At 42.5% G+C, this 72,089-nt stretch overlaps 1 protein-coding gene and 1 pseudogene across 2 annotated transcripts; both read right to left on the bottom strand.

The window, feature by feature from the left end:
- Window positions 1–29,155: 29,155 nt before the first annotated feature.
- Window positions 29,156–38,224, bottom strand: LOC119649609 (trypsin-like). Of its 2 annotated transcripts, XM_038051828.1 has the most exons (7): window positions 38,005–38,224; window positions 37,782–37,904; window positions 37,577–37,711; window positions 37,400–37,510; window positions 29,949–30,089; window positions 29,680–29,861; window positions 29,156–29,287 (listed from the first exon to the last, which is right to left on the bottom strand). In XM_038051828.1, exons 1-7 carry the CDS (start codon window positions 38,182–38,184, stop codon window positions 29,197–29,199), a joined length of 963 nt encoding a protein of 320 aa, XP_037907756.1. In that variant the 5' UTR covers window positions 38,185–38,224; the 3' UTR covers window positions 29,156–29,196. The 2 variants fall into 2 exon arrangements, with proteins under 2 accessions (XP_037907756.1, XP_037907757.1); XM_038051829.1 differs by lacking the exon at window positions 29,156–29,287 and having other exon boundaries at window positions 29,720–29,861; window positions 29,939–30,089.
- A 5,126-nt stretch (window positions 38,225–43,350) lies between these two features.
- On the bottom strand, window positions 43,351–68,828 carry LOC119648576 (annotated as a pseudogene).
- Between the last annotated feature and the right edge of the window lie 3,261 nt (window positions 68,829–72,089).

Below are 72,089 nucleotides of genomic sequence, written 5' to 3'. Positions count from 1 at the left end.
ATACACTTACTGTCAGTAATGGTTTCTTACTGACAATAGGTGTATTAGGATTATTTGCATATATAACATAACAAAAACAACTTCCGAATCCCTATCCTCAATAGGCATAAAAGAAGGCGAAAAGCGTCACTGCAAAATTGCTCTCAACTACTATCTTATACTCTCACTTTTTACTGTTTTTTAGAGGCATCTTGAGTGTCAGGCCAGGTTTCCTACCTTTGCCAGGCGAAGTAAACTCCCCTAGCATCTTCAGATACGATGAGCAACGCTCCTACCTATATTGAAGTATGAATTCGCATTTCCACAAGGATGAAATACAGACAAAAAGTGTGCTTTGCGAGCTTACCAATTGTGACTCTTGCAATCCTTCGGGATTCAACAACTATTTCGTTTCATTCCGCTATCCCGTTCTTCGCCTGCCTCAAAGCGAAACAGCGAAGATTATCCTACGGTCGATTAGATTCAGCGATGGGGTGATAAAAATTTAAACCTTTGGAGGATTTATCTCATCTCACTGCCTCGCCGCCATTCCACACAAACTCTTTTATGCATCCTTCCTGAGGATTCTGACGCTACGTGAAAGTATCCCATTGGAATTGTGGATCCTTCCTGTTGATGGCATAGACGAAACTCACCGTTTTATGTTTTACGAGCTAAATTTGAAATTAGATGACGATGATGATATTGGTGCAGATTGTACAGATTTAACGTGAGCGGAAATGCGGTGGTTGAATGTCTCCGTTAACTAAAAGAACACGAGACATCTAATCACGTCATTAGTTTTCAAGAAGTTGACTTTTCCTAGACGAATCACATATCGTAATCCGTTTAGTGAGTGAGTTATCCTTGACTTTAGTTCTTCTGCTAACTCGCTCCTTTGGTGGAATTTTAATGTCAAGGATATGTTTAGCCATAAATGGTTTCATGATGTTGTATTCGACAACTGTGTAAGTTTGAATGATTCCCAAGTTGGAGGGCAATCTGGTGCGCCAGTGGAATGGGAGATTTTAGTTAAGATGAAATTGTAAATGAGCGAGCATGATGAAGCAAGTTGAATTCACTTTGGATAATTTGAAACTTGGTTTTATCTCATGTCGTTCATGGAATTTTATCGGTAACTTGATGTGATAGCATTTCAAAATGAATGTCTCTGAAGTACTCAACGTAACATGTAAGGGTAGATCTTACAATGAAACCGCTACTTTATTGCTTCATTGAGCTAGTAAAGACATGGGAAGACGCAGAGCTTTCAAATATGATACAATGTGCTTGCTTTCTTTAAAATAATCTTGAAAGCATAAGTTTTCAAATTTTAATATTATAAACAATTTTAACGAATAAGGAATTCATTTCTGGGCATAAAAGATGAAATATGGGATAAAATATGACGGAAATTTTTGAATTTGGCAGGCCTTACCACTTTTTCTCTTTATATTAGGTTGTTGCATATGAAATGGCCGTTTTGGCAATCAAGTGAAGTTAGTTGCAATTTTGGTGTATCAAACCACCACCAGTTGGCGCTGTTGGTGTTGAATAATGAAGTATAAATACTCCTACATTTAGTCAAGGAGTCATTTCAGTTTTGACCATCGGTGGGATAATAGGGAATAGAAAGGAAAAAAAGGATGGAAAAGAGCCAAGAACGTATACTTTTTCTGTATGAGTTCAAACTCGGTCATGAAGCGGCAGAGGCGACCAAGAACAGCGCATTTGGAGCTGATACGGTAACCAAACGAACCACACGGCGATGGTTCGAAAAATTCCGGTCAGGTGACGTAAACCTTCAAAGTGAGCCACGTGTACATCCAGGACCATTGATTGACAACGACGAGCTGCGTTTGCTAGTCAAATCCGACACACGTCAGTCTGTGAGGGACATTGCAGAGAAACTGGGCGTATACTATTCGACAGTTTCCCGGCACTTGCAACAGCTTGGAAAGGTGAAAAAGCTAGACAAATGGGTTCCGCATGCCCTTACGGAGCAAAACATGGCGCTTTGAATGGAAATTCGCAGTTCTCTACTCACCAGTAACAGAACCGACCCCTTTTTGCACAGAATAGTGACATGTTATAAAAGGTGGATATTTTACGACAATCGTCGCCAATCAGCACAATGGCTAGACGCTGATGAGTCACCGAAACATATGCCGGAATCGAGCCTCCATCCGAAGAAGGTATTGGTGGCTGTTTGATGGTCTACAGTTGAAGTATCCACTATTCTTTTTCGGCACCTGGAGAAATGATAAATGCACAGAAATACTGTGCCCAACTCGAGGAAATGCTCCAAAAATTGAGTATGCAACGGCCGAGATTGATCAACAGAGACGGTGTGATACTCCTTCACGACAATGCACGACCTCATGTTTCCAGAACAACGGTTCAAAAGTTGAACGAATTGCAGTATGAGACTCTGCCTCATCCACCATATTCACCGGACCTTTCACCAAACGACTACCACTTTTTTAAGCATTTGGATCATTTTTTGGCGGAAAAACAATTTAGGAACGAAGAGGCTGTCAAAATTTATCAACACCCGACAGTTGGACTTCAAAAGTTGAACGAATTGCAGTATGAGACTCTGCCTCATCCACCATATTCACCGGACCTTTCACCAAACGACTACCACTTTTTTAAGCATTTGGATCATTTTTTGGCGGAAAAACAATTTAGGAACGAAGAGGCTGTCAAAATTTATCAACACCCGACAGTTGGACTTCTACGAAACTGGCATAAATGCTTTGAATCTCGCTGGGAGAAATGTTTTGAATCGACTGGGACCTATTTTGATTAAATAAGTAAATTTTTGTAAGCTTGACAGTCGTTTCAAATTTTAGTACAAAAACGGTCATTTCATTTGCAACAACCTAATATCTGAAATCTAAGCTTAAAAAAGGTGGTACATTTCACGTCATTCTGGATCAAGGGTAACAATGCTGTTTATCTATCCTTCAGTCAACTTCCTTTTCTTACAGTGCAAATAACCTTGCACACACATTTACTTTCAGCTTCCATACTTGAAGTCAGTTTTCTACTTCCGCAAGATACATTTCAACTTAAAAGAAGTTAATTCTGGGGTTTTTAGGTATGATTCAGATGTGGGCCAGAAAAAGTTAGAGTAAATAATATAAAAGATAGGTTCCAGCATAGGTTCCGTGCTGTGCAGTATCTTCTTTCCTCTAATTCATTGCTTATTTTGAATACAGTGTGGTGATCCATTCTGCTACGCTGCTTCATGAATCCGAGTTGTTTCTCTGGTTTTAAATTTCTCTGCCACCAGAACAATAGATTCCATTTGGAGCTGCGACTGGTGAGGGCAAAATACCAGGAAGAAGAAAGAACATCGTTTTCACGCTTAAGTTCACCGGTAATATTGACGAAAAGACCAAGCGAGGTAAGCTTTTATCTTGCACATGGGCTGACAGTTGTGACATTCTGTTACCTTAGTACACGAGAGTGACATCGCTTGGCGGGGCTGCAAGTACGTTCAAAACTATGACACCATTACGTTGATAGTGCATGCTCAGTTGAGATGGACTCCTGAATTACCGCCTGATCTTGATCTAAATAAAAACTCCCATAAAAATTTGAGTCACACCACACGTGACCTCCCTGCCCGCATAGAGAATAACGGGGATCTTTTATCAAATGACAATAACAACAATAGCAACAAAAGACGCGACGACATAACATATTTTTGGAAGGAGCAAGAATACACCACGCTCAACTTCTTGTAGCTAAAGATCCCACTATAAATCTCTTTTCAAGAAGCACCAAGTTACGACGGTTACCTACTGAAAAAATAGAAAGACCCACTGTCCCAACGGAGAAGGCGACTGGAAGTGAAAAAGGGAGTGACACCGTAGAGGTTAAGAGTTCTAACGACCAAAAAGGAGAGTCCAAACTCCGAGCTTCATGACTCCTTTGTCAAGAAAAAGGTGAGTATGGAGTAGAGGAAGAAAGGCTACTCGAGAAGTGCGGGGTGGTCCTACAGAAAATGAGGGCTGTTACCATCGTTCAGCAGCAACTGCACACTAGTGAAACTTCTGGATGACAGCCGAAAAGGAGCTGGGAAACAAGGACATTGCTAATGCAGCCCCTAGTTGCGTAAAACGCAGTGCTGTTAGCCCTGCAGAGGCGGAATAAAAAATCGATGAAAGGAGGCGTGGCGGGGAGGGGAATCAAAGAGAACAATTCCGCGAAGTGGTGACAAAGTGGTCCAAGCAGCGTCGAAGGCATGAGCGAATTCAGCAACAACAAACTAATTTGAATAGCGACAGTAATGACTCCACTGTAGCAAAGTCGAAGTCGACTACGGTGTGAACATCAGGGTCAAAGAAAAAGAGAAGGGGCAAACCATGACCACAGGCCATTCTCATTAAGCCGAACGGAGGGAAATCTTTCGCGGAAGTTCATCGAGAAGTCCATAATAACGCCAAACCAGAAGACGGTGGGTAGATGTTAAATCTATCCGGAGGACTCGAACTGGCGATATACTTTTAGAGCTTGAATTGAACACCGAAATGAAGAGTACGTTCTTCGAGACAGTCTAGAGCATTCTAAACACGAAAGCAGTAGTTTCCAGTCTAGAGCCCGTGTGCACCTATGAAATATGGAATCTGGATTGTCTCACTAATAGGGAAGAGGTGGAAGAAGAAATAAAAGGGACTACCGTGATGTGAGCAACATTGAGCTGGAAGTTACGTCTGTCAACTCTGGTAAAAATAAATTGGCCATTGTCACCATCCCTGAGAAGACAACGAGTCAACTTCTTCATTCCGGGAAAATAAAGATTGAGTGGATTAGTCGCAGAATGAGGCGAAGGGCAGTTCCAACCCCCTGGTTATACGGACATATAGTAGCGGTTTGTACGGGGTAAGACAAAAACACTTTATGTTACAAATGTGGTGAACCCGGCCACAAAGCGAAGACTTGTGATCCGGTAAAGTGCTGTGTCCTTTGCAAGGAATGCTGTCTGAAAAAATAAGATGTGGCTCATATTCCCGGTTCTGGGCGTTATTAGGCTTTCCTTCACAGTAAGCGAAAAGTCAAGCATCATGATCTACAAGCAAACATGCATAAGAGTGCAACAGCTCAGGACCTGAAGGGGGAGATTGTGCAAGAAAAAAGAATTGACTTGTTGTTTCTCAGCAAGCAGTGCCAGCATAGGAACTTACCATCATGGTAAGTCGATATATGTGGCACTACTGCCATTTAGATGAGTAACACGGTTAACTTGCGAGTGCGGGCTGATGGTCGAGGAGATGACTTCGTTTGGGTTCGTTGTGCGGAAGTGACGCTTTTCAGCGTTTACCTCGCACGAAACGAATCTATACAAGCTTTTCGGACTAGGCTCGCCGCGCCTCCTTGGAGGACGAGATTAGAAACTCAGGGAGGGAGAATTCTAATCGGAGGAGAATTTAACGACAGAGTGCTCGATTGAGTACGCCTCAATCAGATTCTCAAGGCACACAGATTTTTGAGGTGGCCACCAGAACAGGACTCATTGTCCTAAATATCCTGGTTCTGACGGGGCTACCCCGACGTAACTTTTACCATGGAGTTCTTAGTGTCATTAGACCGCTGGGTCCAACGATGGAAGGTACTAGAAGATTTCAAGGCCACTGATCATCAGTACAGTTCCTTTGAAGTGACATCGGACTTTCCCAAAGTTCTGCCGTCCAGCAAACACCTACCCGGTGGAACATCGTAAAAATCGGCATTGCAAAATCTGTCGAACCTCTCTCAAGAGAGGTAAATCAGCGCGAAGTCCCAGGCGTAAACGAAAAGACTGCAACTAAATTCCTAGTTCTTGCAACAATGAGCCTTGCTACCCCAGCTTCTAATGCATCGTCTCCCAAAAGGACGTTGCGTCCGGGAAACTACCCATGTGCTGGTGGACGGCTAAAATTACAAGCCTACCAAGGAATTGCCTCAGACTTCGGCGGATTGCTCAGCGCGCAGGAGGCGGTCCTGTTCACGAAGCACATAAAAGCGACCCAAAGACGCCGCCAGCGTATTGTTCACTCAGCATGTTGGACGGACATAGCGTATTTTCAATCTTACCTGCACAATCATGGTCTCCCGACTGTATTTATAGTATGGACGTGACATAAGATACCTGCCACCCCTTTCCCATCTGCAGAAGGTGGGAGCGTCATCGTCATCATCTTTCGGTGGAAGGATATCTTGGGTCCCCGGAAAACATTATTGGGGACATGCTGCAGAGCGAAGACACGTGGAGCGAGTGACACAATTCCAACCTTTCTACCGAATTTAATGGCAATAAATATAACCGTTTCTGAGATAAATACGTGTAACAGGCAGACAGACAGACAGACGGGAACACCAATAACAAAATCGAAGGCAGATCGCTGGACGATAAAAACGGTAACAACACTGACTGCATGTGTTCGGGAAGAACGATAGCAGGAGATACTCCAGCACCCACGCAACAGAAGCTCGTCAACTCTGAAATCTTCAGCAATGTCAAAGACCGTAAAAGATAAAGCTGAGGGAAAGTCAATGAATGACAATGATGGAGAACTATTTAAAAATAGTAATCCAGTTGGGACTAATACGGAGGAATTATCTTTCACACAGTTTGATGCGGAAAGTGTTGAAATGTCTGAGTTTACCAAGGACAATCACAACGTACACCAAGCCATACAAAATATGCTGAGAGGTATTAGATTACTTTATAACAAATTGCAGCAAAAGGAACGAAATTCTGAGGACAATTCGAAATGTGTTGCCCCACTAGTATCAGCGACCCAAATAACACCTAATCGTATTGCCGCCAACCCGCCAGCAAACAAGAGAGTACCAATGGAGGTAGCGCAAAAGCTATTGGCAGCCAGAAAATTTCGAATCAGATGGGTTGTCTGCTATCCGGGAGAGCAGATTTCTATAAAAGGTGCTTAAAGTCCCTCATGTTTGGTCACTTCGCACACCAGCGACATTGATCGATCGGATCGATGCAGAAGGTGTGAGGGAAAGGCCATATTACCAAAGAGTGCAACCCCAAATTCTTATTGTGCGAAGGAAAAGATGGACGGCATAACTGGCATACGATGTGATTAATGCTGGGAATTTAGAAAGGCACTCACTTCAATGAGGAAATAAAGTTTTTTCAAATAAACTTCAATCATGACAGGGTCGCTCAGGATTTACCAGAGCAGACAAACTACGTATTTGAAGATTGCCTTCTTTAGCGAACCCTATAAAAACCGCCACGGGACGTATGAATATCACATTCGACTAATGGAGCGCCGATGGGGGTTGCGGTCGACACACCATACAATGTACTCCAAATAAACCAGCCTGGATATAGGCGAAAATAAACGGGGTATATGTGTACAGCTATTATGCCCCACCAAGTCTAACAATGTTCGGATTCGTTTTTTACGCAAGCGGGCGTAGTCCCATGGACTGCGCCCGCTTGCAGATAATTTCAATGCTTGATTCCTTGAATAGAGTTGTCGAGAAGCAAATGCAAGGGAGTGCAGTCTATTAGATGCTTTTGCGCAGTTGGGTATACTTTTGGCAAACGATGCGCTCTACCCTCTCGTTAAATGTCATCCAGGGTTTATTCGCCCTGCAGGAGGAGGGAACTGATACCTTCCAGCGACCTCTGAATGTAACGTCAATACCACCAATGACTTCGGACGAGCTGCTGGAGAATAAGAGACAGTCTGGATTGCATACCGAATAGGGCTCTTAAGCTAGCCGTGAAACCAAAACCGAGCATATTTGGTGAGTTGTTCGTAGCTAACATGTCTGAGGAACTGTTCCCTTCTGCATGGGAGCCGCAGAAGTTAGTAAGCCTAAGGCTGGTAAACTTCCAAGTGACCTAACCTCCTACAGACCTATATGTGTTTTGGACACTGTGGGAAAAATGCTGGAGCGAGTACCATACAATAGATCACTCCCGATTGTTGAAAACGAAGGAGGCCTCTCAGGTCGACAGCAAAGGTTCCATAAAGTCAGATCAACCATTGACGCCATCAAATTGGTTGCTGGATTGGCCGAAAATGCAATTCACGGAAAGGGTAGTACCAGCAAATATTGCGTGATAATCACCCGGGACGGGACTATCTGCAGCTATTGACAACAACTATTTACTAGAACGGAGGCTCTGATATGATACCGATGATGGATCACGTATGTTCCATGCGGCTCTGTACCGGCCACCTACTATGGTACAATAATGCTCTAAATCTTCCGGTTCCGGAGGAAACCGCAGCGGTGGATTACACCGAAGATATAGCGCTGGTTGTAGTGGTAAAGCATCTCGAGGATGCCGAGTTATTCTCATGCGAAGCAATCAGTTGTTAGGGAATGACTAGGTAGTTCTGGTCTGACGCATGCGGAGGAAAAAATTGAAACGGTCCCCACTACAAAGCGCCATGTCCACAAACATAAAGGTTAGCCAAATTTACCTGCAGCATGCCTAAGCCTCTTCCTAACTACTGGCAGCAAGCCTGGCGAAGTTACTGGACTGTCCTTACATATTTCTGGTACAAGAGTCATAGGTTCGTTTTAACAAAATCTGTTGTATTGGACCAGTCAAGGTGACCAAGGGCCTGCGTTCTGATGTTAAAATTGTTAGAGGCAACCATGCTGAGACAATTCCGTTCCCAGTCCCAGTGTTGCGGTCAACTTACAAAAACAGGTTAATACTAAGTGGCGAAACATCATAGTTGCCTCCGTTTACCTACCGTATGATCTTTGTGGCCTCTGCCGACGTGAGAGCTAAGGGATCTGATAGTGTATGGAGAATCAAATGACCTGGAACTCTTAAAAGGTTACGATTGCGTTGGGGCAATAGCAAATGTTATCATAGATGAGAGAAGTTGTTTGACTTAATCACTTCAGCTGGTCTGATGGCCGTGAAGGTAAGGTGTGCCCTTACGTTTGTGACGCCAAGAAGAAGTGAAATAATTAACCTAACAACCTGCAACTCAAAATTGTTACAATTGATTAGAGACGGGGTAGTGTCAGACAAAGTGTCACTTTCAGATCACCGTTACTTTGAATTTAGTCTGACTATTACAGCCGAATAGTCTGTAATACAAAGACAGAATCCAGGGTAAATGGATTGCAAAAAGTTCAATGAACTTCTTTCCAACCGAGTGCAATTGTCTAGACGACCAATGACTCCTTTGGCGATAGAAGATCAATTGGAAACTCTAAATTGGACAATTTTGAGTGCTTTGAATAGACTTCCCCTATTTTCCGAGGTCCACGCGGTAGACCGATTTCATTGTGAAACGGAGAACTACAAACACTCAGAAAATCAACCAGACGACTTCTGAATCATGCATGTAAAAGCAGTAAGAATGAAGAGGGCTTAAACTGTTCATACTCATAGCATGAATAAAAGAGGCTCGCAAAACGTTCAAAGGGAGACTCCTATAAAGCTTACGGTGACGAACTGGCACGAGAAAAAGCACTTCCAGCCTGTGTAGAATCCCTAAAAACGGCGAGCTGGAAAAGTTGGACCCTCTTAGAAAACTGGATAAAACCTTCATGAACTCCAAGATTTATTCTATGCAGACCTTCTTTTAAGTATACCACCCGAGAGAACTGGTGACAGAAGTGGAATGGAGAGAATTTACGGTTTCTGCAAACCTTTCAACACGAAATTATTGCAAGGGGAATTGGGACACTAAAAGAGCGATTGTTATCAATGAAAAGGAGAGAGCTACTATACATTCCTTTAGACACTTCAAAGCACCTGTCATGGATGGGATACTGATACTAAACAAGGATATAGAGCTCTAAGTAGAGCAACTTCAAAGCAAACTGACTTATAAATTGTCGAACAAAAAATGAACTTTTATATACCTAAATATGTTCCCATCGTTTTCTGGTCCCAGTTCACCATATTCCTCCCTAAACTCCCTAATGTGTCATTTAAACAATTAGATTATAACATACAATTAATAAAATTTGTCACACTCAAAATTTCAAAGGCATTGTTTCATGAGCCGGCGCGCATTCCAATTGAATTGACGATTCTACCAAGTGTTACTGTGCAGGACGTTGTTTAGCGTGCCTTGATTAGATTCGCCTTGTTGTCAAAAACAATTTTTATTAATGATGTTGAGCGAGCGTGGCTTCGAAATTCATACCCAAAGGCAGACCTTTCTAAGACACCTCGAATGGAGCCTTTTCTTTTTTGAAGGGAGAGTTTCTTATGGTTGACCGAACATACAGTCACGTATGTGTAGCTCCGGGTTGGTGGCCATTCGTCTTTTTGGTAAACGTCCCAATTTGAGTGATCATAGTAAGCGTCCAATTTCTATTGTTCTTTTCTATCTTATAACTTCGTACTCGAGTATTACATATGTAGACTCACTTTCAGTATAATTTTGTAGAGGTTACGTTATTCTACCCAACAAGACCTTATGCGGGTCGATTTGAAATGCTTGTCCATATTTAATAACGACTTACATTCATACTGATTTTGAAGAAGAACAGCCTTGGGAATTTGATGGGAACAGAACACCTCACAGATTTCGAATGATGTGTGAAACGCAACTCCTTTGCACCTCTTTGTTTTCTGGTCGTTTGACGGGAGCAAAGTGCAACATGTAGCCACCCAGAAGTTTTAATGGGGAATATCTTGGGGGAGTGACTCATGTTTCTTCCACGGAATGCAGCAAAGGTTGACCTTTACAAGCGTGAAGCCTACAAGTACGATGCACTTCAATTGCCACGACAGCCCGCATGACGAAAATATGATTTATATTCCAGCTTGAATTACCTTTGCTGTCAATGCTTCCTTGTCGATACTTTTATGGTAATTTTCTAAACAAGGTAGTTAAGTATCTTAGATTTGACAGCCAGTAAAAATGGAACTGATTAGCATCATTAGCGCAATCATCCACACAAAGAGATTTCTATGATCGATCTCAGTGAACTTGCCTGAAGCATGACTTTTCATAACATTTTACTTATATGTTTCCTCAACATGTGCATATACCACTAGAGTAACTTTATTTTAAAATTTCATAAACGGATATTTGGGAAATATTTTCTTATAGTAAAGATACTTTTTCCATACATACCTTTTTGCATTGTTCTTATCTACTGTGTACTGTGTTTTGTCATTGTGAAAATTTTCTAGATTTCGTGTGGACGTTGCTTCCCAAAATGTATATAATTGACTATTTCATCCCCAATATCAATATTAACCTTCGACTAAATCCTTGTGTCCAGCATTGATCATTAGCAATTGACTAAGTTACTTTCTCGTTAATTTTCAGTTCAGTCTCCTTCAATTCAATGCAAAAAATCTGTAGCATATTTTTCTTCCTTTAATTTCAAGGACTGATATTGGTTCGCGCTCCGCTGTTTCATAATATGCCCTAACACCTTAATGAGGGTTACCTCACAGTGACCACCAGGTAATTTTATTCCAATTAGCCAAGAAGTCTGTAGAAAATCTCTAAAGAAAGTAGGGGGCTGGCAAGCAAAAGCGATGGTCTAGCAAACTTTCATCGATGTATGTTTAACTCAGGTACCTACACAAAGAGGCCCTTCTACAAAACAAAGTGGTATCACTTGCATTCATTTCATCATACCTCACTGATAAGATACTTTGGAGATACCAGTAGTGCCCGTAATAATAAGAGGGAAACCAATGGAAGCTTGCATCAGCATATAGGAAAACAAAGCTTTAATCTTGAAAGGACAACCTAACAGAGCCTCTAACTTAGGAATAAAGACAAGCTTCCTACCATTGTGGGAGTGGCTGAAGCGTTGGCACCTAATCTGCTAAACCTCTATGTGAATCACCCTCATACATCCCTCGAGCATTAAAGAAGATGTGCTGAAGCCGGAAATGACTGCTCTGAGGAATTCATGGTCTGGAAAGTTTCCAATTTGAAAGTTCAATTTCCGTCAAGCAATTCGATAATTAGAACCACCGAATTCTTTACTAGGTTACCCGGACGCGTGTGGATATGAAAATGCGAATCGTGGACTGGAACCAAATTGGGAAATTCCTAGCGAAGAGTAATATCCACTAGGAATTTCCCTAGGATTTATTGTCTCTCGAATTTTATTTATTTTATTTGTACACCCATATTCGCTCCTTTGTTTCGCTTCCTCTTTTTAGCTTTACATCTGAGTGAATGGACCATCGTGTTCTTTGAGTCCACCCGGTTAATATCCAATATCCAATTCGGAGCATCATTCAATTCAAGGCTCTGTGGGCATCATCATTCTGCATATTCTCTGAGTAAGTGCCTAAGGTCTTAATCAGCTCAACGTATTTTGTAATAACAGATTTCCCTTTTTGCTTTTTCTGACCTTTAAAAGTTTCATCCAGTCTGCGTTGCCAATGTTTGCACGAGTCAGTTTTTTCCACACATTTATGACCTACCTTGGTGGCCAATGAGTTCATCCCCTCTATCCTGTGCAAGAAACGCATTCTCTGGATAACTAAATAAATTGTGATTATGCCGATGGTATATCGTCTGATGCTGTCCTCTGTTCCGGTAGTAAATTCTTGACCAAATCTGCACGAATCCCGGGAAATCTTATTCCCGCATTTTGCAATTTGCAAATTTTCATATATTTGTCACTCCCAGCGTTAGCACGGGGCACAACACTTGCCGGAACTAGTCATGACTCTTGTCAGAATCACAACTAGACATTTGTGTCGTATGTCGTTCGGAATCAACTGCAATTTTCAACTATGGATGGTAACATGTTGTGGATAACCCTTTTGATCATGCTCTCTATTGAGTCCAGTCCGCTAAGTCTCCTGGCGCTTTATTGACTATGGGGAACAGAACCAATTTTAGCGTTTTCCACCAGGCAGGTAGTAGGCATGACAATTCTAGTTTAGCCCAATGTTCGTTGGCAGGTTCAGTGGTGAAGAATGTCATCCAAACCTGAAAGTTTGTTTTAGCCAACCTATCCAAGAAGATACTGCAGCGTCTTTGCCGTGGTTAGTTGTATCTGGCGGTTTTTAGCTTTAAACATCATTTCCGTATTTCACATAATGAAGGCGATTTTTTAATTATAACCCTCTAAGCCATTCCCTAGGGGATATGAAAAAAAAACTTGTTCTACTCATTCCTAACACTTCTTTCAAGCTACCCCGCGTACTTTTCTATGCATCCTCCCGACATATGAGTGCATTAGCAAATCGCTGGTAAAGTCACTGCGCACGAAAGCATGTGGATCGGAGTGCTAAAATTTTGGTATCCCTACTAACAAACCTTTAGACTTAGTGGCCGAGTTAAAGCCTGAAAGAATCCTATGGTACTTTAATCCACGCAAAAATTTGTGTGATTTTCTCCATTTTAGTGCTGTCTATTTGCATATCGGTTATTGAAAATACATCCCCATCGAACCACTTTCACACAGATTGCTTGTTATCTACGGCACATGTAATACTTACTGATATGCTAAATATTTTGCTTTATTAGTACCGCACTTACTTATGTTAGGTTCACTATAAATCTGAAGCCTGTTCCTCAGAAAGGGTTTTCAACATTAGCCACACCGTCCTACGCAGCGAATGCTTCAAGCAGGACATACTATATCCGGTTCGTTGTTAAGCTGCCCTATTTTATAGCATAGATAAAGACGCTCTATGGTGAGTAATGACCTTTTACAATTACTCTGATGCATGGTGGGCAATATCACCTAAATGGAACATAGTGCGACCAAAGTTCCCTGTTTGATGAAATGTTCTTCAACTACCTCCAGGTCTTCGTGAAAAGCCTATATGCCTCCTCTACTGGTCTGCGCCATGTAGTTCTGAGGCGGCCCATTCGTCCTCCACTTTAGGATAGTGGATTCTCGTGTTTTTTTAAAGTGTGACCAACGCCGTCAAATAAACACAGATACCAGTATCTAGTCAATACGTGATTTAACTATTCGTTCAAGATTTTTTCAGACCAGAGCATACAAGTGATACGGGAAGACAAGTGTTAACGAAGGATTGGATCATTTTAGTAACAGTGGTTGTCACCTTACATATGCTACTGGCATATAAGAGTAAAAAGATTCTGCTTTTCCAAATCTAGAGTTATTTGGCCTAGATCTATGACTCTGTGAAACAGCAAACCGATATTATCAGAGTGGTGGAGGGGTTTACGGAAGGATGTTATTATTCAAGTCCCTCGGACAAGGCAACAAGAATGACAAGAGGAAATAGTATTCTTGACAGAATAAAAACTTGTCGAACTTGGTTCTGAACTTCAAATTCTTCACAAGTTTTACCTCTTTGTCAAACATTATTTTGCAAAATCATACACATAAGTCGCTTCGAAAATAGTTATTTGTTTCTCAGGAATGCCTAATACACTTCCTGTTTGGTATTGTGGAAATCTTTCTCGAAATCGATAAACAGCAGAGGAAGCAGAGATCTAAACTCAGTAGACTGCACTAAAATAATTCACAGAGTGTTAATCTGAAAATCAAATCCAGCCTAATTTCTATCAATCAAGCTTTCGAGATATTATTCATGGCGGTCTAAGACAACTTTAACTAGAAACAACAGGAGTTAGAATAAATAGTTCTGTCAGAAGCCCAGCGGCCTTGCGCCATTTAATCGTACATACCTCCCTCCATCTTTTAAACCGCTTATAATCAGTCTACCGTTACCGCTCCTCACGGGACCATCGGAAGATTTGCAACCACTTGCAAGTTCTTTCGTTATGTGATATACAGCACCGAATTCTTTATTATTTACGGCACGTCCTGCCTCCTTAACTAGCTCATTAACAAATTACGAGTACTACGCATGACTTCCTAAGATTTGCCACCATACTGGCGCAATGTTCATCAATATCCACCGGTGAGCTGTTTACAGTGTACACCGTCCAATCAGCGTTTTTTCTTCCACTGCCGAACGGCTACCGAATACCCAAAGCGAACTGTGTTGAACTTTCGGGGTTGCGCGACAAGACGAGTGACCATCTAGTGAACGTTGTCAACCACACACCCAGACGACAACTCGTAAATCCACTACTGATTGAAATGCGGTCCAACTGATTGCTCGTATGATGCATATCAGTTGAAACTAAACTGACCTTATGGTAGGCTCTGTGCTCGAACAACGTTCTGACAACGCAGCGGGAGCGGAAGTTTGAAAAAGTCAAAAACCTGTCACCATTGGCATTACGATCCTGAAGGCCAAGTTTCTAGTTCACTTTTATCGAAATCCCTCCTAAACTATTTTGAGTTGATCAGAGAAAACCTCATTCTCGTCGAACTCCCCAGCGGTACATAATGCTGCATTACTAAAATGTTTCTCACCCTGCATTGGAACTTTGCTGTTAATATTCTGTCTAATATCGGTTCCTGAGACCAAAGAGCATCTCCAGCGTATGCAGTAAGCATACCAGATACCAGATTCAGCAGCGCAATGCCGCTAGCGGGTCAGGAGTACTTCCCAGAATCCCGCCACCTTACCTCGCTTAACCCCAGAATGTCCATCTTGAATCGCTCAAATTCTCGCTGAAATTGGAGCAAGCGAGTAAGCTGGGGCGCCTTGATACCGTGAAACGTTCGCACATTCTAAAATTCAACCATAAGCCGTTGACGAAAGCGCAAGGTTGCAGCCAGAATATCAGCTCAATTTCGACGCACCGTTGCTATTTCCGAATCATTAGAAGTTTGAGGATTTCACTTACCAGTCCACAAATCTGGAACATTTTGAGTGAATTCTAAACCCCTCGCTAACAGCGAGAATCAATGCCTTAACGGTGAACCGACTTCTCTTCTTAATAGTAAAAATTATTAGTCCGAGTGGAGTTGGTCCAGCCAAGATAACACTTTGGTTATTCAAACCGTAGTGGTTTTCCCTCCTCCTCTCTGGATCGGGTTTAGGACCATCGAAAAAGTTTTACATCAAGCTGCTTTTTTACAGGTTATGGAAGAAAAAACAAGTATGATCTTGCGAATTCTCCGAAAAATAGGAACGTGATCAATACTGCCGGAAAAATTGATCATGTCAGGATCACCAAATGAAGAATCTTCCTGAGAGAGACAATGAAAATTAGGTCTCTTTGGACAGTTATCGTCATTGTCAATCATTGTTAACATCGAACACGAGTAAGCCTCCATTGAAGGTCATCATCATCATCAACGGCGAAACAACCGGTATCCGGTCTAGACGTGCCTTAATAAGGAAATCCAGACATCCCGGTTTTGCCCCGAGGTCCACCAATTCGATATCCCGTCGTCCTACGCCATCGCTCCATCACAGGCAGGGTCTGTCTCGTCTTCTTTTTCGACCATAGATATTGCCCTTATTGACTTTCCGGGCTGGATCATCCTCATCTATACGGATTCACAGAAGAAGACAGAAGAAATTTTCAACGGTCTGAAAGTTGTAGTCTCCTATCTTGATTGTTTTCGTTTGACCAGTGCGATTCAATGTTGTTCGTTCTTTTGGTTTTGGCGTTGACGTTGCCATCATGTACTTCGTCTTGCCTTCATTAATTTGCAGCTCAATATCTCGCGCCGCCTGCTCGATCTGGATGAAGGCAGTTTTTACGTCTCGGGTGGTTCTTCCTATGATGTCGATATCGTCAGCATAGGCCAGTAGAAGGTCATGCTTGTCTTTAGTGACTGACCGGACGATTGTTTTAATGAGAACTGCTTGAAAATGATTATTGTGGAGACTTTGGCAGTATCTGTGGCTCATATAACTAAACAAGCTCCCACAATAAGGACATGCTTTTATACATTGCAGGTCACTAGCAACACTACGAGGTAGCTAAAAATCAAAAAGTTGTGAGTGTCTGTAATGTGGTACTTTACCACAGACCATTTTCGCTATGTCTTTAAAACACTTCACCTCAGAAGAAGAAGAAATATAAATTTGTCAAGGAAGTTATCTATCTTTTGTCTGCAATCTTACTTGCCGTATGTAGAGATTTGGTAAGTTATTTCACTGTATGCGCTCCTCCCTGCCTGGAATATTCGGTTTCTTAAAACGGTTTAAAGTCTTCCGATCTTCTTCAATAATTTACAGGGCGAAAGATTGGTAGTTTTACTTCTTTAGGCCATTTCATTCGTTTCGTATTCAAAACTTATTGAAATGGACGGAAGAGTTCCTGATGAAACTCCAGATCATAGCATAAATTATTTACTCCATATCAGTAATCAATCCTAAATGGGCGATTATGCGTTTGTACATATTGATGGGAGATTCCGGTATATTTTGTACTAAACAGAAAAAAAAACATTAAATTGATGAACTCGTCCGTACGTATTTTAAAACCACAGATAGATCCAACATTACATAACTACTGTTATCTTGTAATTCCCCATAACAAATAAGAATTTCCGTTTTCCTGCCAAGAAAGGAACATCATTCGTCACCAATTTTTTCTGCCGTGTAACTCTTTTATTAAATCGAGAAGAATCCCATTCAAGGGAATCGAAAGGGATACATCTTGGCAGATAAAACCAGTCAAGAGTTATCCGATTTGTCCTTTTGCGAAAGTGATTGATAACGTTGTGCAAGAACGACTTGTCTGATTGATGATGTGTTTCGGCGTGGAGCCAGAATCCATGTCGAATTCTTTAATTGTGCGGTCACTGTGACTGCAGGATCGCAGTTCGGTGCCATCGGGGCGAGTGTCCATTCAAATCCATTTCGTCTAATCTTGTTAAACTCGAAAATAGCAACACGTTGTAATCCCTTGTCTTGACCCTTTTCGTATTGTCATGCATACGCGTATGTAGTCCTTTGAACAAACAGAAAAGTTTATGAATATTAAGTTACATCCTCGAGAGATCCTCGAGATTAGCTTTCTGAAAGTTTTTGTTTGAATCGAGTTATGTGATGACACTAGGAGGAAAAGATATTTGGGAATGGTTTTCTGTGCAATGAAGGGTTAATTTGCATTTGGACCATTGTGGTAATGTTACACGATTCAACTTCAGAAAGAAGTGATGGAATTCCTTTATTTTCACTATAAAGGAGAAAGGTTCACATCCAGTAATTCTTTGTGAAGGAGCTCTACTTAATTTTCGCCTTGCTTGAAATCGGCCTTAGCATCATTGACCAGGGGTAATAGACAAGTAATAAATGGGCTATTTCGTGCTATGTCCAAAATGTATGCGCCTTGCTTTCAACGTATGGACGCAAACAAAGGCTGGACAGTGACAAAGTGAATTAAGATTATTTTGTACGATAACTGATGACCACATTTGCATATTATGTATCTCCATTGTCCATTATCAAACCAATATTTATAAGCCAAGCAGAAGTTAAATTGAAGTTCCTGTGTACAAATAGGAATAGATTTTTGGTCCACGCGGAGTGCATATATTTACGTGTAAATGAATGTGCTTATAAAATCACTCAAGTATTTGGATCACTTTTCTGCGTAAGTAGAAATAAATATTCTTTCAAATGTAATGTTTTGTAAGTCGATGAAAGAAGCTGGTTACAATATTTCGCAACAGTCAACGTTGTCGGTATCAGCATTGAATCAGAGATTACATTTTAAAGTTTTATGGGATCACAGCCGCGGGTCTAAGATGGCGGGGGCTTATGAGCTGTGCCAAGTCAAGGAGAATTTGGCCCGCTTATAACACAGCCCGATCACGAGAGCTCCTCTGCCAGACACGTGGAAATGCATTCAAGATTACGGCCGTCTGCACGGGGCACTGGCCCATAGCGGACCATGCCGCCAGGCTTGGCATACTCTACAATTTGCATTGCAGAAGCTACAGAGAAGGAAGGGAAACCCCCATGCACTTTCTCCGCGATTGCCCAGTTCTAGCTAAAATCAGGTTATGGGCACTGGTAAACCATTTTTTGGGGACTTCAGAGAGATTTGCTAGCTGCAGGCCAGGAGAGCTGCTTTCCTTCGTGAATGTTACGGGCTGGCTCTGAAGAATCGAGTCGGCTACACTCTGCCTTCCTCCTCCCATAACAGCAGTCACGGTCTTAGGAGTTTGTGGCATCAAAACGACACACCACAGCGCTAACTGGGCTCCCCGGAGCAGCCACTGATACCTACCCTACCCCATGGGATCATAATGACGATTCAAATCTTCCTAATAGTTTATCCTTGGGAATGCAGGTCGAAAACGGGATACCAACTGAAAAGTTTTGTAGTTGTTTTTTTCAAGAATTAGTAATTCCACCAAACTATATTTCAGCATAGGAGAAGAAAACCTCCCTCCGGTCTGCGATGTGAGGAAGCCACGTGGCTGCATATGAATGCAGAGCAGTCTCTTTCTCTTCCCTTCGTTGACGAGAAATCAAACCGCCACCCAATTATTTCAAAATGGCAATATAAGGTGTGTCCGGAGTGGTTAGAACACAAGGTTGTCGTATGGAAGGTCGCGTTTCAAATCTCATTCGTGGCAGTGGGATTTGTATCGTGATTTGACGTCGGATACCAGTCGACTCAGCTGTGAATGATCACCTGAGTCAAATCAGGGTAATAATCTCGGGCGAGCACAATGCTAACCACATTGCCTCCTATAGGGTACAGTAATCCTGCAGTGTACCGCTACAGTCTTAAATGAAGTACTCTAACACACCTTGAGGCCCTGATTCAAAATGAATTGTCGCCCCAACGATTATTATTATTACTAATGTAAGGCACGAAGGTTTTCTTGGATTCTTTCTTAAGGAACAGTTAACATACCGCCCTAGAATTCTTGCATATGGATTGTCACCTGGACAGTAATTCAGATTTCTCCTTCCGGGTGTGTAAACCCTAAAAACTGTACCCATCTGAATAGACTCAACAGCTTGATGCCAAATTCAGGCTTCCGACCGATCAGTGTGGTTCCTGATCCTTGGCGAGCAGCTATGTCATCCCGCTCATTGACAGTGATTTTTTTATGGTGCGATCCTGCTGCTGTTTTGTTGCCGATATAACTGCTATATACCGTGTTTGGAATGTATTCGTCATTTTCCCGAGAGACTGGGCCTGTTCTAGAAAATAGGTATCAAAATTATGTATATATGATCACGCCTTTACACTTCCAAATTATGGGATCGGTAGACTTACCTTTATATCAGTGCCAGCAGCTTGCTGCTTTTAGCGAAGTCCAGCTAACGCTGCTAGACGATGGATGCATATATTAGAATGGCCTTTCCTATGAATGTATACATCCAATGGTGGTCAAAGGGTAGTATTGATCCCAGCGCGAAACGTGGATTGGTATCCACGATGGAGCATAAAACCTGGGAAACGCCTGCCGAACCAACACTAACATCTCTACTATCAAACCCTATCTCCACCTCCACGTAGTGATCGTTGGAAGTTCTTTCTAATGCGAAACTGCAGACGAAGAAGGATGAAGGTGAGTCCCCCGCGCCTAAAAACGATTTAAATCATACCAACTGGTCCTCCAGATTTGGGGTTGGGTAGGGCTGACAACCCTACACGGAAAACCAAAGTTACGAAGCCACAGAAGGAGCCTCGGACAGAATGGATTTTACAACGACGAAACTGGCAACGACAATGGATTAAAGATTTGCACATTTTCTAATGGAGCGTGCGCTCAAAGTACAGACCGAATGCTGCTGACCAACTAGCCGATAAGCTGTCCCAATATAACGCTGATGTAGCAGCGTTATAAGAGACGCGATTGACAGGGCCCGGTTTTCTGGAGAAGAGCCGCTACACGATATATAATAGCGGCCATCCAGTAAATCATGTGCTCGGAGTAGGTTCCTTAGTCAGCCAAAAAATGAAACCTGCTGTTATCGCCTTTGAAAATATAAGCGAAAGGCTATGCACAATGCGCTTCTGGGTCAAGTTTAGAAATATAAGCCTAATAAACGTTCACCCCCCTACAGAGGAGACTGCAGAGTCAAAGAAGGATACCTTCTACAAGGCAGTTGAACGGACCGTCGAAGCCTTCCAAGTATGATATGATATGATATCAAAATCAGCCTTGGAGATTCCAACAGTCCAGTAGGGACGGAGCCCGTATTCAGGCGATACGTCGGCTTCCACAGCTTACATAGGGATACCAATGATAGCGGACGGCGGATTATTCAGTTAGCATTATCGTACGAAATGGTTGTTGGAAGTACTTGGTTTGCGCGGAAAGTGGTCCACAAAGCATACGTATGCCTCCCCAGACAGGACCACTTTCAACCAAATTGACCATGTGCTGATTGAACGCCGCCACCTCGCAGCCTTGATGAATGTCAGAGCATATAGGGGGGCCAATATAGACTCGGATCACTATCTCGTTGGCATAGTGCTCCGAGCTCAAATAACAACGCCGCCTACAATCCCCTCTGACAATCAGGTGAGAGTTAACACTGAAGCCATCCACAACACAGCACTCCGCAACACCTATAAGAGGCAAATGGATGCCGCAATAACTGCACTCAACAGAGGTCCTGGAGATGAAGCATCAACAAATGATCTACACAATCACATGGAGAACATTATCAAAAACACGGCCACAAACATATTTGACCCCAGCCGCAAGAAAAGTCGGAACGGCTGGTTTGACGATGAATGTAAGCTAGCTACGGAACGGAAGAATGCCGCATACCGAGTAATGTTGCATTCTCAAAGAACGTGGGCACACGCAGAGACTTATCACCAACTCCGTCAAGCGGAGAACCGACTTCACAGACGGAAAAAGGAATCCTAGAAGAACCAACAAGCCTGTGAACTCGAAAAGTACAAGGAGCAACCGCACCAGGCGCCCAAGTTTTACCAACAAGTCAGCAGGATGAAACCTTATACACGTCGATGCTCATCCTGCCGAGACAAAAAGGGAAATCTGATTTCCGACAGAATGGGCATATTGGAACGATGGGTTGAGTACTTTGATGAGCTACTGAACAACCAGAACATCGGCGAGCTGGACGTCCCGCCAACTGAAGACAACGCACAAATGCTGCCACCACCAAGTATAGGAAAAAGAGTCGGTGCAATTCATCGGCTTAAAAATCATAAGTCGCCAGGAGCCGATGGAATTACAGCCGAATTGGTTAAATATGGAGGCGCACCAAGTGGTTAATCAACTTGTGCCTAAGGTATGGGATAGCGAATCAATGCCTGACGATTGGCAACGAGACATTATCTGTCTCATACATAAAAAGAGAGATATCACACAGTGCAGCAATTATAGAGCTATCACGTTGCTGAATACCATCTATAAGATATTCTCCACTACCTTGCTAGGCCGGATAGCCCCATACGCCCAGAACATCATTGGCCCATACCAAAGAGGCTTCACTTCAGGCAAATCAGCAACAGATCAGATTTTCTCTCCGGCAAGCGATGGAAAAACTGTTGAATATGGGCAACTAAGCCTATGATAGTATAGCCAGGGTAAAACTGTACGCGGCCATGAGAGAATTCAGTATCCCGACGAAATTGATAAGACTGACTAGGCTGACCCTAACCAATGTCCGAGGCCAGATAAAAGGAGCAGGACCATTCAACATCAACAACGGTCTTTAACCTGGCCCTCGAGAAAGTGATCCGTGATGCTGAGGTAAATGCAAGAGGTACGATCCTCTTTAAGTCCACCCAACTACTGGCCTATGCTGACGATATAGACATCATGGGAAGAACCACCCGAGACGTACAGACTGCCTTCATCCTGATTGAGCAGGCGGCGCGAGATCTTGGGCTGCACATCAATGAAGGCAAGGCAAAATATATGGTGCAACGTCAGCACCGAAAACCAACCAACCAACAACATCAAACTGCACTGGCCAAACAGGAAGAATAAGGATAGGAGAATACAACTTTGAGACCATTAATAATTTAATGGAGCGATGGCGTAGGTCAGGACGCCAGACAGCTTTTAGGGATATCGAATTGGTGGATCTCGGCGCAAAACCGGGATGTCTGGAGTTCCTTATTAAGGCAGGCCTAGACCGGATACCGGTTATTGCTCCGCTGATGATGATGTACAGTCCTTATAAGTAATAGTAACGTTTATGTGTTCTTCACCTGAGTTAATCAGTGCAACTTTTCACGTTAGCACTATCGAGCAATTTAAAATGAAATACCATAAAAAATAAATGAAAACAAAACAGTCGTGCTTCTAGACGACTATCTACTAAAGGGCATAAAAGATGTTTCAAAGATAATCAATATATAACTTTCTGTGAGCATTCAGAAGAAATTTTATGTGGTGCTGAATAACTATAAGTATTCGAAATTTGTTAAATTTTCGAAAATATCTATTCCTAAGACTTTAAACTCATTTATCTCTAAACCACGGTTTTCGTTACGATGTTGTTAAAAGAAAACTATTCAACCGTTCCACTTGGAATTTGGTACGGGACTAGAACCAATTTTTTATTTCAATAATTTCTTATTTTTTATATAAGAAGCTAGCAAAAACAAACCCGGTTTTAAAACTTTTTTTTCAAAAACGCGCCATTTTGCCAATTTTCTTTTTTAAGGGGGTCATGCCGTTTGAAGGCCGTTGTTTTTTGCTTTCTTTAGAATGTTTTTGTGAAGAACTGGATAAAGGTACAAATACAAATTTTTCACCATATATTTATTAATATCTCGGCCATGCGTAGTAATTTTTTTAGCCAGATAGCATAGTTCATTTTTGAAATACAGAGGAACCTTTACACCCTTCTCGAAAAAGGGTGTTTTTCTGCTGCCATGATAGAGGGCGCTATGATCATTAAAGAAAATTAAAGAAAATTAAAGAAAAAATGTGAACCACATTTTAAAGTGCGGACTTAATCACAGTCCGTAAACTAGGAATATTGAAAGGTAAACTTTTGGTGCCGTGTTAAACTCTCTTTTTGTAAATTTTGGTGTTTTTTCAAGGCGTCTTTAATGAATAAAAAAACACTACTCAGCGAATCGCAATAATATGTTGTGAATAAGTCCAGAAAATGTCAGTGAATTCCGTTGGATAGAGTTTGGGCTATGGTGGCAGCCGATTTTCAACATGCGGTTTCGAGAAAAACGCATTTATAAAGTAGAATGCGATTTTCAACAATAAAATCTTAACCTAATCCATAAACCCTAGGTTTCTTGAAGAAACACATTAAAGGCCTTAGCTTCAAGTCTTATGATTTTAGAGAAGTCATTCGAACGTCCTTCGGACCGATAAACCTGGCAAGTGACTTTTTACCTGTATAACACTGTAATTTCCGAAAGCCTCTGAATATCGAAAAATCGCTTTGCCTATATATTCTATACTATATCTAAATACAATTGATACCAAAAAAAAGTCGATTCCTCGGATCCGACCCACGAGATGACCCCCTTAAGTCCCGGGCATAACTGCACTCATCCTGATTAATATTTTTTTGGGTTTTTATTTTTCAAATAAATAGTAGAGCCAAAATGGTTAACATCGTCCAGGTTCTATTTTTCTGAAGAGCCAACTTCGGCGACATTTTTACAACAATAAATTTTTTTTATTTCAATTTTTTTGTATTTAAAATTAATGTAATAATATTTTATTTTATTTTATATTTATTTTATGATGAAAAAAATCCGACGGTATACCTAAAATTTTGGGGCACTTGACCACCTTAAGCATTGCCAACGATTACGTTCAGGTGAAAATATCGAAGTCCAAAAATCTGAAGATACCTCAAGTATGACGAGACGACTGGAAAAAGTAAAGCGAAGGACATAAGCTTTTGAGGAGCAACCAGTTCCTCAGCAGAGCTAGGTCAAGTGCTAGACATGACTACAGGGTATTCTCCCTATAAGTTCGAAATTTGAATTTGCAAAGGAAGTTGCTCAATATGGAAAATTCACTTGTAGCTTGGCGAGAGGTGGTTTTAGGGGACACTCTCAAGGCAGGTGGAGGTGTTGGTGTTTTGAATATTTTCACCACTTAAAAATTTCGTTAGAATTCTGATTTATATTAATGGAAGCGTACCCTTCATATAAACTGCTCGCTTGAAATGTGCATGAAGGATAGTTATGAGTCTGCAAAAACACCTTCACCCTCATGAAGGAAGTTGCTCAAGAATTATTTTGGAAGCATGAATTAATCTATTTTTAGAATGATTACATTGTAAGAGGGAGCCATTCCTCACATGATCTTGACTACCACGTTTCGGCCTAGGCAGAAAAACATAAGGATATTCCAATGACAGGCGCTCATACATAATGCAGTAAAGGCAAATTTGCAGGCGAATGTAGCTGGAACGATCATCTATTGGAATCACCTATTTCATGCTGTTTAGTACTTTTCTAAAGCTTATTATTGTGTTTGTGTAATGATTATTGGCAAAACATAAATTGGAGCCCATGATGTTCACACCTTTGCAATAAAAGAAAATGCATCGGAGTGTGGCTCAATAGTACACATTGAAAGGTTATCAATGCAATGTATTCGAATTTAACTATTTGGAAAATATTGTATATTCTGAACGCCTCTAGTATCACTGCAGGCCGAAAAAGTATCGTCAACTGTATTTATTCAGTTTCACGCTCAGTGCATGCATTAATTACTTCTCTTCCATCAGCACATTATATAAGATCATAATCTTTGCTTCATGACCTTTTTCTCGATTTGACACCCTCATGTATATCCGTAGTATATCATTTAAGGACACGGATAGATGACTGCACATATTTCATTTGTGATTTCAACTCATGCATTCCAACATGCATTCGAAGCACCACCTGCTCAAGTCAACATCCACCCGACCAGATTCCACCACCGCCACATGAAGTAATGGGGTGTCACATGATCCGGCCGCAGCTCACGCGTTACGCTTTCCCGGCGTAAGGAAAATAGTGCAACCGAAGTGTGCACCGAGAAAATGCTGTCACATCCCGAGAATATACCAAAACAAACAATTTTCACTTTTCAATCGACTGCTGTAATCGCAGTGTTCGTTTTGTTGCACTGCACATCGGGACCAGCGACACATGTTTGTTTGTGTATGTTTTGTAAACCATCTTGGGATCAATATAACTCTAAAGTGCATTATTTGATCTCAGCGGGAGATGTATTTTGCAGGGCGTTACAGCGCAGAACGCATCAGGTTATTTTTAACAAGCGGGGACTATTATTACAACTCTCAGATATGGCAGAGGTTGGTAGAGTCGTTTGAGATTTCAACCATAAGTTTGAAGTCATAGGTCCCGTGTCCATCTCCAATCTTTCTATGAACATGCTATAATAAAGCACGCTCTATTTTATTCAGAGCAAACTGGTTATGATCCGTTTACTCACTATCTAAAGATTCTCATTTCAGCTCGGTCTAGTTCGCTGCAATCGAAACACTCCTCAAATTCATTTTTAAAATAGTTGTGTAACCCTGGAGAGGACAGAAAGTACATACGCGTGCAAAGGAGCAAGTGCATCTAGGAACAGTCATTAGGCAGTGAAATGTTTATGGAAGGAACATTTCAGAACATTTTATGGGAATTTATGTCCACATGTTTGACGCGTGTACAAATTACATGTCAATCATAAAACCCGAAAAAGTGTGTAAACTGAGATCCCAGAATTATGTTAGAATTAGAAATAAGATTTATGAAACGATCATACATACATATGTGTATGAAGTGGCGTAGGAAAGGACTGTTATCGTGCTTTTTGAGTTATCACATTATCCTTAAAGTAAGTATCAAATCAATAGCTCCATCATTTTTCGATCACGACGAGCCGACCTCGCTTGTGAACGAGTCTGCATAAGACTGTTGACGCAAGCCGTCCCACCTTTTGCAAGAGAAAAATGTATGTTCAGCGCCGTCCACCACTCCATTGCAGAACACACAATCGGGAGAGCGCGTCTCCCCTATCCTGTGCAGGTAAGACTGAAAACCTCCATGACCGCTTAGAAGTTAGGTAAGGAAGTAACCAATCTCACCGTGCATTGAGTTCAGCCACGGGTCTAAATTGTCGACGAGCCGTGCAGTCCATTTGCCTCTTGGCTTATTTTGCCAAGAGAGTTGCCACTCGGTAAGGGTGCGTTGACGTTCTTCGCGGGGAATCACCATTCCCGCGATCAATATCACCACCGGTTCTGAGACAGTGGGATAAGCAGACGCCACTCGCAAAACTCCCCGTCTCTGCACTTGAGCAAGGCGCTTATGATGCACCTGATTATCAAGGACATCAACCCATACCTCCGCACCATAGAGCAGTATTGACCGTGTTGCTTCCATAAGGAGACGTCTCCTAGTAGATATAGAGCACCCAACATTCGCCATTAGCCGACTCAAGGCCGAGACTCGCGCTGTAGCCCTGTCCGCTGCTGCTTTAATTTGCTCGAAGAAGCTCATCTTCGAGTCAAGCATTAAACCAAGGTATTTAGTTGCTAATTTTGACTCTATAGTCAACTCGCCCATCGATATGGGGCGCAGGGTCGGGATTATTTTTCTGGTCAAGATGACTACTTCGGTTTTTATTCCAGCACAACGTCCAAATCCATGAGGAGCCATCCATCGGCTTACCCGTCTCGTCAATATGCCAAGTCTGCTTTGTGCCTCTTGAACAGTGCGTCCGGCAACAAGTGCCGCAACGTCGTCTGCATATCCGACCAGACGCGTCTCTTCCGGCATATCGAGTCTCAACAGACTATCATAGAAACCGTTCCGGGCCCAGGATGGATCCATGTGCTACTCCCGACGTGATTTCCATCCTCCTCTGGGCCTCTAGCGTCTTAGAAAGCAGGGAGCGGTCTTTCAGAAAATTCCTCAATATGCTCGAGAGATAGCTTGGCACGTGGAATGAATTTTCTAATGAGCCTAACATATCTGTGAATTGAAGGCCTTTCTGATATCAAGCGTTATAATGAGCACTATTCATCGAAATCGTCGGCTGTCTACCTCGGTCATTGAGCCGCATCCACGACCTGCATAACAGCATTCATCGTGGATCTCCCTATTCCGAACCCGCACCGCCTTGGAGATAAGTCCCCGGCAGCACGGATCGCTTCACCGAGTCTACCCCTGATGAGTTTCTCGAGCACTTTCCCGGCCGTGTCAAGCATGCACTGCAGTCGGTATGCAGACGGGAGCTCTGAGCCTTCTTTTCGCTTGCTGATCAGCGCGAGTCTGGCCACCTTTCAGCGATAAAAAACATGTCCTCCTTCCAGCAAGCATTGAACACCCCAAGCAGGAAGTCTGGCCGTTGGCGGAACACCAGTTTGCAAACTCCGCCGGGATGCCATCAGAACCTAGCGTCTTCTTGTTTTCCATAGTGAGAACCGCTTCTTCGAGCTCTCTCATTGTTAAAAGGGGACAGGAAATCCTCGACGCTTTCTGCGCTATTAACATCAACCCATTCAGGATGTCTGAGGAATAATGCCTATACCACACGGCCCATCTGACCGGTATTCAGTATGGCGGGCTTCCGCAGCCCCGATTTTCCGGATGGCAAGCTTATAGCCAAGTCCCCACGGGTCCTCATAAACCTCGTTGACCAGGTTCTGTCAGCCGCGAGATTTGCTTTTATTTATCGCATTGCGAAATGTCGTTTTTGCTGATCCGTACTGTACCTGGAGCACGCTCCAGCGCGGCTCTGCCTGCCCAAGAGCTTTGATTAACTTCCAGATGTTCACATTCGACACGCAAGGGGAACGTCTAGTTGGCGCTCGCCGGCAAATAGCGTCAACTACTTCGAACGCGATGTACTGATGATCACTTGCCGAGAAGTCTTAAAGGGCCCGCCACCCGCCCACCGATGGTTCCAGATATTCCGACGCAAAAGTGATGCTAAGAATGCGTCCTTCACAAGCCTGGACGCCGAAACGTTGGCGTGGATCCGGTGTTTTAAACTGCGAGTCCGGTTCTCGCCGCCATTTTCAGAATTCGGTTCCCTCTAGAATCTGGCTGAGGGATACCGTATTCAAGGGTCCTAGCATTACAATCACCGCCTTCCAAGGTTGACCCTCCGTGCCCAAAATCGAGTCTATTTTTATCATCCGAGAATCTTCTAACCGTCGGTGACAGTGCGCATAAAGTGGAGCTATCGAGAAGTGGCAGGTTCGATGGGGTAACTCAAAAAAAGACTCCTACACAAGAATCATGTGGGATAATTCGAGACAGATCAAGCAAGAGTTTTTTCCCACAATCGTGGAGCAAACCATTATTAGTAAAACAATCTACATATTTAGAGATTCGTAAATTAAATATATAATTCTAATTGAATATGTTACATATTATTCAGATATAATCACAGTAGACTCCGCAAGATACACCGAGTAAGGATAGTTTCAATCTTCCATATTTTAAAAGCAAGATCATTTATTTATATAATATACGATTAGCACTTGACTAACCTATCCCATAACAAAGTTATTAGAAAAATACTACAAAAATTCAACACCATCTGACTTCTCTTTCCATTCGAAAGGCTGAAAATAAAAGTAAAAAGTTTAAGGATGTTATTTGAAATAATAAAACTTGTTTTTTCTATTCGCTAGTGTAGCATTTTATTTTGCCAATTCCGATATTTCAGGAACCACTTGTTCCCTTCATCAGTGCTAACAAGTCTGCAAACTGTTCCCTTCATAAAGGGGACAAGTGGTTCCCGAAATATCGGAATTTGCAAAATAAAATTTTACGCTAGCGAAAAAAAGTTTTATTATTTCAAATAAATAATCGCTAGAAACACCGCTCAATTACACTCAAATTAAGGATGTTGCTAGTCTTTGAAGGACCAAATTAACATCTTGCCAATTACAGTTCGAGGTAACTTCTAAAAACAATCACCACTTGATCTTCCGTATAATAAGAGAGTCCTTACTTAAGAAGAATATTTTGACCGGCCGCCCTGCTGCCATTCCAGGCTATTGCCCTATCAATCCAGTCGGCATACGTGGCAACATTTGTTGAGAGCTGTGGAACATGTTTTAACCCGCAGCCATATCCCATGGATATTAATCCAGACAGGACATTGTTACAGAGCAGTGGGCCGCCAGAGTCACCCTGCAAAGTATTTTTTAGTGTACTTATTTGAATGCATCAAAATTGTTGCGAAATGCTTAAGTCAGTGTTTTTTTCACCTTCGCTTACCATACATGATCCTTTCCCACCTTCGATTCTTCCAGCGCAAATTTGAGTTTCTGGATAAACGTATTTATAACGACAAAGGCTTATACTGTAAATCTTGACTTCAACTTTGAGTAAAACTGGACTGGCTATTGCAACATTTGACTAATATTCCAAAGTAGAAAGGATTCAGTTAAAAGGAGTTGATAATTATTAAAATACACAACTGAATAATTGAAAAAAAAATTCAAATCAAAAGGAAGGGAAGTGAATTTACTGAGGGCGATATTACAATCTTGATGGGAGAACTGGATGATTTTGGTTGCATCACCCCGTATTTGAATAAAATTACCAACAATGTATTCATAAATGATGAAAATTTACTGTCAAGTTCCTTAGACTTTTTCTTGATATTATACAAGCCACAGTAAAAAGTAGCATAGTAGCAAGGTATTCCACGCTATTCCTCTTATTGGAAAATCTATTTAAGGTCAAAATTAAGCTTTTTGAGTAAATTTTCTGGACCCTGAGACCGACATTAAAAATGTAGTACTTATTTCAGTGTGGTTTACTGAAACTGCCTGGGTAATCCACAACACTCCTAATAGCCTGAGTAATGCACACTTATTTCATATCCAGGGTTCTCTTACGAAATCCTATTTCCCGTTAGTAGCCCCTGCTAATCGAAGAATCGGAGAAAATAATCAGCTCAATTTTTGTGGCACAAAGAGAGTTATGCAAGTCGGTCCTTTAGGCTGGGGGCTTTGCAACAGACTAACAACTCGAAACAATATTAGCAGGCCTGACAAGAGGGAGGTGGAAAAACGGATTGCGGACCCAAAAGTTTCCTCGGGGCCCGGAATTGAAATTTCAATGAATAAAACGATAAAAGGGCGCAGACTCTCTTTCCAAATACTTTCATGTTATAAAATAATCTGGTATATCAGTTTACCCTGAGAGCCATTGAGAATAAGCGAGTATTTAGAATGATGAAGATGACACCGTTTTTTTCGTCAGAAAATTCTGTTTGAGGAGATATGCTTAGCCTCTATTATGATTCTTTTGTTCCCTCTGTCGCCTAAAGTTACCATTGCTGATAATATTCAAATATGTACCCTAGCTCCGAGTACTAGCGTTCCTCAAGCTACCATTATCCCGAACTAGCGTTTTATCTACTATATGTAGATTATATACTTAAGTAGTTATTTTAAGTGGGACATGGATTACAGAGGAAATATTTTATTAGGCTCTAATTTCTTAAGAAAGAGAAAGTTATCTTAATCAAGGCGGCGAAGACTTCAAATCTGAATTCTAATGCTAGTAGCCTTTCACTTGGTTGCTTCCAGACTTGTCAATATTATAGGTCTTAATTCCTATTGTGAACGCCTTGCTTTACGTTTTGCGAAAATGTTACCTATATTCCGAGAGGTCGGCTGAATTCATCTCACAGTTTTTGATAGAACTTTTGATTTGTCAAAATAATACCTTTTGGTGAAATTTTCTTTTCATTTGCATTTAAGAATTCAAATTTAAATTATTTATGTCGAAGACGTGATTTAAACAAGCCGATCATGGACTGGTATATATTGGTTTGGCAATATCCATCGGGTAATAATGTAATGGTTAGAGCTCTAGCTTTTCACACTAAGAAAATCGCAGTCCAAATTTCATTGATGGCAAAGGATTTCTACCATATATCGAATGTCGGATATCAATCGAGTGTTGAATGTGAATGAGTGTCTGAGTCAAATTGGAGTAATAATTCCGGGCAAGCGAAGAACAGATCACATTGGCTCCAAGGGTGTGGTTATGACCACGAAATGTTTGTAGGATTAACACCTTGTCAAGCGACTATAGTTGGCTTAGGTAAACCGATGATATTTTCGCTTGTAGGCACAATCGTGACAAGAGCATGAGATCCGAAAAATACCGGGCCTATCCGTCCTCTGATTCTAAGCCACTCTGCTTTGCAGTTTGGGAAACATAATTTACAACTTTGTGAAGCATATGCTGGCCTCATGAGGGAAGATGGAGAATGCTTGATTCTCCCCCAGCCTGGAGATTTCTCAAAGGTCCGGAAAAAAGATTTTAAAAGGATAAGGTTTGACAATACAGTGAAATCTTCACTTCCTTTTTGTCCCGATTTTCTCCGTACAGTCCTTATTATGCATGAATAGTCCACACTCAAAAATCATATCTTCGCGAATCACGTGGACTAGTTGACTAGTAGGAACTCGTCGCTATCGATGTAACGTATTTTTGTACCGAAACTTCGCAAACCTCCTGGCGAGCATTGTCTTATTGACCCATTTGCATATAATAACGGTTCAGGGTTGCTGACGGCCTAGAAACCTTTGAGATTGGCATTTGCTTGGCAGAAAATATGTGGATTTGGACTCAAACAGCATTACCTTCATGGGTATCTCACTGTTGTGGAACGTCATGTACGAGCAAAAAGATAGCATTAGCGGCGGTGGCATGTTAAGGATGTTGAGTTGCGCAAAAGCGAATATAGAAATTCGCAGTTCAAAAAGGGCAAACACCGAATATCGAACCCAGGCGATATTTAGTATACTTGCAAGTCGATTTCCTAGGCCTGGTGAAAGGGGAGGGAATTCGTCATTGCGGTGATGCCATCAGCATGTAATTCACAACAAACAGCCAATGCAATGGTGATTTGCCAACGGCTTGAGTATTGTCTTCGCTCCATATACGCTAAATCTTTTTTGATCTAGCGATTTAACCATAAATGAGCTTCAGCACTAAACAAAATTCTTCAATAAAAATTCTCATCTTCGGCTAGTTATAAATGAACCCAATGAGCTTAAATGTATTGCAAACGCTGACCATTTGGCTTCAATTCTTGCACGAGTTGTGTTTTATAAGCGGGTATGCCAAAATCCTTACGTAAAATTTTCCACGTAGTCGAAGAACAAAGGCCAACACTTCGCGCTACAACAGCAATATTCTGTTCGGTATGCAAATTTCTTAACATTAACAAGAGGTTTTTAATTGAGAAGAATAAAATTAGTGTAAAAATTATCAATAACTGCACAAATGGCTTGCTCGCTAGGGCGATTATGTTGACCGTAAAATGGACGCAGTGCTCTATGAACTTCGAGAACAGATTTATTTTTTTCAAAGTTAATTTCTATAATTTGGGAGCTTTGTTCTGGCCTTAAACGAATCATGTTGACTTGACAAACCTGACTAACCTATTTTGAAAAGTACAAATTATAGTGCGAGGAAACCGTTGATGAATCTACCGTACTTAAATTGACCCTTGCCTTCTGCCGAGGAAGGGAAAAAAGGTGGATCGACAGTAGACAATGAATTGGCAACAAAAATCGCAAAAACAAAAACATCTGTTTACCACAAATGTCTAAGTATAGCATACCGCGTCAACTACACGCAATGGGGTTGTTGCCCTTTCTCAATTTGTGACTATCTAATGCCGACCCCGCCTTCTTATCAACAAGTCTACTGATACCTTCGTCGTACTCGAAGCAGTTCTCCGTTCATGAGTATGTAGGGTCAGAATACTCGAATAATACGATGATACAGCGCAGAGTGTTGTTCACAATGGCTTGGAGTTTTCTACTAGCAGCTGGTTCCTTTATATGCTCTGTTACCTTACAACAGCACGACACTAGTGCTTCATTTCCAAATTTTGGACAGCAGTTCTAGCAGATCAGGGGGAGCAAAGCTTCCTAGGATAGGCAAACTATTTGGCATGGAGCCTCGATATTCTGCCCGTTCATTCAGATAGGAAGATATTTTCAATCCGACCCAGGTTTGGTTTAGATTTTAAAATGCACTGAGATTTTATCTCGATGCAGCACTTGACATTCTGCTCCATTATATGATACCCTTTCTGGGCAGAGTACTCCGGATTCACTGATAAGTTTGCTTCTGTTAGGAGAAGCAATCCGTATTCACATCATACCTTCAGGAAACCTCCACGGAACCGCGTGGAATTTTCATAAAAAACACTTTTCTGAATAAGAGACCTTGATTGGTGCGTATTATGATGCTCGTAGCCTTAACCTGAGTCATACAGTTAAGATCAAGCAACGCGCGCTTTTGCGTAACCCGTTAACTGCAGCCCTGCACCGGATTCGCCTCTATTACTCACTCAACTATCCTAATTATTAAAGTATATTGCTCCAATAGGTAAAAAGTAGCTCTCCACACTTTTATCATTCCATTTCTCTTATGCCCAGAATGTGCAGCCGATATCACTGGAATTCACGTTCAAGTTGGAGAATTGGCGCAATCTGTAGTCTCTGTGTTCAGCATTCCCGCAACAGCTTATTTTCGAAATTAATGAATGAGTAGTTTGTAGTTCTCTAGCGGGGGAATCATCACTAGCTTTGCAGATGACATAGAAGGTACTATTGTGGTAAGATACATTGAGAAAATGGATATTTTCGAAAACGTTGACCCATCAATCGCGTAGCATGTAATTGAAGAAGCTGTTATGATCAAGTGAACAGAGGAAGTCTCCATTAAGGACTAGAAAGAGACCGAGAGATGACAATGCCAGTGGGAAGCGAGAATACCGCTTAATATACATATATAGATAGTCTAAGACTTTATTACTTATTAGCTTAACTCTATGTAAAGCCGCTAGTTGGAGCATTGCTCGATAGAATAAAAGTCGGAGTTATACAGCCAGTAAGTGGCCACGCCTACGATGGATCTAGAGGAAAATATTGGACGAAAAAGCACGTGCAGATGAACGGATGGTTTCCATAAATATCTTGCAGGCACTAGCCAGTATCTTTATGTTGTAGCATCTGTAATCTGTCCGTAAAAGGGTAGTATAGGTCCCAGGGCGAAACGTGGATTGCTACCCACGATGGAGCATAACACCTGGGAAACGCCTGCTGAACCAACACCAACAGCTCTACTATCAAACCCTATCTCCACCTGCAGACGGAGAAGGATGAAGCCAAGTCTCCCGCGACTAAAAACGGGACAAATTGTACCAACTTGTCCTCCAGGTTGGGAGTTGGGTAGGGCTGACAACCCAACACGGAAAACCCAAGTTACGTAGCCACAGAAGGAGCCTCGGACAGGATGGAATTTAAAACGACGAACCCGGCAATGACACCGGAGTAATGATTTTCGCATTTTCTCATGGAACGTGCACTCCCTGTATAGACCGAATGTTGCAGAGCAGTTATCCGATACCCTATCCCAATATAAGGCTGATGTCACAGCGTTGCAAGAGATGCGCTGGGCAGGGACCGGTTTCCAGGATAACAGCCACTACACCATTAATTATAGTGGATTTCCAATAAACTATGTGCTCGGAATAGCTTGCTCAATCACCCAAAAAATGAAACCTGCTTTTATCGGCTTTGAAAATATAAGCGAAATGGTTGTTGGAAGAACCTGGTTTGCGCGGAAAGCGGTCCACAAACATATGCGGGCCTCTCTAGGCGGGACCACTTTCAACCAAATTGACCACGTGCTGATTGAATGCCGCCACCTCTCAGCCATGATGAATGTCAGAACATATAGGGGGCCAATGTAGATACGGATCACTATTTTGTTGGCATAGTGCTCCGGGTTCGAATTGTAACACCACCTACAATCACCTCTGATAAGCAGGTGAAAGTGAATACTGAAGCCATTCACAACACAGCCCTCTGTAACACCCATAAGGGGGAACTTGATGCCAACAAATGATCTTCACAACTACGAACCAAGAACGTTATCATTGGTACGGCCACAAACATACTTGGCCCCAGCCCCAAGAAAAGTGAGAACGACTGGTTTGACGATGAACGTAAGAATGCCGCATACCAAGAAATGTTGCATCCTCAAAGAACGCGGGCACCTGCAGAGACCTACCACGAACCCCGTCGAGCAGAGAAACGACTTCACAGACGGGAAAAGGAAGCCTAGGAGAACCAATAGGTCTGTAATCTCGAAAAGTACAGGGAGCAACTGCACCAGGCGCGAAAGTATTACCAACAAGTCAGTAGGCTGAAGCCTTACTCATCTCGATGCTCATCCTGCCGAGACAAAGGGGGTAATCTGATTTCCGACAGAACAGGCATATTGGAGTGATAGGTTGAGTATTTTGACGAACTGCTCAACAAACAAAATATCAGCGCGTTGAAGGTCCCGCCAACTGAAGACGACGGACAACTACTGCCACCATGAAGCAAAGAAAAAACAGTCCGCGCAATCAACCTGCTTAAAAATCATATGCCACCATATGGAATTACAGCCAAATTGGATATATATGGAGGCGGCGAAGTACTCAAGTGGTTCACCAACCTATGCTCAAGGTGTCGGACAGCGTATCAATACCTGACGACTGGCAACGAGGAATCACCTGTCCCATACCTAAAACGGGGGATATCACGCAGTGCAGCAATTATAGAGGTATCACGAGTACCATCTATAAGATATTCTCCACTATCTTGCTATGCCGGATAGCCCTTCACTCCCAAAACATTATTGGCCCATACCAAAGAGGCTTCAGTCCAGGCAAACCAGCAACAGAATTAATTTTCTCTCAACGGCACGCGATAGAAAAACTGTTTTAATATGGCCATCAGTTGCACCATCTTTTCATCGACTTTGAGGCCGCCTATGATAGCATAGCCAGGGTAAAACTATACACGGCCATGAAAGAATCCGGTATCCCAACGAAATTATTAAAACTGACTAGGCTGATCCTGACCGAAAAGTTAATGAGGGCCATATCTACGGTAGGAAAAGAAGACGTGGTAGACCCTGTCTCAGGTATAGCGATGACATAGGTCAGCACGACAGACAACTTTTAGCGATATCGAATTGGTGGACCTCGGCGCAAAAGTGGGGTGCCTGGAGTTCCTTATTAAGGCAGACGTAGACCGGATACCGGATGTTGCCGTTGATAATGATGATGATCTGTAATCTGCAAACCCCGTACACTTTTCACGGAATTGGCGCGGTATGGATGTTTTGCGGAATTGTAATCACAAAATGGACTTTAGGCGTAAATAACCACACCAAATGTTTTAAAGCAGATCAGGCGGGATAATGAGAAAGTTAGCCATGACCTGATTCGCAGCAGACACGGAAGATATCGAACATATTCCTTTCATTTTGGGCGTAGAAACTAATCTTTTTGCCCAATATGCAGTATTGTTACGTGGAATATGTTGCTTTCAAGTTCCTGTGGCCTGTATCGAATAGCGTGGAAGTAGCGACTGTGGCCGAGGACGAGAGTACCAGAAGATATTGTTGAGCCCATGTTTAATTCGAAAGTATCATTGGAAGTTATGGTTAAAGCGATGAAAGAAAAGTTTACGCGTATTCGCGGATATGAACATTTCAAAGAAACTTGCAATCAGATTGTGATGAATGCGCGAAACAAAGTTCGATATAAAAGCAACAAATTCTTAGTATTCTTATACAAATGATGCAGCAAAGTTCCAAACATTAAAACCAAAGGGAAAGGAATTACTAACGTTAGTTGTTCTGCCCCATCCGTAATAATAGCACCTAGTTCCATCCGGAGGTGTTTCCAAAGCTATGCGAACGGGCGCTACTGTGAATGTCTCGCGGATTGGCTTCCTTAGCTTTTGAGCAAAACAGAAAAATTATGGCAATCTAATATCTTCGGCGATATTGAAAATGAAGCTTACTCTAATAACTGCAATGTCGTTTTGTTCAACTTCGTAGTTAAATTCTGGGTGAATAATGCAGGCATATATCTGAAGTCGTTGTATCACATCCGGATTAGTTAAATTTTGATGTGTGGTCCCGGCGAGTAATTCATACTAGAAAAACGAAATCAAGAAACAAAACGAATTAGAAAACTTTCCGATACAAAATTTATTATGTACTTACATCTGCAATATTTGCTAGGGTCTTTTCCATTGTATATAAACAGTGAGCCACGGTCAGAACATGTTGGGGTTCAATAATGCTGGCGCCACAATAGTGACCAATAGTCCTTACTCTGATAGTGACCTTTAATTAAAATGACATATTACCAAACTAAAACACCTTACAATCGTTAGATTAATGCTGACTTATCTCCGATCTCTTTTTCAATTGACAATGAGCTTACCATGGCTGGGTATTCACCAAGGCTCACAAATTCTCCTCCACTTATCAGGAAACTGACAGATTTTTCGGATCCCAACTCGATACATAAAGACGTAAAAATGAACAATCCAACAAACAGTCCCAGAAATTGTGGACAAACGATATCTATTTCCAAACCAACTAAAATTTTGAAAACTGACATTTTGAGAAGAATTTTTGACCGCCAGGAGCCTACATTACGAATCGATTGACTACTGAAATCAAAAGTTTCACTTGGATGTGGATGGTCAGTAGTGTGACCATAACCAGGAAATCGATTTCAAAAAATCTCAAAAATAACATGAGAGGAGGAGGAGGGAAACCCATTAGTTTGCAGAACCTCCTGCCCTTCTTCGCAAGAAGTAGAATCCGAAAGAAATGAGCAATATGGACCTATCTGTCAGCGCTTGTCAGCATCTCCCTGACAATGTTATCCGGAGAAAGCTTCCCAATATCTGTATAGAGTTACTGCCGAAATGAGTTCCGTCATTGGAGGTGTAATCGGCTTCATACATCATTCCATTGCAGAACACACAGCCAGAGATTTGCGCCTCCGCGCCCGCTGGAGTAACTGGGTAAGGAAATGATCAATTTCACCATGCTCTCAGTTCAATCATGAACTTAAATTTCTGATGAACAGCGTAGTCCGTCCGACCCGTTTTGCCAAAGAGTCACCACTCATCCAGTATATGTTGCTGTTCTTCACGTGCCCCCATATCTCTTAAGTCCCTTTTGTTTCGCTTGTAGGTAGTTTAACACTTCTTTTTAAGACAAGCAATGGGAATTACTCCCGCCTCTGCTATAATTTCCTCGAAGAATCTCACTTTCGAGTCAACAGTCAATCCATCTATTGGTTAAGTCCGGGACACTTTTTGAATGCAGATGATTTCTTTGCCATTTCCAGCGCAAGCCTTACCCTTCACATCAATGTGGGAAGTTTGCTTCGCGTCTGTTCAATAGTGAACCCGAGAATAAGCTCCGCAACATTATCTACATATCGGACCAGATCCGGTTCTTTCGGCGTTTTGAGTTTTAGCAAACTATTGTAGGAAGCGTTCAAGAAGTTCCGCCATAATTTCCGCCTTCCTTTGGCTCTCTAGCATCACGTAGAGAAAACCCCAATGGAGTCATAACATTAATTTCAAACATTCACCACAGGTATATCAGCGATTGAACAGTTTCGTGGTTGGGGGACCATATAACTCGAGTATATTGCCGACAAAAGAATTCAGAAAGATGACCCCAAAATGGATATCTATGAACTTTTAAAAAGAACGAAGGATGAAGCTAGACATTCTGGAAGCTCGGCTGAAGATGTCGACATAATAAAGGTTAAAACGAAGCTTGCTACCAAGCGTCACCTCGAGATGTGAGACTTAATCGATGTTAAAAGTTGACCATGAAGGTCGCAAATAGGTATTGAAGAGATGGTTTTCGACGACGAACATAACATTTGCTCCTATTCAGTGTTAACATACTCTTAGAGCACCACTGAGGTAGAGTGTCGAGTTAGATTCAAAACAACTTTATTCAGTAAGGGAATCAACGTTAGAGAATAGTTTTAGATCGTAATCATAAACATATGTAGTAGCCATCGTCAGAATATAGTATGAAACAAAGTGATTGATGAAGAAAGAAGATAAGAATGGGCCAAGAATGGAACATTGGGGCACCCCGTAAGAGATTAAAGGTATCTCTGACATTAAGTTTTATGGAAAGCGCTACTCGTCGAGATTGACTTCTATGGATTTCAGCTTGTTGAACACCATCCACGACTTCCATAATAACCGCCGTATGGATTTCCCTACTCTAAAACCGAACGGTTATAAGTACCCGGGCAGCACGTATCCCTTTGGTAAGTCTACTCCTGATGAGCTTTTCTAACACTTTCCCGGCTGTATGAAACATATAATAATAATAATCGTTGGCACAACAATCCATATTAGATCAGGGCCTTGAAGTGTGTTAGAGCACTTCATTCAAGACCGTAACGGTACACTACAGAACACTGTAGGAGGCAATGTGGTCAGCATTACGCTCGTCCGAGATTATTACCCTGATTTGACTCAGGTACTCATTCACAGCTGAGTCGACTGGTATCCGACGTCAAATCACGATACAAATCCCACTGCCGCCAGCGAGATTTTAACCGCGACCTTCCGTACGACAGCCTTCTGCTCTAACCACTCAGCTATCCGGACACATGAAACATATAGGGTGGTCGTAAAGGAAACCCTGAAAGCTGTTGTTCTTAGAATCATTACTGAACTTACGACAGTGTCAGCCACAGTATCACTACACCTCGAAAAGTCCCCAAGCGCAGGAATTATGTTTCATGAGCTTCGACGAATCTGCCGACGTTGACCTTTGCGACGTTCTAGTTGCAGGAAGAGCGCCGAGTTGGTGCACCCAGAGAGATACCATTAACCATTTCAAATCAGATACATTGATGGAAGCTTGCCGAAAAGTGTCCCATAGCTGGCCACTCGTCCACCGACGGGATAAGTGAATGCAACTCAAACGTTTCGTCGGGTATACAGTACTTCTATACTACTTCAACCATAAACCCCCTTCCCACCGTTACTTCCTGGATCCATTTCCATTTAACATTAATCAAGGTAAGACGTCAGCGTCAGCGCCGAAACTAATGAACCAACAACATCGAATCGCACTGGTCAAACGAGAACAATAAAGAGAGGAGACCTCCAACTTTGAGACAGTTGATAATTTCTCCTATCTAAAGTCAGAAATCACAACCGATAACAGCTATGACGGTGAAATCGACGCACGATTCTTGGTAGTCAGCAAAGCCTATCTCAGCTCGAAAAGCTGTTTCGCTCGGAACAAGATTATGATCTTTCCAATCCTCATCTGTTCCTCGAAAACCTAGGTTCTTAGGAAGAAAAATTCTAACTCTTGACCGCATTCGAGAGAAGAATCCTACGAAGAATTTTTGGCCTACATGAGGATGGACGATTCTATAAGGATGGGATCTGTAAGCGATACCACCGCCGTCTGGTTGTGAATGAAATCCGGCTCACTAAGTTGCGGTGAGGGGGTTACCTAATCCGTGTGTGTCTCGCAAAAGGTCCGTGAAGATGGATGGATGACCAGATTATTAATGGTGGCATAGTCTGTACTGTGCCCAGCAAGGAAGAAGCAGTGCTTGCCAACGACGAGAGAATTAATACAGTGCTAGCAAAAGTAGTCAGGGTTGAAAATTGCCTGATGGAGATGGGTAACACACTCTACGAATTCTGCTTCGAATCCTTAAAGACATCTGTGAAAAGATGGCGAATACAAGACAGTTACCAACTCCTACGATGACCCCATTGCGGCAGGTGCCTATTGTTACCAAAAGGATGGGACGATCAATCACATCCAAAGTGGACAGTTGTGGAGGCGTAAAAAGGAGCAAGGAAAGAGTGGAGGATACTGGTGTACAGGTTCCAACACTAAAGAAAAGCTGAGGGTGTAAAGAGCCAGTTACGGAGGGAGTGCAACGTTTGAATCTCAAATCGGCGCCTCAAATGGAATCCCAAAAAGTGGGAGCAAATGTTTGAATAACTGCCCGTCCGGAATGCAATTGTTAACGAAAGCAGCGGTGACTTCTTTTATACTAAGATTCTGCGGAAAGTCAAGGGGGATCCGACGCTAAGTGACCTGGGAGAAAATGTCACACGGATCAGAAGAACGCAGGAGGGAAAACTACTCCGGGAGCTTCGGAAGACGGGGGACGAAAGTACACTCAACTACCAGAACTTGGTTGCTAGATCCTTAGGTGAGGAAGTTACAGTGAGGCAAATAACCCACAACATAACAGTGGACTGCAGATAGCTTGACGAAATGACGACGAAGGAGGACATATGGAGAGAACTGGTGAGGCGATTTCAAATTCCAGACGGTAATGTAGATGCAATAAAGAACTTGCGCAAAGCATACAGTGGCACGCAAGCAGCAACGATCACCTTGCCAGCTGTTTGGGCAAATAAGTTGCTGAAAACTGAAAAGCTCAAGATGGGTTGCCTGTAGAATGCGGGAGAAAATATTTCCAGCTATGTGTTGCCTGGAGTACGGTCCAATGGCCATATTTCCGATCGGCGCAAAAAGGGCACCTGGCACGAAATTATGAGAAAGACCCAGAATGCGTGTTATGTTAAGATACAGGTGTTGATGATAAAGGTCACATCGTAAGACCGCTATCTAGAGGGAACCAAAAGCAAAAAGTAAATGAGATTTATTCAGATACACATTATCTTTTTAGCCAGTCAGTCGAAAAGTTCGATGTAGACGTGACGTTTATTAGCTAACCATACAGAGGAAAAGATAACGCCCTATGAGCCGCAGATAAAAGTTATACCTAATACCCGTTCGAAAGTGCTTAAATTAACGGTATTCATATCTATATTTGCTACGCTCCGCCAAGTGCAAGCTCTTCCTTGGTGAACATTATTCTTGCTAATATCGAAAGTACCTATATCTTTCGTAAAGGGAAGATAGGTTCAGTGGCAGATATTACCTTTCTAAGCAGTACGTTGATGAGGGACATTACCTGGCGAGTAACTGAACATTACACCCATAGCGACCATCAAGTTATACAGGAGGAGAATGAAGCTTCCGAGAGACATAAAGTCCGGTCCCAGCAGTGGAGTTCAAAGATGTTTGACACGAAAGTGCTTGAAACAGGGCAGTAGACTCAGCGAAAAGGGCAAATGCTGGTGCTGCTACCAGAGAATGATAAACCAAGTAGAGAGCCATCGTCATATCGTTCCATTTGTTTGCTGAACAGTATAGGAAAGTTGCTGGAGCACATTATCTGCAACAGGCTGCTGTAGGCAATCTGGCAGAGGAAGCAATTGCAGGTATAAGGTGGCAGGGCGGTATTAAAAAATACAGTCCGATCATCACCCCCGATGTGGGGAATGCTTTCAATTCAGTGCAATGGCATATAATAAAATCCTGAAGCCAGCTGAATATGCCCATGTATATTCAGCTAATCATCAGAAATTATTTCCTCTATGATACCGACATAGGCCCAGTTGGATATTTGATAACCGGCGGAGTGCCTAAAGGATAGGTGCTGGGTCCACTGCTTTGGAATATGATGCATGACCATATGTTCCGTAACAAACTCCCGTGACAAGTTACTCTTATCAGCTATGCAGACAACATCGCAATGGTTGTCGTAGACAAACACCTGGAGGATGTTTCCTGGTCATGTGAGACTTCGGTTAGGCTAATCAAAGATTGGTTGTTATCACACGGATTAGTGTTGGTGGTACACAAAACTGAGGCTGAACTGGTCAGCAGTCGTAAACTGAAAGGAATTTTACCGTTCCATGTAGAGCAGCATGTGATAGAGTCCAAGCCTTTCATCAAATATCTCGGCGTTATGCTGGATCGTCGATTTACCTTTAAGGAACACTTGAGCTATGCTAGCGAGAAAGCAGGAAAAGTTGTAGCTGCGTTAACTGGCATGATGCCCAATATTGGAGGGCCTAAGCCGCCGAGGAAGTTGCTGCTAGTCAGAGTGTCTTCATCCATTTAACTGTACGCAGCACCAGTTTCGACAAAATCCCTTATTGTTCCGGGGAATACGATAAAATTATCTTTAGTAATTCGTCTGAGTCGCTTGCGCATTCTGGACAACGTCAGGCGAAGCAGTTTTCGTAGTCGCAAGAATGGTGCTCATTGATATGTTGGCTAAAGAGATGCGATCGCCAAGAGAAGTGAGAACGCGCACAATCAGGGCGTGGCGGGAACGTTAGTGACATCATAAGCTGTATTCGGGAGGAGCTTCGAAGGTTAGAGCGCTTGTGGGGCGGCAGGATTTGCGGCATTCAGATTACGTCGGGGTCACCAATTTAGGAGCTTGTATTCTTTTCCAAGTTATCTCCGACGCATCAAGGCCACTCGTCCCACCCAACACTCGTCCGCACCTGTCTGGGCGCCCAAGGAACTGGACACGTGTACGCACGTCCTGGTCAGGACGGATGCCGTCCGGAAGCCGATGCAGCCTCCTTACGAAGGCCCGTACCGCGTTCTCGAGCGGGGAGAACATTTCTTCCAGCTCGAGATCGGTGGACACAAAAAGGCGGTCTCCCTGTCCAGGCTGAAGCCCGTGTGCAACCCTAAACAACGGCGCGTTCGCTTCAAGGACTGATGGGGAACACAGTTCCGGATTCAGTAGCCGAAACCCCTCGGTTTCATCTGGGGGTGGAGTGATGTGGCGCGGCAGGATTTGCGATTCCCTTTCGAAGCCGTCTCGATTGGGCATGTACCCGAGTTCAGCAGCCTCCTCAGGCGTTATATCCAGTGGTGGCAGCTTATGTATGTTATTCGCTCCCAACGGACCACTGTCTTCCTCCACCGTTTGATCCGTCAAATGTGGGCGCTCATGCTCGGAAGCCGGAATCCAAGTGTGCCGTCCAATTGTTCCATTCAAATACTTGCTAATGTACTCTTCCTTAGCGTCCTCAGCACTCCGGGTCTCGATATGCTTGCTGATATCTTCCCAATTTCCGTATCCGTATTTCTCTATGGCGTCTAAGAGGCGCAACTCTTCTCGAGCTGACCAAGCATTTTCACCGCGAAATTACGTCAAAATTCCAGTGCCATTGTCCACGAATTGGTAGGCGTGATCACAGTGGTGCGGTCCAATCTCGGCACCGGCAGGGGCTTTAACCCGCCCGCGACGTAATGTCTCTAGATAGTTCCGTGGGGCATAACGGATGAGGAGAACCGGTTTTAGTGGGTTAAAGTTCCACAATGTGGTTTTCGATGCTTTTCACCTCTACAACAGACAGACAGACAGCTCATCGAATTGATTCTAATAAGACTGAAAACGGAAGAATAAGATGTTCCCATGCGTCTTATAAGCTCACTTTATTGTGGCACTTGTTCATTGATGTAGGATGATGACGTCAAACGCCATTTTAGAGAGCAACAAATTCAGGTGAAATAGCAAATTTTTACCCTCTGTAATTTTGCTAAGTAAATTTCTAAAATAAAATAATTTGTCATTATTAACTTTACTTGAGCCCATATTGAAATGGAATATATTTTGAGGCTGCACCGTTGTGATTTCTTCCTTCTGAAAAGCCAAAATGGAGTTATGATCAAAAAACCAAATTTCAGAATGTAACCCCAATTTCCAGGAACTAAAAGCAAATTCAAGTATCGTATCTATCTCCAAACATTAGGAATTTAAGACCATTTTCATTTCAGTCAGTTTTCTCGATATCAGACCAACTTTTTTCTCGCCAAACACTCAAGTGCTCTCCTTGTTATAATCCCATCATTGCATAATGCAGGACATTCAGAAATTGCTAAATTGACTGCAAGCAGACGCCACATAGTTTTCGCGTGACGTAATGAGAAAGTTATGAGCCCGAAATAATGGCGGTTTCAGTCCTTTGATAGCAGCGAGGACAATTCGCTTATTTCCTTGTTATAAATTTTAATGTGGTTTGAAATTGTGATTTCTGGTGGAACTATTTTTGGTTGTGTTGGATATTTGGAGCAACACAGCACGCAAATTCTACTCAAAGTTTCATAATAAAATTGTTGGCAATAAGTTTTTCACTAAAGTTTGGTTATTTGCATAAAATATTGTGAAAACAAGTATTTCACAAATTTTTCCACAACCATTACATATTCTCATTGTAAAGCACATATGAGGAATCAATTGGAAGCAAGAAGATTCCATTTCACTCAACTGTGTAATTTCCAAGTGCCATAATCGCTATTGCATTTCACTCCAGCTTCAGCAGAATCAACGAACCACTTGACCACTTGCATGCCCAATCATTTTAATAATTTACCGATCCTAGTAATTCCGACAGCCATTAGCGGTGGGACGGGTGTTCGTCACGGCGAGGCAATAATAATTTGGACTTGGGCCAAGAGCAATTCAGAGCCAACTACAATGGAAAATTACTCAACGCCCGGTTTTATGTTTTTTAATTTAATTTGCATGTATTCCCCGGCAAGGATTTCCAGGACAGTGGGGTCACTTTCAGAACAGAGTTTCGCATCATATCCTCGAAATACAAAATCCGCTTACCACTCTCGAATGAAATGTTTTCGCTTCATTATTAGACCAACCATTGGGAAGATAAGTTTGTGATGGCCGACAGTTTAGAATGGTTTTATGGTGTCAATTCAAACACTTTAATTGCTCGTGCAGATAATCCTTGTACTGGACATCGTAACGAGGAGAGTTTAGAATGCCGAGGGCTTCAAAGTCTTCATTGCAGTTTACTGGAAGCAATTAATATTTTCCGAAATCGCTTGTTGGCGTTGGACTGTTTCCTCCTAAAAACAAAGTAAACTCATTGGTCGAAATCATGGGTTCAAGTTTTCGCATCACGTAACACATAGAATTCACTTAAATATATAATATATCTCCTTATTCTAAAAGTAAACATCAATTCAGGAGTCAGAAAGTCTGGCTGATTGGGAAATCGTAAAAGCGGGTTGATGGACATTTAAAGCCGAGACCATGGGTGATCGTTGTTGACGAAGGTAAGTGCAACGACATCTTTGCCCCCAAGCATGCTAAAGGCACCCGCCTGCATGGCTTCTCCGTAAATATGCTCTTTGCAATTCCTGCAATCGCTGCAGAATTCATACTTTCACTAATTTGTAAATCCTAGCAACCTATGGTCTTTCCTAGTGAGTGAAAGATGGAGATGATCGTTGAGAGGGGTATTCGTTTCCAGGGTGACAACTAGAGGACTATTTTCCTTCATTCTACTATCTTCAAAATAATCTCGAAAGCATGATAAGTTCCCGGTCTTGATGTTCCTGTACTGATAACTTTAACACACTTCTGATCATTATGGAGTAGCGAGTGCGGATTTCAGATCTCAACTGTACCTACATATCTTCATAGATTTCCATCGCGCTAAGGAATATATCTAAAATGCTCTTGGGAGAGCACTGTGAAATAAAATTTCAGTGGAATTTTTAGTCGAAAATGGAGTCCGTCCGAGTTGCACCGACACCTATTATTCTCGGTCAAGTCCTTGAGCCAGTCTTGGCCAATGGATGTGCATGGATTCAATATACATGGTCATCTGCTTGTTCCCTAATTGAGTTATGGACCTAAACTGGTCCCTGCATTTGGAGAAAGAATAAGCAGAGACCAGCACTGACGGATAAATCATCATCAACTGCCAATGAGCCGTTGATGATGAGAGCGCAATGCTGACCACATTGGCTCCTACAGGATACTGTAATCCTGTAGGATACTGTTACGGTCTTGAATGAAGTGCTCTAACACACCTCAAGGCCCTGATCCAATATGGATTGTTGCGCCAACGATTATTATTATTATCATCAAGGGCGCAACAACCGGTATCTAGTTTTGCCCTGCCTTAATAAGGAACACCAGCTATCCCGGTTTTGCGCTCAGGTCCACCAATTCGATATCCCTAAAAGCTTTCTGCGGTCTTGACCACGCCATCGCTCCATCTCAGGCAGGGTCTGCCTCGCCTACTTTTTTTTCCATAGACACCGCCCTTATAGACGTTCCGGGCGGGATCATCCATCCATACGAATTAAATGACCTGCCCACCATAACCTATTGAGACGGATTTTATCCACAAACTGGCGGTCATGGTATCGCTCATAGATTTCGTGGTTATGTAGGCTACGGAATCGTCCATCCTTATGTAAGGGGCCAAAAATTCTTCGGAGGATTCTTCTCTCGAACGCGGCCAAGAGTTCGCAATTCTTCTTGCTAAGAACCCAAGTTTCCGAAGAATACATGAGGACTGGCAAGATCATAGTCTTGTACAGTAAGAGCTTTGACCCTATGGTGAGACGTTTCGAGCGGAACAGTCTTTGTAAGCTGAAATAGGCTCTTTTCGCTGACAACAACCGTGCGCGGATTTCATCATCGCAGCTGTTATCGGTTGTGATTTTCAATCCTAGATAGAAGAAATTATCAACGGTCTCAAAGTTGTATTCTCCTATCCTTATTCTTCTTCGTGTTTGACCAGTGCGGTTTGATGTTGTTGGTTGATTCGTCTTCGGTGCTGACGTTGCCACCATATATTTTGTCTTTTGTCTTTAATGTGCAGCCCAAAATCTCGCGCCGCCTGCTTGATCTGGATGAAGGCAGTTTGTACGTCTCGGGTGGTTCTTCCCGTGATGTCGAAATCGTTAGCAGAGGCCAGCAGTTGGGTGTACTTAAAGAGGATCGTACCTCTCGCATTTACTTCAGCATCACGGATCACTTTCCCCAAGGCGAGGCTAAAGAGAACGCGTGATAGTGCATCCCCTTGTCGTAGACCGCTGTTGATGTCGAATGGTCTTGAGAGTGATCCTGCTGCTTTTATTTGGACTCACACATTGGTCAGGGTCAACCTAGTCAGTCTTATCAATTTCATCGGGGTACCGAATTCTCTCATAGCCGCGTACAGTTTTACCCTGGCTATGTTATCATAGGCGGCTTAAAGTCGATGAATAGATGATGCAACTGGTGTCCATATTCCACCAGTTTTCTCATCGCTTGCCGCACAGAGAAAATCTGATCTGTTGCTGATTTGCCTGAAGTGAAGCCTCTTTGGTATTAGCCAATTATGTTCTGGGCGTATAGAGCTAGCGGAGAATATCTTGTAGATGGTACTCAGCACCGTGATACCTCTATAATTGCTGCACTGTGTGATATCTCCCTTTTTATGTATGAGACAGATAATGCCTCTTTGCCAGTCGTCAGTTATTGACTCGCTGCCGCGTACCTTGAACGTAAGTTGATGAACCACTTCGTGTAATTAGTTGACTCCATATTTAACCAATTCGGCTGTAATTCCATCGGCACCTAGCGACTTATGATTTTTAAGTTGACGAATTCCACGGTATGTTTCTCCTATGCTTGGTGGTGGCAGTATTTGTCCGTCGTCTTCAGTTGGCGGGACCTCCAACTCGCCGATGTTCTGGTTGTTCAGTAGCTCATCAAAGTACTCAACCCATCGCTTCCATATGCCGATTCTGTCAGAAATCAGATTTCCCTCTTCCTCTCGGCAGGATAAGCATCGAGGTGTATAAGGTTTCATCCTGCTGGCTTGTTGGTAAAATTGGGGCGCCTGGTGCGGTTGCTCCCAGTACTTTTCTAGTTCACAGACTTCTTGGTTCTCCCAGGCTTCCTTTTCCGTCGCTTCTCCACTCGACGGAGTTCGTGATAAGTCTAGGTTTAGAATCTTTTAAATTGTGATGTCGATATTTATTTTTAAAAAATTATTGTTTCAATAAGAAAATTTATTGGATTGCTTAAAAACATTTAAATAAAGATTAAAGATTAAATAATGATTTTCGTTAATGGTAAGTAATTTCCAGTTACCAGTGTTTCACTGGAACAATTTTACTCCGTTCAAAATAACACCTTCGGTGTCGCTGCTGTCGATGTCAATTTCCAATAACCAAATAATAAAGTGGTGTAATCAATGATAATGTCAACGGGCGTATCAACAAACAGAAATCATTCAGTTTGCAAAAAACTTTCCGTTTAATTAAAACCAAATGCGAAACGGATGAACACTGCCAGGACCTGATTAATTTGCATGCACTCATGGAACATATGTGCGTGAAAACGCGTTGAAAACGGCCGAACATGCCACATTCATATCAACCGGAATATCCTGATTTGATGGTGCAATGTCCAGTTGCGGGCCAGGATGGCATTTCATTAAATTCGAACGCTTATCGAAGTAAATTGCATTCGGTGCATTCCAATTGAATTGCAAATTAAACCGAAAGCTGCTATCCACGTTGTACATCAAACCGTTTCCGCGGTTTTGTCAATGCAACTGTCGATATGTGTTGCATGGTATCTTAACGTTGATGCCAGGCTGTGTAAGTTCCTGGGGTTGGAACTGTGTGAATTATTAACGTCCATGTTAATATCTACCAATTTATTTGGACTTTGATAAATGGTGCTTGATGCAGGCGAGGAACGATGTGAGCTTTCACAACGAAAGGTAGAATGCAAACGGAGCAGAAACGCGTAAATGTGGGTGAATCTTAAATTTAGAATTTGAGCTTCCTAGACAGACTCCTACAGAAGTTAAAAATGCTAGTCGATCGGTGCCTCCTTCCATATGAATAACCTTCAACTTCAAAGAAATATGACGGGGAACAGCCGATGACCTAAAATAAACTGAACGGCAAAACCATTAGAACCAACAGATCAATCAAGCCAACCACCAATTTATCTAAATCACTCACGGGAGCGTGTCGGCAATTAGCAAGCAGGTGCAAAAATCCAAAAACCATTGAAACGAACTGACGCTTTGTGGTTACGAAATATTGAATAATTCTCCAAATCAGATTTATTGCAATTTCAAATTAAATACTGGAACTACTCATTTGCCAAGGCACTGAAAACGGACTCAATTGTGGGCGGCCTAAGTACATGGCGCGTGCGGTTTGCAGTTGCTTGAATAATTGTCGAGCATTTCAGAGCTTTCATAAATCTTTGCGGTTTTATGCAAGTTCAATGAAGTCCAGCAAAAAATGCATAGAATGGCCGCAACTAAGGAAACCAAGACACCGCATTCACTTGATCTATGGATTTAGTTTACACAATTTTATAAATTGCTATAATTACTGTCAGGAAAATTTTTGAAGGAGTATTGGCAATGAAAATCGATTTGATTGAGGTTTATTTATTGATGGTTGTTGTCAGCGCGGAGGTGGACTTCAAAGGAGAAGTAGAGCGTGGAAGGCAGCTAATAAATTGCTAAAGCAAATTAGATTCGTTTCATAAATTTTTTAACATGAATTGCGGATTTCCTCCTACGAGGTTCGCTTCTTGAATGGATTTTTCTTTTTCAATTTTGACCAGACAGGCTTTACGTTGGAGGGTGCGTATGGTCGTTAATAGCGGCAACAAGGCTTTTTAGATTGTTCCGGTCTTCAAGTTTGAGCAGAAATTTCAATATTATAAGTTTTTCCCTGCGGTATTCTATTGCTGTACTTGAGAAAAGAAGTAAGTATCCGACAAGAGATTGGTAGTGCTAGCACCTATCATGCGATTAAGTTTCAAACACGATCCGAATAGTAAGGTTACAGTCAGATTGAAGAGTATTACGTTGAGCCACCACGTTCATCCAGAGTCCGCTCATCCGTTGCGGCATTTATCAGGTGCCTGGCAATCCTGCCGTCTATACGCTCTATATAGCCTATCATTGCAGCATTAGTCATATCATAAGTGCAATTTGTTGTTGTACCTCAATCGCCATTTGCCGCCCACTCACACTGGGGCTAAGATTCCTCTGACGACTTGACATTCGAGAGCATTGGTTTTATCCTGTCCGGCCTAGATTTTGTCCATATTTCGCTGCTGTAAACAGGACACCTCGATTGAAAGTTTTATAATTGTGAACTTTGTTTTCCTGTGTACATTTTAAATTTGGTAAATTGATGGTTCATTACTTCGTCAAGTTTCTGCAATTCCTTTTTTGATGATGCCAAGATATTAATATTATCCGCAAAAGCCCCCCCCCCCATATAAGCCCATCGCCTCGCTTTAATTCAAGTATGTTGGTAGCTGGTTTCGTTCCTTTAATTGAGTCTCTTTGTCATTTTGATGGCAGGCAATACTTTGTTCAGTACCGAGCGATCGATTCTGGTGGGTTCCTGTCCCAGCACGTCTCCATTATCTGCTTTACTCAGAATATGTGATCAATCCACTGACTTTCCACTTTGAAATCCTTCCTAATATCCGCCAAGAATTGATTTTGAAAGGATTCTTTGGATTACTTTTGAGAGCACTTTGTAAAATGTACAAAAAACAGATAATAGTTCTTTTCTAGAACACATTTTCATTTATTGAATTTATTATTGAAGTATTAACTATTTTTTTTTTAACACACGCATCCAGTAAAAGCACCCCTACCTCTCTCATGCCTTTGCCCCGCGGGACCACCATTTATGCATTACTTCGCGGGGCGGGCTTGCCTTCTGGATTAAATGTTGGGCGCTTACGCCGACCCCCAGGGCCTCGTTCAGGCTTCTTCTCTCCTCTCGGAACCTCGGGCACTCAAACAGAACATACTCCGGGAACACTGGGATTCCACGACATCTGTAATAGTTCGGAGAATCATCTACACCGATACGATGCAGACACGTTCGGTAGCAACCACCTTGTCCAGTGAGAAACTGCGTGAGGTGATAGTTCAACTCTCCGTGCCGTCGACCAAGCCATTCAATAATAACATCATCTTAACTAGTTCGAAATTCGCTGCATACCCTCAGCGCAATCAGACTATAGGCAGAATTCATCTTCATCCAGTTCTGTACGTTGTCTAAAGCCTCCGCCCACACAGTTGACGCGTAGGGTCCATATTGTCCTACGCGCTATCAGCAGCCTGCTACACTGTTTTGGCCCACCTACATTCGCATCATCCTGGCAAGGGCCGTAATGGCCTTTGCAGCTTTTTCGCAGGCGTACGATATATGCCCTTTAAAACTCAACCTGGCATCCAGAGTCACGCCAAGGTATTTGATGGTGGACTTTGAGACTTTAAGCTTCCAACCCGCAGAAGATATCATTGGAGAGACAGATGAAGTTGCAGTGAGGAGACGAATTGAATTCAGTTCATTGCATACTCGCTAACTTTAGTGTACTGGCGAACTATTCGGTCGATGGTGTCGTAAGATATCATGCTCTTAGATGGGAGCAGCAGTGGATCAGTAGTGAACGTAAGAATCCAGTTCATGAGCTTCCAGTTCTGGTAATCCCAACGCTCCAATATGCCGATTCTGCCGGAAATCAGATTTCCCTCTTTGTCTCGGCAGAATGAGCATCGAGGTGTATAAGGCTTCATCCTGCTGACTTGTTGGTAAAACTTTCGCGCCTGGTGCGGTTGCTCCCTGTACTTTTCCAGTTCCCTTCCTTTTTCCGGCTGTGAAGACGCTTCTCCGTTCGACGGAGTTCGTGATAAGTCTCCGCGCGTGTCCGCTTTTTCTGACAATGCGACATTAATCAGTATGTGGTATTCTTCCGTTCCGTAGCTAGTTTACATTCATCGTCAAACCAGCGGTTCCGACTTTTTTTCCGGCTGCGGCCAAGTATCTTTGCGGCCGTATCAGTGATAACATTCTTCAGGTGGTTGTGAAGATCATTTGTTGATGCTTCATCTCCAGGATCTCGGTTGACTGCGGTTATTGCGGCATCCATTTCCCTCTTATAGGTGTTGCGGAGGGCTGTGTTGCGAATGACTTCTGTATTTACTCTCACCATATGTTTGCGCACCGCTTTCCGCGCAAACCAGGTACTTCCAACAACCATTTTGTACGATACTGCGAACTGAATAGTCCGCAGTCTGCTATCTGTTATCATTGGCATTTCTATGTAAGCTATGGGTGCCGACGTATCGCCTGAATACGGGCTCCTTCCCTACTTGACTGTTGAAATCTCCGAGTATGATTTTGATATCATACTTGGGACAGGCTTCGAGGATCCACTCAACTGCCTCGTAGAAGGTATACTTCTCTGACCCTGCAGTCTCCTCTGCAGGGACGTGAACGTTTATGAATCTTATGTTTCTAAACTTGCCTCGCAAACCCAGAGTGCATGGCCTTTCGCTTACGTTTTCGAAGCCGATAACAGCAGGTTTCATTTTTTGGCTGACTAAGAAACCTACTCCGAGCATATGGTTTACTGGATGGCCGCTATAATATATGGTGTAGTGGCTCTTCTCCAGGAAACCGGTCCCTGTCCATCGCATCTCCTGCGACGCTGTTACATCAGCCATATATTGGAACAGAGTATCGGCTAGCTGCTCAGCAGCATTCGATCTGTACAGGGAGCGCACGTTCCATGAGAAAATGCGCAAATCGTTAATCCGTTGTTGTTGCCGGATTCGTCGTTGTAAAATCCATCCTGTCCGAGGCTCCTTCCGTGGCTTCGTAACATCGGTTTTCCGTGGAGGGTTGTGAACCCTACCCAACCCCCAACCTGGAGGACCAGTTGGTACATTTTGTCCCGTTTTTAAGCGGTCGTCATTTCACGACAGGTTAAACTTCATCTGGTATAATACATTTGAGAATGGTAGTCAAGTGCTCTTCCCATTTTCTGTTGTTCATTACTACAATTTCCTTCATGGACTTAATCACGTGCATCAATCTAGTACATATTATGATATCCTTTTAAGACGTGGCTGGCAATTTGATTTGTACCAAAGATAAGAGCTGTTTAATGCTCATAAAAATTTATGTCAATTATTCAGGACTTGCTGTTTCCTTTTGACTATGTACATACATGCGCTATCTTCAATAAGATAGGCATGCAGTAGGCATAGATATCTAATATGTGCAATTGTAACGCTACTTAGTATGACCTTTGGATGAGCAAGCCAAAAAGAGAATTCATTTACAACCTTGCGTGAATGTATTCGCTACTGAAATTTCTGTAACTACATATATCTCTCTGCATGCGATCTGTTTCTATCAAGCGACAAAAATAGACAAAAACTAAACAAGTGGTAATGCCACTTTAAATTGAATTAAGTGCAGTTGACTCTGGGAAAATTGCAACTAAATTATGGACACGCTTTTGAATGTCCGCCGCCTGTCTCTGACCTGGGTCAACAAAATCCAGAGTGCACAAATCCATTGTTGAGGAGGGCCAAGAAGTCTTTGCATTGTTTAATGTGAATTTTATGTGTCTCGCAGATGTTATCGTGGAATTAACTGCCATGCAAGAAGTTTTCCTCCGCTCGGTGGGTTCTTTTTGGAACCGCGATATGGCTATGGGACGACAATCCAACTGAACCGTGGCCAGTTTGCCAAGAATAAGTTAAAAGGATAGCCTGGATATAAATTTTCGTCCGCTAATCTTAAGACCGTAATTTGTGCGCCGTACATGCAATATGCAATTTATGCATTGATTACATGAATAATTGCCGGTCGTTGTGTGGAGTAACATTGTGAACCGCGCTCGCTGGGACAATGGCTAGTCGGAAAGATGATAGTTATGTTAATGACCCGCTAGCTGATCACAAACAAAAGATTATTTAGCGTGATTGTCAAAGAGGAGGCGTATGGAATTAATATAAGTGCAATGCAATCTATTACTTTGTAGGAAAAAGTGCGGTATGATAGAGTAGAAGCCTAGAGTACACTTTTGCCATATGTGCTATTGAAATATCTAAATTTTTCACTGTTCCTTGTAGTTACAAACTGAACAGTCCAAACAAAGATGAAAATATGTTTTTTAATAGTAAATTATTTAGGGTTTCATTGAAATTGCCTCAGCTATAAAAATTTATTAGAATGGAATAATTCCACCAAATGTCTATTTAGGTTTTCGACTTATATTTTATAAAACACTGTCCTCATCCCCTTGTAGGACCTTCTAAGCACAGTTTTCACCAATTTGGACGAATTGTTATTGCAGGTAAACTGTTGAGTTGGGCTGGTGATTTAACTATATACATGAAAGACGATTTCAAGGTTAATTGGTGGAAACTGATATCATGGTCTTTTAGGCAGCACACGAGGTCAAGGTGAAGTTTCAACATATGCGCTAACTGCTTCAATGATATGACAACTCCCTTCATGTTAGAATTGAAATTCCTGTCAAAGATTTTCACAGGCAGGAGGCAGGAGGGCGTGATTATACTTTCCTCCATTCAGATCCGCCAGCATTTATGTGCATTCAACTGAAACCCTTTTAAATATGCACCTTTCTGCTAGCCGATTCAGAAAAGTACGTCGGATCTTTGGTACTTTGGCCCTTCATATCTCATGACAAAAAGTTTACATATTTTATGAATGGTTTATCGGAATAAATGTAAAATTATATTGGTTCACCGATACCAGACCGGAATAGAGAACGGACGTGTCTACAATTAATATTATTAATAAAGAGAATTTAAAATTTAAATTAAATTAAATTAAATTTTGTCAATGAATACAATATAATTAAAAACTTAATTTAAACAATCTTACCTTTGATTTGTTATCTAAGTTACTTTTTCCCGAAAAATTTTCTCAAAAAATTCGTTTATTTGGCTTGTGCGTTGTTAACGGTAATGAGCGGTGAGCCGCCCACGGGTGGCGGGCTAAACCGGCCCCCCAACATAAGGCTCATGGGCACTCGGATTGGTTGTGGAGTTCGTAATAAGGAGGATCCAGACCTCAAAAGTGCCAAAGTAAGGATAGCCTATCTTGAAAGAAGAAATAGCGAGCTGGCGAAAACACTCAAAGATGTTAAAAATCAAATGTCACTATTGATAAAAAAAATAGAGAGCTTACGGAGCAGCTAATGGCTGGGGAGGCAAGCCCGCCATCTCCAAAAGTAGCCAGCAAAAAGTGAAGGTTCCTTCAACTATAATACTTCTGCAGCCATAGAGCAATCAGACTGCCTTGAGGGTGAACAAGTTTTCGGCAGCGAATCTGTCCATATGGAGGACACAGAGAACAAGCTGATGGTACGAGAGACAGTGACAACGGTGGCGGTGGAAATATTCCAGACGAGGGTACTAACCAGGCTGGTTATAGCGGTGACAAGTGTGGCAATGATAGCCCTGAAGAGGGAAAACTGGGTGAGTTCTTGCACTATGTTTCAAAAAAATTATAAAAGAAAAACAAGAATAAAGAAAAATGTCAACTGATGTAAAAAATAACATAAGTAGGATTGAAAATTTAAAAAATGATCCAACCGGGGCCGCAAGTAGCACCCGAAATGAAGAAAAGGGGAAAGGGGTCCCCCATTAATGTGTATGAATTGGGTGGTAGAGATTTAGCCACTCTACTTAAATTTTATTATCAAAAAGACGGGTGCCGCGAAGCAGCCCGGGAGGTCCCCGAGCGAGTGAAGGTTCTTCACTTCACCTACACTCTAAAGGAACAGAAGGTGCAAACCTTCCTTCACAAAGACTTGGATGCGGAGACGGGAACCGAGGTCAAGTTCCTCTCAGTGTCACGTTTTAGTGCGACGAGATCCGTTTTGGAAAAATGAATCCTGCCGCACTTCCTCGTGCAGATAAGTCTAGAGAGCCGAGGAAGCGATCTGACCGGCATCAGGTCGCTTAATTACCATCTGTATCTGCGGAAGCGGAGGGCGTCCAGCTTCATACCGAGGATGTCCTGCATACCGCAATGTTAAGGTGTCAGTGTCAGTGACATCGAACGGTACCTTCGGCACCAGTCATTTCTGGGATCCCATTTGCAGAAGCAGTCCGGCAAGGGGAGCTAAGAAGCGCCAACAAGATGCAAGTGGCGGCATGAACACAATTATCAATAAAATATTAACCATGTGTGGAACAGGCTGTATAATTATTATATTATATCCGGTGACTTGAATGCTAAGCGTACCTCGTGGCTAGATGCTACAAACAATCCCAGAGGAGTATTCCTCAAATCTTGGATAGGGCAACACCAGATAGAGTCTAAATGCGAATTATATGACTCAGAGAGTCCAACCTGGCCCAGCGCAAATTCCTATTTGGATTTGTGCATTGCTGCCGCGTGCTGACAATCAGGTGAGAGTGAATACTGAAGCCATCCACAACACAGTCCTCCGCGAGACCTATAAGAGGGAAATGGATGCCGCAATAACCGCAGTCAACCGAGATCCTGGAGATGAAGCATCAACAAATGATCTTCACAACCACCTAAAGAACGTTATCGCCACAAAGATACTTGGCCCCAGGGGGAAAAAAAGTCGGAAGCTGGTTTGACGATGAATGTAAGCTAGCAACGGAACGGAAGAATGCTGCATACCGAGTAATGTTGTATTCTCAAAGAACGCGGGCACGCGCAGAGACTTATCACGAACTCCGTCAAGCGGAGAAACAACTTCACAAACAGAAAGGGAGAACCAACAAGTCTGTGAACTGAAAAAGTGCAGGGAGCAACTGCACCTCGCGAAGTATTACTAACAAGTCAGCAGGATGAAGCATTATACAACACGATGCTCATCCTGCCGAGACAAAGAGGGAAATCTGATTTCCGACAGAATCGGCATATTGGGGCGGTGGGTTGAGTACTTTGATGAGCTACTGAACAACCAGAACATCGGCGAGTTGGATGTTCGGCCAACTGAAAATGACGGACAAATACTGCCACCACCAAGTATGGGGAAACAGTCCGTGCAATTCATCAACTTAAAAATCATAAGTTGCTAGGTGCCGATAGAATTACAGCCGAATTATTTAAATATGGACGCGACCAGTTATACCAAGTAGTTCATCAACTTATGCTCAAGATATGGGACAGCGAATTAATGCCTCATGACTGGCAACGAAGCATTATCTGTCTTATACATAAAAAGGGAGAGACCACAACTCCAATAATGAGTACAACTTGAAACCTGACTAAGATGGATGTGACGAAGAAACTATTACCTAACTCTTCCAGAAAATGGAGTAGGAAATTATGGCAAAAGAAAAATTTACCCACAGCCGAAAAAGGAATATAGGCTAAATCCAACCTGACAGAACCTTCTGATTGAATGTCACGCGAAAATACTATAGTCCCCCCCTAAAAGAAAACAAATGTTCTTATCAGCGTGGAATGTCCTGTGAATAATTTCTCCTGGTTCAAAAAAACCAAGAAGCGCAACTCTCAAAGGCAAGTATAGCGATGATTGAATTGCCAGTGAATAATGACGCTTAACCATGAATTATGACTCCTATTCTACTTGTCGACGGTCAGGATAGTGAGAATGGCTTGGTGGATGTGCTGAGCTTGCATTTGAATCTACATTTCCAAAGCAGAATTCAACTTACTGTTTACAATTGGGAAATACTTTAGCTTGTTTCACGCCTACTAGCACAATCACCAGTAAAGTTGATGCTTGATTCATTAATATTTATATTAGCAGAGGAGCATCGCCCTCCAGGTCATCATGTTATTCAAGTTAAAATACTCAGGATTTTTCTCACCATACGTAAGGAAACTCTGAGTTGCTCCTATACTTAGCAGTTCCAAAGTTTGCTGCTTTTGGAAAACGACTGAACAATGTTCAGAATCATGACATATAATTAACCTGATTTCATGTGAAAGTGTGTCTACTACATGCATTTTAGTCGACCTACCTATTGACATTAAATTTGCTGGGAATGTTGTAACCAGGAATGCTCGTGATACACTCAAAGAAAGGATCCTGCACATATTTTGATAAAGGTATGCAGGAATATCACATCAAAGCAATATTTTGTGCAATTGATCTTAAATTTGAAATGGATTACAAAGGATACTGTAATGAGTTATGGGAATAGTGCGACGGTAAAAGTACATCCTGAGTGCCCGGAAACTGCCAAGAGTATAGAGCTATGCAAAAAACCTCCAAAGGCGACCGTGAAAATCCGCCGAAGTGTTCGATCGACACCCTCGAAAATGTGGGGGAGAGGCGCCTTTAAACACTACAGTCCCTCGAGTGTCTTTCTACAAACTTCACATATCCTTACATCGATATGTGGGTCTACATTGGAAGTTGAAAAACGAACAAACCTGTCAGTATATCACGCGTACCTAATGGAAATATACACGCGAGATAAAACTGAAAATAAGACACAATAGAACTAACGACTCAACTGGCTAGGCTCCACGTACACTTGACTTCATCTTTCCAAGTTTTAGGTTTCACGCCTTTTCCCCAGAAGCAAGTTTTCCTAACCCTCAATTTTCCTTTCCCATATGGCAGAGAGGAGTTTCCTGTCCTATCCTTGGTAGTATACCACAAGAGCTGGTCATTTGTTGTGTTTCTCTTTGAGACGTAACGTCTTGTCTGTGACTGCCGTCCAGAAGTCTCTGGTTCTACGGATCATTGCAGCTATATACCGAAAGGTATTGCCATCCGACCTTTTGAGGAGGTCCTTCCCTACCTTTATGTGAAATAGCAATCTCTTTGTTTCAGAAATTTTAAATTTAATATTCTTGCTTCTTCTTAGGGAAGAAGTAACGGGCGAGATGAATCTTTGGTGGAATACGGAGGTAGTCGGCTAAATACTATGCCGTTCTGTCTTCAATGATTCATTCTCATTTTGCTCTCTGATTTCAAACGAGGAAGATTAAGTTCTCGCGATTCCTTCTAGTTTGATTTATTTATCTATCACTCTGCGACGGGGAGCAACTCGATTGGTGTTTCCCCGTAAATATGCGCTGTGGTCGGAAGTTTTCTACACACAAGTTGCAACAATTTTATGAGGTTTGGATAGCATCCTGGATATCCATGAGTTTCGAGGACGTGAAAGAAAGTTGAACATCTAGGTATAAAGGATTCCTCGAGATTTCGATGAAACGATATTTGCTTTGATTTTAATCTTTAATTAATTGCTGATTTGCAAATTTTTCTCGTTTTTGTTTTTTGTTTATGTGCACTATATTTTATATATATATAACTATATATATATATATATAACTTATTTAATTGGGTTTTAATTGGATTTCTATCGCTCTGATTTTGGGTATTTTCTTAGTTTTACAATCCCTCACTTTTCCTAATTTGATGGTCCCTTTTGGCCTTGACGTACTACATTCATTCTGTTTTGGGAGCAAACATATTCGAGAGCGGACGTGACCTTTAGCCAAATTCCGACGAACGATCAGCAGTGGGTGAGGCGATGGCCCATCATCAGGAGGCGCGTTCGAAACAGCGCTGGACCACCCTTGCAGACTCCGCTTATCCGCCGACAGATGACACTCAACGAGGATTTTTTAGCGCGGCAAGCCATTGCACTTTCGGCACTCCCAGCCCGTTCGGCGTGCTCATGGCATGATGTCCCCTGACATATTTTATACTCGTGGGATATGAGGTATGACGAATCAGAGGAATCACTTCCTATAGACAAGTTTCTTTTTAGAGTCGAATCTTTGACTCATTCGACTCTACAGGGGAGCTTTTCTTTATTATTGGAGTATGCGTTTGCGAGAGAAGCGGCGGAGTGACTCTGGGAATCGGCAAACCAATTCAGATGCACAGCGGCCGGACCTACGGGAGGCTCTCCAGGATTGTCTGCCTGATATTTATCACTGAGAGAGGATCCGATCTACCTGGATTTGGCCCCACCACCTATTATTTCAATAAAACCGATGCTTTCAGGTCTGAGGCCGTTGTATGTGAGATTGCAACAATACTAAGCGGGCAGAGAACGGATCTTGCGAGTAGCAGAGGTGGCGACGCAAAAACCTAAGCGCTCTATTCTTCACTTACGTCAATACTGGCGGCGAATAATGCACAGCCGTCGTCTCTACTACTCTGCCGTTCTTACAAATCGGCCCAGCAATGATATTCGCCCGTATACAATTGTCACAGTCTCGGGTGAACGTGTCTCAGGACTGATTGATATCGGATGCACTGTAAGTTCTTTCGTTTCGTATTTCGCCAAGGAAACTATTAAGGGCGATTGGAACAAGTGGGAGAGATTACGCATCGATTTCAGGACAGCTGGCGGGACTAGCCACTCGACAGTAGGCAGAATGACGGCTGACATAACTTTTCGTGATCGGACATGTCCTTATCCCGTCGATAACTAAAAATGTATACCTTACTGTTGATTTTGTGTGCAAGTTTGGACTCCCATGGGACTTATTTGCACCTTCCATATGTTCAATAGAAAATAGCCAGAACGTCAATCCACTCGATGCTGTCATTGGCAGTTTTCCGTCTTTCGAGTCGGAAGACTCAGGACGTACAGGTCGAAAAACTCACGTCATCGATGTCGGGAATAATAAACCTATCCAACAGAGACACTTCTCAGTTTCTCCCGCCAATGAAAAACTCCGTTATGAAGAGGATCGCAAAGCGCCTGGTCTTCGCCCGTCACCCTTGTTGTGAAATCTGGTAAAGTTCGGCTTTGCCTTGATGCGCGTAAGGTGAACAGTGTCACGGTACAGGACGTTTGTCCTTTACCTCTCATCGGGGGGAATTTTCAGCCGTCCTTCGAAGACTAGATTTATAACGAGTTGGGATGCGTTCTGGCAAATTCCATTGGATGAAGCATCAAAGGATAAGACTGCCTTCACAGTTTCAGGGCAACCACTCTATCAGTTCGTCGTCATGCCGTTTGGGCTATGCAATCCACCTCAAACCATGCAGCGACTGATGGACAAAGTCATCCATGGTTACTTGGCCCATCAAATTTTCGTATATTTAGATGACTTGCTGCTCATTACAGAGACCGTCGACCAGCCCTTGCTGCTCTTAAGCGAAGTAGCCTTCTGCATGAGACGCACTGGCCTAACATTGAACATCCGGAAGAACAAATTTGTCATGAAGGAGGTTCGATACCCCAAGTATCATCATCGGAAATGGGACGATTTGTACCCATCCCGACAAGGTACGTGCCATCAAAGATTTTCCGCGGCCGAAAACTCTTAAACATCTGTAGCGGATTCTTGAAATGCGCGGAATCAGCGATTTGCGCCAAATTACGCTTCGCTGACTGCACCGTTGACTGACGTACTTTAGAAGCACCGTCAGTTTTGCTCGCTCTCGGCTTCCAACGCTCTGAAATGGCTGATGAACCAGTCAGACCTATACGATAGACTGGCCGGATGGACAATGAAGCTTCAAGGATTCTTCATCATCAAGCACAGGAAGGGCATTCTCTATTTCGCATGTATTCACCAGCGGAGGTGGATGCTTTGGAGAGAAATGGGAATAACGCAGACATAGATTTTAATTCACCATATTGTCGATCTGCGGACTATTGATGACTGATCAAGTGTAGTAGGGAAAATTCCAGCAAACTCCCTGATCTGCAGGTACGCGATGGATTGGTATACAAGCGAATCAATCAGACTTCTGGAGATGAGCTGTAAGAATAACAAGCGTAAAAGTTTTGGTTTCCGGAGGAGCTGATAACTGAGGCGATCACCCGCGCCCATGACCAATATTTAAGTGATAAAACTCTGGGTAGACTGTGGTTGTGGTTTTATTGACTTAAAATGGTTTCACAAGTCAAGGACTACATCCGCAATTGCAAAATGTGCAAGACGTGGATAGCTCCCAACCAAACGCTTCAGCTTCTAATGGGAAAAGCGCTTACCTCCGATCGGGTGTTTCAACGCTTGTATCTCGATCTGATCGGTTCATACCCCAGATCTCGCGCCGGAAATATTGGAGCAATAGTTGCTCTCGATTCTCTATCGAAGTTTTCATTCATTATATATGCGCTTATAACAGTCCTGATCAAAGAGATTGGGATAACAAGTTGTTACGATGAATTGTGTATTGCATTGAGTAAAATATGTCTCCATAGAGATTTCCCCACATGGCGTCGTTTCTGGGCAAAACATGGTCACTCATGGACGTACCTGCGCTCTTTTACAATGACTGAACGCGACCCTGGAGGTCTGTTCTAAGGATAAACTTGCTATTCTGTGAGTAGAGGTTCAGAGGCGCATCCTCCAAGCAAGAGAATCACAGCAGAGTGATCCTGAGCTCGTGAGTTTCAAGGCGGAGATATTCCAATAAGAGATAAGCCGTACAATGCCAAACTGGATCGGAAGTTCTTGAAAGCGAAGGTCATTAATATTGTCGGATGGGTTCAATACGAGTTTGACGACATGGACTGTCATAATCTGCGTGTCGCTCACATGAAAGATCTCAGGGTTTAACCACTATCTGAATCTTTGACTACCAGTCCTCATGTAGGACTCCAACACTCAGCGCCTTACAGCATTGATTGTCTGTGCGACAGCTGCAGCACTTCCTTCGCCTTTTTCAGAGACAACTAAAAACGGAAAATGCGTCCGCTAATATGCAATATTCTCCTCTTTTCTTCCTATTTTTAAAAACCCTTACCTTTCCCAATATCTATTATTTATTACAACCTGAAGCCATCGACTGTGGTGAGTATATGTATGTATGTAGTTTCTATAATAAAGTTATTTCACACGCATGATTTTCAGTTCTATCGCTAACATCCGATTGTACAACAGAAAGGAATAACAGAAGAGTCTATAGTTGTGCTTATCAGATGTCAATTTCCTTTCAATTCTAACAAAATTAGGCTCAGGTGGATAAGAGACGAGAAAACAACGACACGCAATTAATATCAATCAAATTCTTTTGTTATCAAATTCTAAAAAGATATGATGTGTCGGAACTGTAAATTGGTCGGTTCTGTTGTGACTAATTTCAAGGAAATTACTTCCTATTAATCAATTACACAACAGTACGATAGCGATCATCGTTAAAATCCTTTTCACATATTACATAAAAACCTACTTCCTAACTTTACTATAAGAGTATGCATATGGTGTGTCCGGAGTTTCTTTCAAGTGCTGAAAAGGGTGCAATCTGGGGAAAATTAAGTACTTTGAAAGTCAGGGTTGATCTTTTAAAACCGAAGATTTTCGTAACCGAAACGAACACTGTAGTGTATTTCTGGGTTTAAATGAAATATGCATATTTGCAACGGGTGGCAATTTTGCAGCCAAAAGATACTTGTATTGAATATTTAAGTATCTTTAATATCATCAATAACAACGACCGATACTCTCAATACTATTTAAAAAGACCGTTTGCCCCTGCTGGAACCCCAGCCCTTGAAAACGAACCATTCATAACGTATGAATTGAAAATAATGAGCACACAGATAGCATCGGCTTTTCCATTTGACATATCCTGCAAACTCAGGTTGGGAAACCACAGGTGTGCTTTGTTTTAACGTTTTAGTTAACCGCGACCATGTCAGATAAGCAAATTAGATTAGATCTGAAATTAGGCATACTCGTCTCTAGCGCATTCCCATTCTCGGGTTGTTTCAATTTGAGGGCGATTCAGCAAAAGGAAACCGACGACCCTCCTTTTCAACGCGCTGAGTAAATATTTTGCGTGTACAAATTTTCCGCGTCATAATTTTCGGTTCGTCATTTCATTTTTTTCGTGTAGCCCCCAAATGGCAGACCAAGTATTTCAAAGTGTTTAATATGATGAGTGGTTTGTCTTTATTTGATGTATTCAGAAAGCTATTAAAATGCACTTGATATGTTTGTAACATGTTTTCGGAAATACTTTCGGAAAAACAAGAAAATGTGAGAGATTATCCAGCTGGATAATTTCCTATAATTATCATAACGTTTCACTGAGGGTTATTCGCTTTAATAGAAAGGAATTCAATTTAGTTATTTTGCACTGAATGGAGAGAGACGGTGGTATTATCCAAAAAAAAATATGTTCTGCTATTGAACAACTTTTATTGGTTGGAATTCCCAATTTTCGCAGATCTGACACTCTTACTTATCCTACTTTATTGAATTTGATTTCTACATTAAGGACACAAACCTCGTTAGCTCTAACAAAGCTTCTTCAACTTCATCACAAGCATACACGCGTTTATATTGCCAAAAGGCAAAGAGGATTTTTATCCGCATTGACAAATATTGGTTGGCCCCTTAAAATGTACTTTTAAGTTTTCCTATCTCTCGAAACTGCCGCTACCACATTTCACGGTGGTACAATGTCCATTGAGCCATACGCACGTATTACACCAGCAAATATGGTTTTAAATTTCATTCCGCATGACTGATTAAATTTGAGGACTATGATTTGATCAAATTGGATGCGACCATAAAAGGACTTTTCCAAATAATTCGGAAATATGTACGTATCTACGCTATTAGAAAACTTTTTCGAAAAGTAAACAAAGAAAATTGAAAACGTCTCTGGGGAGACTTTTAACTCAATTTTGCCTTGCAGGGATGAAACTGATACCATGTGATGAGCCTAAGGAAATTAAATTTGTTCGCATATGTAGGAAAGGAAAATATGATGTTCAAGTGAATGGACAGTGGTTTTGATACGGTAACAGAGAGTGGGGAAAATAGTCATCAAAGTAAGTCAAAAAATTGGTGTAAGGTACCTTGCTCTTCTTTCAGAATTCAGTAGCAGTAGCATCCTTGAAGTAGTGACAATCCAGAAGTATACATTCTCCAATTGATTATTTTCAACTACAAGACCGTAGCCATACGCAATATTAGAAGAAAATGACGCACGTTTACGGAAAATCTTATAATCCTACCGAAACGAATTGATCATAAGCTTCGTTTACTATATAGTTTCAAAAGGTGGGTCTAACCCAAATTTGCTTCGTCCTTCCCTAAGGTCAATAAATATAAGCAAGATGGGAACCATAAAAGTCCAAAAATTTAAATGGTTGAATATTCAGGAGGCAGGGTGCAATGGTATATGCAGGACTAAACTAATGTTGGGTAATACCATGTCTGGTGAAATTGCGATAATGGATTTTATTTTAAATTTTCATTGGTATCTACATTTAGTTAAATCACTACCTAAAGCACTTGCCACAATTAAAGTGCAGCAGTGGATTTTTAGACCCCAATACTGCTTAGGATTCACCTTCAACAAGGCCTCTGTTAATATTCGGCCTGGCTTATTTTCGCTGGATTACTATTAAAGCTCACTTACAAGAGCGTACACCAGTCTTGGCTTTATTGTCAGCTATATTTTCCGTGTTTCATTCGGTTGTCACAATTGCTCTAATATTATTACGATTATCACTCCCGCTGAAATTGGTGGTATGGTTTGATTATGTTTCAGGCTAAGGTTGAATAAGTGGCCCGTCTAAGACGAAGATTAGTATGTTGCTAATCATCTTTTAGGGCCAAGCGAATTTGGAGGGGGATTAATCAAAACAATAGCACGAGAACCGTCCTTCCGGCACTAGGACCCAGCCAAGGTGATGCAGCAAGGCAGGGTGGAATAGCAGGATTTTTGCTTTACAGTGGATGTCAGCCAGAATACTTGTGGACTGAAACCAACGCCAGGGACCTCCGGGAACTAAGCAGCGGACTAAGGATTTCCAGTCTTGAAACCATCGCAGCGAGTACCAACCATTGCACTCCTGTCCCAACCTATCAACCATCCCGGAGGAATGAAGGCCGACAAGAACACTAGCTGCCAGAAACAGGAGTCCCCAAAGGTTCCGTTCGATAGCCAGCATCAGAAGGCCATACTTCAAAAGTTGGCTCCATGATAAAGTTGAGCCAAGGGAACAAGAGCAGTAGAGTCCCTAATGGTTCAGACACTAAGCAAGCTTTGTAGGTAGCAACACATTCAACCGAGGGAGAATGCACTGCGAAACCCTTCAGCGATGTTGCTAGGAGTCGCTTACGGGTTTCTATTCCATTAGCGTTCCAGCATCAAGGTTGTGACCACACTATTGAAGCTGATCCCAGAGCATTTCTTGAATTGCAAGGGTGAACAAAAGGAGAGGCTTGGATCATCTGCTTCGCAAAGCTTGAAATGGCGCTCGTAGCGTGAAAGTTGTTGCTTGCTTCTAGTTTCACTTGGATAAGGACAAGCTTGTCCAACTACTACGAATTGATAACTACAGGATCTCCATAGACGACTGAATGGAGTGTTTAGAGAAGGGGAAAACCGGACGAACAGCCAGACTTTCCTATTCCACATAAAAGAAGAGCTTTTTCAGAAACTATGAAAGGCAGACTGCGCTTCGGAATCCGGAATACAAAGTCAAAGAAGTTCCCTATTCGAAATAGCACGACGAATTGATCCACAGTTTAACAAGGACATATGACAGACACTGATGATTCCTCCTAGGATAATGTAGATAATTCAGCAACACTCGAAATGCAACCACGACTAACCTGATGCTCTCCCTCTGGGCGAGGACATCAGTATTGCTCTAATACATGAACCCTGGACCAGAGGAAGCCGATTCAGCAAGATCCTCTAAAGCATATATAACAATTTATTCCATAGCACAAGAGAAACTAAGTGGGACTAACCTAAAGAATGTATTCTATCTAGAAGTATCCTGCACACCTTTCTGTATCTGAGTCTAAGCTCCTAACCGTGATGTGCACTTCCGTGGCTTACCTGGCTCACAACCAGTTCGCACGGCGGGAAAATTTACAATATCTGGCGTCTACCAATACAGAGAGGAAAGATAGCCGGCATATAGATTTGCAGGCTCAATGCAAGGCACACGTTTTGGGGCAGTTCGGAAATCAGCAAAAAAAAGAATAAAACGGATCAGTCCATGTCTCTTTCCCTCTCCATTATTTTCAACAAGAACTTCGAAAATAGCCATTTTCCTAGTCCCTGGAAAGCAGATCTCATCATCTCATTAACAAATGTGGCGATCGCACTCTTGCAGATAATTACCGTCCTATTTTTCCGTTCTCTTCATGTTATAGCGACTGGTTTTCTGCGCACTTTTGTCACATCATATTGAAAGAACAATACGGCCTTGTTAAATGTAAGTGCCTCCAACTTGCTTAAGTTCACCAACTTTTTGGTAAACCTTCAGGCAGTGTCCGTAAATATCCCTAGCTTCCTAGGTGGTAATTTAGTCGGTGCTAACCAGTGAGAATTCCCACTATAATTCGGAAGTTCTTCTTGGTGAGGTTTAAACTTTCCTTTGTTCGCTTGGGCTCGTATCCCCAATATGTACCCTGGGCTGCTCCATTCCTGGTAGACTCGTCGAAAATAGTTCCCTCAGCAGGCCGTCTGGAACCGTTTTCGATTCCACAGAAGTGTTTTGACCCGTGTAAAGGTATCCCCGCTTCCTTCTTGGCCAGTTCGTCCACTGCCTCATTGCCTTCCAACCCAACATGGCCTGGAACCCAACCGAGCGCATTCAGTTTCTCAAAGCATTCCCATACCAGTTTAAAGTTCACCTGGTTGGACCTAAGTGGGTTGATGGCCGCTCAGTCAGTCAAAATAGCAATCAGTCAGTCAAAATAGCAATATTCTGCTCGCTGTAGTTCCTCTGGAAATGAAAGGAGGCACATCTCTATTGCGTATACTTCCACCTGGAATATGCTAGCGTGCTTACCTGTTGGCTCCAAGTACATTTTCCTTGGACCAATGACCTCGGCACCCGCTCTCTCTGCTGTGAGGGATCCGTCAGTGCACCAAGTAATCATTTGTTAGTTTAAGTTGCCTATCAGAGCCACGTTCTCTCAGTTTGCTTTGTTACTCCAACGTGTTTCAAACTTCTTATTGAAGTGAAACTTCGTTGTCATGTAATCCCTTGGTATCAATAGTTGGGGGTACCGTGTAGAGGGAATATCAATCTTCCTTCGATTTGGCAGCTCCCCACCTCATTAATACTGCCGGCCATCCTGATGATTGCCCTCCTTGCCTGGATCTGTATGTGCAGATGGAGAAAGATTAATCGCAAAAGGTACTGATGCCCACGCCGTCCAGTCTTTGAAATTTGCTTAACTCCCTCATAGGTTATCATTGGCCTTCCTATTGGAGTGTTTATTCAAAGTAGTATCTCGGGGTGCAAGTCATCAGAGCCCTCGTAGCTTTCCGACATGTGCCTTCCAAAGTAATTTTTGATCGAGCGTAATTAATTTTCGTGCCATGTAACTTTATGCTCCCAAACGATCAGGCTTACGTTTCCTTGTGAGTGGTACAATGGTGATTTCGTCAAGACTGATACGCAGTTCCGCATTCCTGGATCAGACACTAGTAACCCCTATAAAGTTTGGATTGTATCACATAGGGAATTCTCATATTTGCGGCTACAGATTAAAACAATTTCGTCAGCGTAACCTGTATCCTAGTAGTTAGCACGTCCAGGAGTTCGTCCACTGCCATACTCCTCACAAGCGGTGATTGTACCGCGCCCTATGGACAACCCTGAGTAGTATTCATGACAACAGAATTTTTATCTGTCGGTACTTCTATTTGCCATATTCGTTTCATTAGATGCTTCACTGTTTTTCCTTTGTAGCAGTTCATTTTAGCGGTGCTGAGGATATATTCTTTCTCCTTCTCGAAATGTTCCTCACTTAGTGGGAGCGTGTACATTCAATGGATCATGGAATTAAAGGGGGCCATTTTCTGATCCCATGAATGGTCAGAGGTTGTCGAGATGGTTCGCTGGATGTGGCTGGTTTTTCAAGTCAAACTCCATCTTCTCGTCCTTGATTATTATTTTGAAATCTTAAAAAGGCAAGCTGTGGTCCATTTCCGTCTTGTGAAGGTAATCTGTTTGTAGATGTTCTTCAGGCCAACACGAAGGTTGCCTGTTGCCTCGTGACCACGGCAAGGACATCATTCACATATCTTACCCAAAAAGGAGGAACTATTCCCTCTGCTTTCATCCTCTCTTTCATTTTTATTAAAATCGGTTTACTGTCTGTCTGTCTGTCTGTCTTTTTTTTTTTTTTTTTTTTTTTTTTGAGGAGGTGGAAATCTTCAAAAGACACTGGTCTGGACACACCAGCGTGTGGGATTTTTACCCACTAAAACCACCCCCGACTCCCCCCCTACCCCGTGGAACCACCTTTAGGTATTACATCACGGGGCGGAGTTAGCTTACTTTAGCTAGGTCTCCTTCCGTCTTCCCGCGGGGTCCGTAACCGCGCCTTCCTCACTTCTTCTGCTTTTCGCAGTTTCTCCTGGATCACTGCGATCATGAAATTGATCGCATCCCAGTCTTCCTGGCAAGCTACCATTCTCCGGACAAAATTTTCCGGTGATAGCACTTCACCTAGAGTTTCCTCTAGGTTCCTCCTTTCTTCCACGAACCTAGGACATTGGAAGAATACGTGCGCTGGGTCCTCCGGGACCCCGTCGCAGTTTGGACAATTAGGCGAGGTGTCCAATTTAAACCTGTACAGGTATTGACGGTATCCTCCATGGCCGGTGAGAAACTGGGTGAGATTATAATTGATCTCCCCATGCTTTCTCTCCAGCCACTCCCTGATGGAAGGGATCAACCTGTAAGTCCAACGACCTTTTTCTGACTGGTTCCATCGCTGTTGCCACCTGCTTATGGATCTCTCTCTTTCGGCTTTTTTCACCTGCGATAAGGGAGAGATGGACCTGGTGTTATAAATGTTCATCATTTCGGTTGCCAGGATGTCAATTGGCATCATTCCCGAGATGATGAACGCTGCATCGTCTGAGACGGTCCTGAAGGCAGAACACACCCTTAAGACTGTTCTTCTGTAAACCCTACTCAGTTTATATGCATTTCCTAAAACCTGCAGCGCGTTTCCCCAAACTGGGATTGCATACAGCATGATAAAGCTCACCACCTTGGCTATGAGCAGCCTGCAAGTATGCCGCGGTCCTCCTACGTTCGGCATCATCCTTGCGAGAGCCATACTCGTGGTGGATGCTTTTTTACAAGTATGCTCTATGTGCTGCTTAAAATTGAGTTTTCCGTCTATCATCACCCCCAAGTATTTGATGGCCGGCTTGGAAGTGATGATACGATCCCCGATTCTGACGCAGGCGTAATTTCTTTTGCGGCGCTTAGTGATGAGGACCGCTTCCTTCTTTTCCTCCGCGAGTGCCAGTCCAGCACTTTCCAGCCAAGCCTTAACAGCACTGATTGCTTCGCTTGAGTACAACTCAGCATCCTCGAGATGCTTTGCGACCACAACCAGTGCTATGTCATCGGCGTAACCCACCACCGTGGCCTCCTCCGGAACCGGAAGGTTAAGCACATCATTGTACATGATGTTCCACAGTAGTGGGCCCAGTACAGAGCCCTGTGGGACACCCGCGGAGACAATGTACTCCTTGTGTCCATCATCGGTATTATACCACAATGTTCGCTCGTGCAAATAGCTATCTATGATAGTGGCAAGGTAGGTGGGAACACCAATCGTCGCCAGAGACTTTCGTATAAGGTTCCAATTGGCCGAGTTAAAAGCATTCCTCACATCCAGGGTGACCACCACACAATATTTGCTGGTAGAACCCCTTCCGTGAATTGCATTTTCGGCCAAGCCAGTAACCATTTTGATGGCATCAATGGTTGATCTGGCTTTGCGGAACCCATACTGCCTATCTGAAAGGCCGCCTTGGCTCTCGACGACTGGGAGTAGTCTATTATAAATAACCCGCTCTAACATTTTCCCCATAGTGTCTAGAAGACATATGGGTCTATAGGAGGACGGTTCCCCTGGCGGTTTGCCAGCCTTAGGCAGCAACACCAGCTTCTGCCGCTTCCACGTCGCTGGAAAGATACCCTCGGACATGCACGCTTCGAACAGCTCCGCGAACATATCCGGTCTACATTTGACGGCAAGTTTGAGCGCCTTATTCGGTATGCCGTCCAGACCCGGGGCTTTGCTGTCGCCTATTCG

Source organism: Hermetia illucens, chromosome 2, assembly GCF_905115235.1.
Source record: "Hermetia illucens chromosome 2, iHerIll2.2.curated.20191125, whole genome shotgun sequence".
In the NCBI taxonomy this organism is placed as follows: Eukaryota; Metazoa; Arthropoda; class Insecta; order Diptera; family Stratiomyidae; genus Hermetia; species Hermetia illucens.
This window is presented reverse-complemented; position numbering and strand designations above follow the sequence as displayed.

What these genes read in the sequence shown, in the direction of transcription:
- LOC119649609 (XM_038051828.1), bottom strand. Translation starts at nt 38,184, where the DNA reads ATGTCAGTTTTCAAAATTTTAGTTGGTTTGGAAATAGATATCGTTTGT. An exon ending in TTGGTGAATACCCAGCCATG is followed by an intron (nt 37,905 to 38,004) that starts GTAAGCTCATTG and finishes TTTTAATTAAAG; the next exon opens with GTCACTATCAGAGTAAGGAC. An exon ending in CCCTAGCAAATATTGCAGAT is followed by an intron (nt 37,712 to 37,781) that starts GTAAGTACATAA and finishes TCGTTTTTCTAG; the next exon opens with TATGAATTACTCGCCGGGAC.